Source organism: Mustelus asterias, chromosome 15 (genome assembly GCF_964213995.1).
Source record: "Mustelus asterias chromosome 15, sMusAst1.hap1.1, whole genome shotgun sequence".
Lineage (NCBI taxonomy): Eukaryota > Metazoa > Chordata > Chondrichthyes > Carcharhiniformes > Triakidae > Mustelus > Mustelus asterias.
Window position 1 is genome coordinate 71900529 of NC_135815.1, and position 72089 is coordinate 71972617.

Genomic DNA, 72089 nt, shown 5'->3' on the forward strand with positions numbered 1-72089 from the left:
AATCCTGCAACTATTGCATGATGATATGACTGCAACTGTCTTCCATGGGAGATTTGAAATAGATGCCTTCAAAATCATGGTGTCAAGTAAGGGAATCAAAATATTGATAGCTCCAATACTATTTATAATCTACCTGACAGAGGCTATTCACCTCATCAAAGATTAATTGCCCTTCGCTGTGTCATGATCTCACAGACCAAGGTGGCTAGCCCCAATTTAGTTATTATACATTCCACATTCAAATTCATTGGAATGGAGTCAATCTATCTGCAAAATCCATCAAAGACAATGGCTTCAGGAGGGAGGAGGGGGTGCACAAACCCCAAAACAACCCACCTTCCCAACCCTTCAAGCACCACATGCCACACGTGCTAGTCTGTAGATCGTACATTGAACTTATCAACCATCTCAGAACCCAACTGAAGTGGAAGAAAGTAATCTTCAATCCTGAGGGAATATCTAAGAAGAGGACTGAAACAGTCTGTGCCCATGTGTAGCAAAGCCTGGCGTGTGGGCTTGGAATGATAAATAATAAGTACCATTTATAAAACACAAATGTCAGGAAATGGCCATCTCCAAAAGTAGGGAATCTTACCATTTTCCCTTGATATCCACTGGCATTCCCATTTCTGAATCCCCCATAATCAACATCCTGGAGGTTATCATTGACCAGAAACATAATAGGACCAGCTTAGAAATACAGTGACAATAAGAGCAGGTCAGATGCTGAGAATTCTGTGGTGAGCAATTCACTGCCTGGCTCCCAAATATTGTGCACCGTCTACAAGGCAGACGTCAGGAGCATGATGAAAGAGTTTTCACTTTCCTGGCTAAGTTCAATGCCAACAACACTCAAGAAACTTGACACTATCCAAGACAAAGCAATCCATTTGGTCAACATGTCATCCACCACTTTAAATAATTATTCCCTCCACCATTGACACACAGAAGCAGCAGTGTGTACCATCTACAACTCATTATGGCTCCTTCAACAGTACTTTCCAAACTGGTGACCTCTACCACCTATAAGGATAAGGGCAACACAGACATGGGAACATCACCACAGAACAAAGAACAATACAGCACAGGAACAGGCCCTTCGGCCCTCCAAGCCCATGCCGCTCCCTGGTCCAAACTAGACCATTCTTTTGTATCCCTCCATTCCCACTCCGTTCATGTGGCTATCTAGATAAGTCTTAAACGTTCCCAGTGTGTCCGCCTCCACCACCTTGCCTGGCAGCGCATTCCAGGCCCCCACCAACCTCTGTGTAAAATATGTCCTTCTGATATCTGTGTTAAACCTCCCCCCCCTTCACCTTGAACCTATGACCCCTCGTGAACGTTACCACCAACCTGGGGAAAAGCTTCCCACCGTTCACCCTATCTATGCCTTTCATAATTTTATACACCTCTATTAAGTCTCCCCTCATCCTCCGTCTTTCCAGGGGGACCAACCCCAGTTTACTTAATCTCTCCTCATAACTAAGCCCCTCCATACCAGGCAACATCCTGGTAAACCTCCTCTGTACTCTCTCCAAAGCCTCCACGTCCTTCTGGTAGTGTGGCGACCAGAACTGGACGCAGTATTCCAAATGCGGCCGAACCAACGTTCTATACATCTGCAACGCCAGACCCCAACTTTTATACTCTATGCCCCGTCCTATAAAGGCAAAGTTCTCTACAAATCACACTCTATCCGGACTTGGAACTATATTGCAAGTCCTTCACAGTCGTTGGGTCAAAAACCTGGAAATCCCTTCCTAGCAGCATTTTGTAAGTGAAGTAATTTTTGCACTACCAGCAAAAGACCTACCCTCATACCAAATCTATAAACCATCCAAATAAACGGGAATGTCCCTATACCAACTTCCTCCGCCAACTAGTGCCCCCACACCTGCCCCCACACCAATCCAATAAATACTACCCGAATCCACACCACGACATCCAGCTCACCACAACATAAAACACCCACAAAGAATAAAAAGTCACTCCATCCCACCAACTCCGGGAGCCCTCTCACCCCATCCACCCTAACAGGCACACATGGGAGACGAAAGCACCAAGACAGGGGAGGACAACAAATCACCCTTCAACTAACAACCTACCCACCAACATCCCTATCAGGAAACCCCCAGGACCTTTTCTTTCCCACTGGCTGACCTCTTGCCCCCCATCCCCCCAGTAGCCCACCTACTACCCCCTCAGTAGTCCACCCACTAACAAAACCTTCACACCCCCCCAACCCCAAAAAAACAGAATCTGATTCAGCAACAGACACAAAACCTCCCCAACCAGTAAACCTCCAAAAACAACTCTCCAACACACACACCACTTGGACATCCATCACAGCCCCCAGGAACACGTAAGGCCCCAACCTAGCAGCTCCCTCCTCCCAACACACACCACCTCAACAACCAGCTCCCCCTTGTGGACAGAGAAAGAATGGCTACAACAATGATTTAACAACAATAATGGCAATAGTGGCTTTAAAATGGCTATTCTGGCTGAGAACGAAGCATGCTTGGAATTTTGGTCAACTTATAGATTAAAACCAGATGCAGGTTATAAAGAGGCTCTGATCTGGAAGCTGTGATCTGAAGCTTCCTGGGTTGGTCAGATCAGGGAAGTTGTTTACATTAACTGAGACATCGTGGCTCTGATTTTTATGGCTGCTATGTATGGGACATTTAAAATAAACTAAGCGTCATGGCTTCGTTCAAAAGTAATTTCACTGAATGTTCGAGTCATGTGATCGATTTCTGGTTACACAGTTGGCTGGATGACAGAGAATCTTCTGGAAGCAAGTGGAGAATTATGGATAAAAGACACATGAGTTCTTTGTTAGGTAGCGATAACTTGGAAGAAACCAACCATCGCAACAAAGCTTGTATCCTGAAGAATGCTTCAGAGAGAAGAAGATTGATTCTACATTGAGGATATTTCTCGGCCAAGGTTTTCCTAACTCAGTAGTACCTATTTGCAGTTAAATAGTTAAAATTTATGTTCAGCTAGAGTTAAAGTGCAGTTTAAGAGTTAAAGTTCAGTTGAAAGTTGATGTTCAATTAGAGTTAAAGTTCAGTAAAGAGTTAATGAGTTGCAACTGTTTATGTTCGAGTTGGTACTAGAAGTGTTAAATACAGAAATAATTGAATTACTGTCCTTGTTTGTCTCTTTAAACTGGAATGCTTGGAAAGGGTTTAAATTAAAGATGTATAATACCCCCCAATCACCTTAAATACGACAGAAGCAGACCATCACCATGTTTTCCTTTGTTCTTTCTTCTCCCCCCCCCCCCCCCCACATACTCTTCCTCTCTTCCTCTTCTGGGGTACCCCCCACGCACCACCCCACACAAGAAAAACTAACACGAATTATAATATATAATTTTCAAGAAGAAAAAGGCCCAGGAGGCAAGAAGGCAACAAGCCACAAGATAAGGGCAAGGCATCATAGAAGCAACAAGGGTTGGACGTGAGCCGATGGAAAAGTGGCAGAGCATGAAGAAAAGGGGACATGTCCTCTCTCTGTCCAACCCCAAAAATCTATCCTGACTTGGAACTATATTGTAAGTTCTTTACAGTCGTTGGGTCAAAAACCTGGAACTCTCTTCCTAGGAGCATTTCGGGTGTACATAGGTCAAATATGGATTACAGGGGTTCAAGAAGGTGGATCACCATTACTCTCAAACTCAATTTGGGATGGGCAATAAATGCTGGCCTTGTCAGCGATACATCCCAGGAAAGAAAGAAGAGTATGGAAGATGCCAAGGAATTTCAAGGAGAGAGAGTCTGAATCAGACAGATTTAAGCAAAGAGAAATGAAGAGAAGGATCTATAGAGAGAAAACAGCACGACCAAAGTGATAATGAAGCCCTGAAAGATGGAGAGGGTGAAGGCCAAATTGGATGAAAATCTATACATAAATAGAAGCAATGGGACTCATTTTTCTGGGCACTATGAGTGCCATTTTGGATGCAACTTGGTGCTTGGAGTGCACATTTAGAAAATGATAATAAAATCAAGCAGAGTTACGACGTGTTTATGAAAGAGAAATCAGGCTAGAATTTTATTCCCGAGGCCAGTAGTTTGTGTTGGGAAATTTTCCGGCTTAGCGTACCCGCCTCAGGAAAAAGTGCTCCAATGGTGCAATTTTCCCCTGGATGGTGGATGCAGGATGGAGCTGCCCCCCCCCCCCCCCCTCCCCCCCATCCTCCATCAATCCCCAGGCGCAGAATGGAGGCGGCCACAAGAACTGGTTAAAAGATTCCCTGGGACTTCGACTCATTTGTTTTATTAGTGGTGTTGTACAGATGACCCACAAGACTATCTTGGATACTTGCACTAAAGGTTGAAAATTGGAGTATTCAAGTCCCAACTGAGCTTGCAGCTGCTCCAATGGAGTCTGACTCATATTTACAACAGGAGTTCAGCAGAACGGCTGACTAATTTTGGGGCCATTATTAAATAAATAGAAAATTTGGTTATGTAAAGCTATGGCCAGGTTTTCCGGCTCCCCCACACGTTCTTTCCAGCAGCAGAGGCAGCTCGTCATTGGCCATCAGTGAGATCTTCCAATCTCGCCAAGGTCTATGGTGTTTTGCATGGCTCGCTCATCCTGCCGCTAGGGACTCCAGCACAGGGGGTCACCTTTGGCAGGACCGGAAGACCCTACCAGCAGGAAGGACCAGAAACGCCTGCCCAGTTTGGCAGAGGTGGTATCACCATCAGCTATTTTGATGTGGAGTGATAGGACACAAGTTCAATTCCATGCTTTTCTGCACACCAATCCTTGATTTTGATTCCGGTAAGAAGGAAGTGCTAAGTGGAGAGGAGGCATATCCTTATAGAAAATGAGAGAAACTCTGGAGTGAGTCAGGCCAAGTTGACCTGGCATCAGGATTAAGAGCAGTCATATTAGGTTCTTGGGTAGAGGTAACTCCTTGTTTTCTTAGCTAATAACGTTGCATGGTGTGGCGAAAGGAAGGAAGAATTGTAGTAAAATAATGTAAAGGGCAGAGAGAGAAAAATCCAGTTAACTAGAATGTCTATCACATAAAACACTTCCTCTTTAAATTAGGTTATGCTCATCTGTTCTAGAGTATTCTGCGATGCACTTCAAATCATCAAAGGGGACAAGAAAGGAAGTCGCCTGCACCAAACTTAAATCTAAGTGTGTTTCACAGAACAAATTCTACTAGCCATATAAGGGGTAAGACCTCATAACTTTCAGAAAGGTTTGTTGTTGACTTTTGGGTGATGAGTTTCTGGTAATCACAGACTTATCTCTAGTTACGACAGAGTACTGTGAATCAGATAATTGTGATTTAAAAAGATTTACTCCCTTTGTTATATTTTTTGTCAAACTTGGTCCAGTTTAAAATCTCTTTTCAGACTGTGAACCAATGAGTTCTGCAAATTCCTGCTTCTCGGAAAAGATAAAGGTAACGAAATGATGAAGCATGTATTTAATATGATACATCTGGATGACTACTTGGGACGGCACTTTTGTGCCTTCAGGAACTATCATGTCTACATCCTATTTCCCTCTGCTAAAATTGCTGACTTTTCAAAAACAAAATATTCCTAAGATGCAGGCAATGCTGACAAAGCCACACTTATTGCCCATCTCTAGTTATTCAGAGAAGAGGATGAGCATTAAGAGCCAATGAGACTAGGGTCATGTGTAGGCCAGACTCAGGCAACAGTTTCCCTTTTCTGAAGGACATTAGTGATGAGTAGATTTTAATGATAATCTTCATGGGCATTTTATATGGTACTCTTCCAAAAATTTGCAGTAATTGAACTTAACCTCATGACTTAACATCATTGGAATTTGAATGTATGACTTAGAGTCATTATGGCTTAGAAGGAGGTTATTCAACCCATAGAATTCATGCTGGCTTTCTGCAGGGGAATGCAGTCAATCTTATTCTCCCAGTGTAGCTACATAACATTTGTGTTGCTAGTCTTGAAATTAAAATGGGGACTGAAAATGAAGACACAGATCATGTTCACTGCCCTACTGGGAGTGTGTGGACAGAAAAATTGGAGCTCTTATCTTGCCTATATTCTGCACTTTTGACATCTCTCATATTGCATCCATTCCACTGTTGATTGTGTTTTTTTTTGGTTTGAGCACCAGTGAACTACTTTGTGACTGGATTTCTGAGTGGTCTACACTTCCTTCATGCTCTTCACATTCCTTTACTGGTGATCATGGTGGGTCTTTTAAACTGTCCAAAGTTTGTCTTGGACAAAGGAGTCTTGGCCGCTTATCTGATCATTTGAATAATGGAGAAGCATCACTGTTTGTATGGTGATATTAGCAAGGAGCTGCATCTTCTATGGAGGGGCAATCAGAATCAGTTGCCACTCTGCTCCTAATTCTTTAACATGAAATCCAGCCACTCTTTTCTTACCCAATATTCCAACTCAAGCCAAGCAAGAACAGTGCAGGGCAGTAGATTTCCTGGAACTTGTGTTGAGTGCAGCTGAGTCAGCGATAAGGGAGACACACCCCTTTTTATGGCAATCACTGCCATAAAGCAGTTTAACGGTCCAGCCACATTGCAAAACCCAGGAGAAGGAAAGTCTCCAAGGCAAGTAGGTAGAATTGGGGGAGGAGTTGGAGAGGGTGGTCACTGCTGAGGGGTTTAGTTACTGGGGGGTGGGGGGGTGTCAGTGGGAGAGTTGTCAGTGAAAGAGATCGGGTGGTTTGAGAAGTGGTCAGTGGGGGAGGATAGTTAGTGGGAGAGTGGTCAGTGGTGAGGTCAGATTGTCACGGGAGTTGTCAGCGAGAGGGGTGTGACAAGAATAGTTGGGGGGATGCATGGACATTCAAGGGGGTTGGTCAGGCAGGGGTAGTCGGGGGAGTGTAGATTAGGCAATCAGTAGATAGGAGATAGTCAGGGTCCTGTGAGGGTTGAGATAACCAGAGGGATTGCTTGGGATGTCAAGGGGTAATTGTGGGGTCCCATGCAGTTGTTACATGGGTACTTCAAGGTTTTGGGGGGTGGACGGGAATCTTTGGGATATCGCCCAGTTGCGACTTCCTGGAGCCCAGATGTGATGGGCAAAGTCTTTGGTTGGCCTGGGTTGGGATTTCCCATAGGTCTTCAAAATAGATGCCCAGGCACACTTTATCCTTGTCTGATTGGATGGCATTGCCATGTTGTTGGAGCTGGATCCCCATGGGAGATTTGGAATGGGGCACCCTTGTTATTGATGGAGCTGCTGGCTGAGTCTGGTGAAGGGATTGGATTACAGTCATCAATGTTTTGAGTTATTCTGCATGAAAGTAGCTCTATTCTACAGGTGATTAACTTCATTGAAAATCCTGTTTCAAAGAAGGCAGAAAGGTTGAAAACTACCAAATTCTGAAAACTGAAGCTTAGCTCTGCCTTTGACTATTATCATCTCTTTAATCTTAATTTTTTTTTCACCCAGATCACAAAATTTATTGGATGATCCATGTCCAGATACATGCGACAACATTTTTATGATCCTGCCCAGCGTTGGGTTCACCTTAATGGCTCATTTTTAGATCAAGTTAATGGAAATTTTAAAGTTGCAGATGTTGATCTGTAAAGTTTCTCTAATTTTAATGGGCATTTTCTATCATGGATTACACACATTATCTGAGCAGACAGGTTCTTGCAGACACATGTCTCAAGCTTGTTAATGTGATGTTCTGTCGAGTGTTTGAAATTCATGCTTCTCTGATGTTTCAAATCGCTGTTGAGACATTTTCATGTCTTTTTTATAATTCTGAATGTAGCATGTTATAATCATTGTCATTTGCCACTTGAGGGTCTGGTTCTGAAAATGTTACCTGCTATGGGTTGAAACACTTTTGGACTTTAGCTACCCATGGACAGTTTGCATTTGGCAGGATTGAAGGTTCTGGATGTTGGTACCTCAGTAAACTCTGTTGATTATGCAGTTGGTTTTTCATCTGTGGTCGTGGAGGTCACGCATCCCACTTTGGAACAATATCAGGAATTGATAGCTGCTTGATGCATCCATGCCCTTGGCCACTCCATAGTGTAGGAAGCTCAGATAGCCCCAGGTGCTGGTCTTTGGAAGAAAGCTTCAGTCACAGATTTGAGAGATTGATCGAGGTACAGCTGAGGACGAGTTTTGCTTCTCCTCTAATTTGCCCATTTGGTTTCCAATTTGAGGAGATGGTCAGGCTTCAGGTCCATCACCTATAACCCTGCAGTACTTTGTGCCTTCTCTTAATACCAGATTGGTTCTTTCCTTCAATGCTGAATCTGCCATTTGAGTGCTACTTGTTCATAGTACTTCCTGCCATGTCTGTATAGGAGACAGCTCTTGCTGAAGGTTAGTGCCTTATTTTATTCCTAGCTATTTGCTTCAAAGCGAAATCTACTGACTGGACTTAGCAATTCAGCGCTTCTTGCTTGAAGTGTGATGTGGGGCCTCTCTTTAAAGCAGGAAGCAATCCTTTCATGTAAATGCTCCCTTTCCCCAGCCTGGCAGATCAGCTGCTTGTTCCAATGCTGAATCAGTTGGCAAGATTTCAAAGGTCGAGCACTTCTTCTTTAAAGCTTCAGTGGGGGTCTTGGACTAGAAACAAGAGCTAACAGAGCTGTGGGAAGCAGCTGGGTGCCTGCACGTCTGCCACTGACACAAGCCCTGTACTTATCAACAATTATGATCACTTACAAGAAAAGTAGGTCCTTTTACCCAAAAGTAAGATACTGCAGATACTGGAAATCTAAAATTAAAAATATGCTTGAAGTACCCATCAAGTAAGGAAAAAGAAATAGAGGTAACGATTTAGGTTAGTGAGCTTACATCAAAACTGAGAAGGCGAGAAAACAAGAACTCTTCCCTCTTTCAAGATGGAGCAGGATAGCAGGGTAAGTTAAGTACTCCATGAGGTACTAAGATTATTGGATGCGGAACTAAGGCCTTTCTCTTGTACTGTAGGAGACAATGGACAGTAAGAAGTCTCACAACACCAGGTTAAAGTCCAACAGGTTTATTTGATAGCAAATTTGGTAGCAAAAAGGAGACAAAGGAGACAGTGCTCTGACTTTATTGTCTTTTAAGTTTAGAAGTGAGGGGATCTGATTTTATTATGCACTCTTTCCTTTTCACTCACCCCATCCCAGATGATCCAGCAGCATTCAGGAAATGTAAAGGAGAAGTTAGCTCTTTCCATTCAATGGTGCAACATACTATTGAGCATAGGGTTTGAATTGTATATCTATATCTGTCAAACTCACTTAGATACGCAGCTGTCCAAACATCAAATATTTGATATATACATGGAAACTATGCTGAAAGGTGTAAATGTCTTCTCTAATTACAATATAAGATGTTAATCACCTCCTCTAATTGTTTTAGGTGTTCAGTCTTCTAATTCATGTAGCTCAGAGGATAATTCCTGCATGCATTTGCAAACAACAGAGCACGTGTCCAGGTCCCAGAGAAATGCTACTAAACTACAGGTAACTGAAAACATCAAATGACTAAAGCTGTATTTTCCATGAATAGGGTTATACACATTGAAACATAAGAATGGAATTATATTGTCCATTGAAAATAAGTGTTCAATATTGCCTAATTTGCTGCTGTGAACAAAGTGTTATTCATTTTGGGCTGGAGGAAAACTGCCAGTTTTGCTTTATTTTGCTTTTTTCAGTAGGTTTTTCTGGATCTGAACAACTGCCAGTCACCAGGTATACCCCTGTGTATATACACAGGTAAAGAGGTATACATACCCCTGTGTATATATACAGGTATATCCCTGTGTATATACACAAGTATACAGGTATACCCCTGTGTATATACACAGGTATAAAGTATACCTCTGTGGATATAGACAGGTATACAGGTATACCCTTGTGTATTCTGGCTTTCTGCAATTTTGATAAGATAAGTGGAAAAATGGTCAGTCACAAGAATGCACTTGTGTTGATTTCTCATGCCAAACGCATCTAGTCACCAATTATAAATTCCCCTGGTAATCACTGTTAATGCCGACAGTTGTCATTGCCTAAAAGGGGAGTGCAGAGGAAAGAGTAAAATGGTTTTGACCCAGCAGTAGTGAAGGAAAGGCAATATAGTTACCAATTGGGGTGGTGTGTGACTGGAGGGGAACTTGCAGGTGGTGGCGTTCCCATGCATGGACTGCAATTGTCCTTTTAGGTGGTAGAGATCACTGATTTGGAAGGTGGTCTTGAAGGAGGCTTGGTGAGTTACTCTTGTTCATCTTGTAAATGGTATACACTTCTGCCACTGTGTGCCAGTGGAGGGAGTGAATGTTTCCAGTGATAGATGGAATGCTGATTAGGCAGGGTACTTTATCCTGGATGGAGTTGAGCTTTTTGAGTGTTGGAAGCTATACTCATCCAAGCTGGTGGAGAGTGTTGTGTCACATTCCTGATTGATACTTTATAAATGGTGGAGTCACAAAGTGAATAACTCACCACAGGTATGTTTATGGTTATTGGTAAGCTCCCACGATATTGGTGGGAGAATTGAGTGAAGACAATGGCATTAAGTTTCAAGGAGAAGTGGCTAGACTCCCTTTTGTTGGAGATGATTATTACCTGGTACTTGTGCAGTGCAAATGTTACTTGCCATTTATCAGCCAAGCCTGAACGTTGTCTAGATTTTGCTGCATGCAGTCACGGACTACTTTATTATCTAAGGAGTTGCAAAGCGAATTAGAAACTGTGCACTCATAGAATCATAGAATGGTCATTCTTGTCCATTAGTGCATGGCAGGGGTCTGAGAAACAGGAAACATGGCTCACAGCGTTGTTGTCTAACAGAAGTTGCAGTGCTGGATCTTGGTTTACTGCTGCTGACTTCATCATCAGCACAGGAGCGGTCGGCACCCTCCCTGGCTAGCTGGATGGCTGTGTCCTCAGAGTCCATGAGGACTTTGAGTTCTGGCATCCCACCGCCCATCTGGGATCTCTCCTTCTTGTTGTGAGCCAACTTGTCCTGCAGGAAAACCGATTAAGAAACTGTAAGCAAGACGGGTGTCAGGGCAGATAATAAGGATGCCTGGCATGTCTGGATGGTGAGTGGGACCAGTGAGGCGATGAGGGCACAACCCGCAGGGGAGATGAAGATGTGTTTGGGAAACCGAGTTACGGTTTCCCTTGCACTGGCATTACGTGAGGTCCCTGTGGATGTGTGATGTGTGTGAGTTGTGAGTGATGAGAAAAGTGGCTTACCTTGGCTGTCCTTTTCTGCAGTATGTTGGCATTGACCACTGCTGCCACTGCCTGCCATGCTGGGTTTGTCAACTAGCTGCTCAGTTTCCATCCTGAGCATGGGTAGATGATATCACAGTGGGTCTCTACAGCATCGAGGAGTCTCTCCAGAGAGGCACCTGAGAATTTCCGGGCAGATTGCCTGGCAGGCATCACTTTGCAGCAACCAGCAAAGTGTGGCTGCTGTGCGCTGGGGCAGCTTTAAACGTGGCACCCTGATGATTACAGTACAGAAGTGATAACATGCGAGGCGAGTCGGAGGCTGCCCCACCAGCGCTCTGGCACTATATGGCGGTAAAAGCTGCCATTGCCTTCAGCGGACTCAACATCACTTTTCCACTTGCTATCTGCCTATGTTAATTTCTGAGAAATTGTCACCGACAGTCACAAGGTAAGAGATCTCTCTTCCAAAGCTGAATAGTTTTAATGATTTGCTTATTTTGCCCATGAATAAAAAGGTGTGCTTTCAAAGAGTATTATCAAAGTTAGGTTATCTTTTAGTTTTATACATAAATAAGTTAGAACAAACAATTTAAGCCATTATTGCGGTAGAAGTAAATTTCCTTTTAGATGGTTGTGAGCTCCTTTATATGGTTTAACACATGGAATATAATAGTGACCTGAAAGTGGAATTTGTGGCAGATATGACAGAGCCAAGCACAGGCGATGCACATTGTTCCCACTACCAGTGTACTACATTGAAAAGTAATTCTTCTCGGCCTTTTGGCTAAGATCAAGTGTAGTGTGGTCGGCAGCCCATGGTTGGCCGCGCTTGGTTGAGGTCATTAGGTTACACTGAAGCTTCATATGTTTCATATGAAGCAATTTTTTAAAGCGGCATCTCGGCCTTTTGGCTAAGATGCAAATGAGCTCAAGTCTTGGAGGAGGAACCTCCCCCTTCTCCAATCAGCTTGGCTCATGTAGATCAGGCCAAGGACAGGGTGGTTTGGTCGCTCGCCCTGTCTTGTCAGCCTGGATCTGAAATGTCTCAACTTGTTGAGACTCTGAATTGGATTTGATTTGATTGAATTGGAAAAGTATTTTTTTTTTAATTCTTCTCGGCCTTTTGGCTAAGATCAAGTGTAGTTATGCGGATGCTGCACTTGGTTGAGGTCATTGGGTTACATTGAAGCTTCATATGAAGCAGTTTTTAAAAGCGGTATTTAAAATCAGGCCCAGGACAGGGTAAATGGTCGCTTGCTCTGTCTTGCCAGCCTGGATCGGAAATGTCTCAACTTGTTGAGACTCTGAATTGGACATGATTTGATAGAATTGGAAAAGTATTTTTTTTTAAAATTCTTATATTGTTCTAAACACTGTAGTATAAACTGAATGGAAGGCACAACTTGCTAATTCAGCATTTAAATCATTCTGTGTTAGATTGACATAGAACATAGAACAGTACAGCACAGAACAGGCCCTTCGGCCCACGATGTTGTGCCGAGCTTTATCTGAAACCAAGATCAAGCTATCCCACTCCCTATCATCCTGGTGTGCTCCATGTGCCTATCCAATAACCGCTTAAATGTTCCTAAAGTGTCTGACTCCATTATCACTGCAGGCAGTCCATTCCACACCCCAACCACACTCTGCGTAAAGAACCTACCTCTGATATCCTTCCTATATCTCCCACCATGAACCCTATAGTTATGCCCCCTTGTAATAGCTCCATCCACCCGAGGAAATAGTCTTTGAACGTTCACTCTATCCCCTTCATCATTTTATAAACCTCTATTAAGTCTCCCCTCAGCCTCCTCCACTCCAGAGAGAACAGCCCTAGCTCCCTCAACCTTTCCTCATAAGACCTACCCTCCAAACTAGGCAGCATCCTGGTAAATCTCCTCTGCACTCTTTCCAGCGCTTCCACATCCTTCTTATAGTGAGGTGACCAGAACTGCACACAATATTCCAAATGTGGTCTCACCAAGGTCCTGTACAGTTGCAGCATAACCCCACGGCTCTTAAACTCCAACCCCCTGTTAATAAAAGCTAACACACTGTAGGCCTTCTTCACAGCTCTATCCACTTGAGTGGCAACCTTTAGAGATCTGTGGATATGGACCCCTAGATCTCTCTGTTCCTCCACAGTCTTCAGAACCCTACCTTTGACCCTGTAATCCACATTTAAATTAGTCCTACCAAAATGAATCACCTCACATTTATCAGGGTTAAACTCCATCTGCCATTTTTCAGCCCAGCTTTGCATCCTATCTATGTCTCTTTGCAGCCTACAACAGCCCTCCACCTCATCCACTACTCCACCAATCTTGGTGTCATCAGCAAATTTACTGATCCACCCTTCAGCCCCCTCCTCTAAGTCATTAATAAAAATCACAAAGAGCAGGGGACCAAGCACTGATCCCTGTGGCACTCCGCTAGCAACCTGCCTCCAGTCTGAAAATTTTCCATCCACCACCACACTCTGTCTTCGATCAGACACAGTAAGAAGTCTCACAACACCAGGTTAAAGTCCAACAGGTTTATTTGGTAGCAAATACCATAAGCTTTCGGAGCACTGCTCCTTCGTCAGATGGAGTGGAAATGTGCTCTCAAACAGTGCAAACAGACACAAAATCAAGTTGCAGAATACTGATTAGAATGCGAATCCCTACAGCCAGCCAGGTCTTAAAGGTACAAAGAACAAAGAACAGTACAGCACAGGAAACAGGCCCTTCGGCCCTCCAAGCCTGTGCCGCTCCTTGGTCCAACTAGACCAATCGTTTGTATCCCTCCATTCCCAGGCTGCTCATGTGACTATCCAGGTAAGTCTTAAACGATGTCAGCGTGCCTGCCTCCACCACCCTACTTGGCAGCGCATTCCAGGCCCCCACCACCCTCTGTGTAAAAAACGTCCCTCTGATGTCTGAGTTATACTTCGCCCCTCTCAGCTTGAGCCCGTGACCCCTCGTGATCGTCACCTCCGACCTGGGAAAAAGCTTCCCACTGTTCACCCTATCTATACCCTTCATAATCTTGTATACCTCTATTAGATCTCCCCTCATTCTCCGTCTTTCCAAGGAGAACAACCCCAGTCTACCCAATCTCTCCTCATAGCTAAGGTACAGACAATGTGGGTGGAGGGAGCATTAAACACAGGTTCCAATTCGATCAGATAGCCTGTTACCTATCCAATCGGCCAACTTTCCCTCTATCCCACACCTCCTTACTTTCATCATAAGCCGACCATGGGGGACCTTATCAAACGCCTTACTAAAATCTACGTATATGACATCAACTGCCCTACCTTCATCAACACACTTAGTTACCTCCTCAAAAAATTCTATCAAATTTGTGAGGCACGACTTGCCCTTCATGAATCCGTGCTGACTATCCCGGATTAATCCGCATCTTTCTAAATGGTCGTAAATCCCATCCCTAAGGACCTTTTCCAACAATTTACCAACCACCGAAGTAAGACTAACCGGTCTATAATTACCAGAGTCATTTCTATTCCCTTTCTTAAACAGGGGAACAACATTCGCCACTCTCCAGTCCTCTGGCACCATCCTCGTGGACAGTGAGGACCCAAAGATCAAAGCCAAAGGCTCTGCAATCTCATCCCTTGCCTCCCAAAGAATCCTAGGATACATTTCATCAGGCCCAGGGGACTTATCGACCTTCAGTTTATTCAAAATTGCCAAGACATCCTCCCTCCGAACATCTATTTCCTCCAGCCTATTAGCCTGTAACACCTTCTCTTCCTCAAAAACATGGCCCCTCTCCTTGGTGAACACTGGAGAAAAGTATTCATTCATCACCTCGCCTATCTCTACTGACTCCATACACAAGTTCCCACTACTGTCCTTGACCGGCCCTAACCTCACCCTGGTCATTCTTTTATTCCATGTAGGAACATAAGACTCAGGATCAAGAGTAGGCCAACCAACCCCTCAAGATCATGGCTGATCTGATTGTGGATTCAATTCCTGTCTGTCCCCATAACCCTTGATTCCCATGGCTATCAAAAATCTAACTCGGCCTTGAATAATTTCAATGATCCAGCCTCCACTATATTCTGGTGAGAATTCCTCCGAGAGGATAGAAATCTCCTTCTCTCTGTCTTGAAAGGGCAACCTCGTATTCTTAAACTGTGTCCTTTAGTTCTAGCCTCCAACAGGAGGTATCCATCTTATCAAATACCCTCAGGATCTGATATGTTTCAATAAAATCATATATTCGGTCTCATCATCCAAGTCATTAATACATATTATGAATAGTTCAGGCCCCAGCAATGATCCCGGTGGACACTATTCTTACAAGTTACAGCTTCACAACCTGAAAAAGATTCATGTGTCCCTATTCTCTGCTTCCTGTTAATTAATCAATCCTCTATCCATGCTAAAATGTTACCCCCCTACACCATGAGTTCTCACTTTGTGAAGCAGTCTTTGATGTGACACCTTATTAAATGCCTTTTGGAAATTTAAGTATACCACATCTACTGATTCCCCTTTATCCACATAGCTTGTTACTTCCTCAAGTAATTCCAATAAATTAGTTAAACACAGTTTTCCTTTTACAAAAACATGTTGACAGTGCCTGATAATATAGTGATTTTCTAAGTGTCTTGCTGTAACCTTCTTAATAATGGACTCTAGCAATTTTTCTATGACAGATGTTAGGCTAACTGCCTTTGGTACCCTACTTAGTGCCTACCTACTATCTTGAGTAAAGATGATGGCCGTGATTCTCCCATCCACCAGGAGAATCTCATGGCAGGCAATGCGCGGGATTCGCACATGTGTTCCTGCCACAAAAGTGTCTCCCAGCACCGGATTTCCGGCGGTGTCTGCTCCATGCCGGAAATCGACGCGGAAGTAATTTCAATCTTATTTTGCATGTAATTTAAAGGCAATTAGCGGGCCCAGAGACTTCAGTCTCACCCCCGCCAGAGTGGTTCACTCCAGTGGGGATTATAGTAGCTCCCCACTTTTGGGGAACGAACTGACCGACCCTGCTGGAGTGAAGGGAGGGCAATCGGGGCCCCCCTCAAGGATTGGGTGCCGAGGGGGATTTCCCCTGGGCATTGGCACCCTAGCAGTGCTAGCTGGTGCCTCCTGGCATTGCCCAAGGGGCAAAGTGTCAATGCCCAGGGGTACCTTGGCACTGCCCACTGGGCATGGGCAGTGCCAAGGGGTGGGGCATATGAGGGGTGGGGCCGTGAGGGCGATCTGTGAGGTGGGGGGTCCTGCTGCCACACTGCAGACGGGATTGGTGGGGGAGGGAGGGAGGTCAGCAATCAGGGTGGGCTGGGGGGGGGCGGGTTAAGCCGAAGTGGGGGGGTGGTCAGCCTGCTGGGGGGATCAGAATTGCAGGGGGGTGTCGGAACTGCAGGGGGGTAACTGTCGGGGTGGCTTTGGCTGGAGATCGGGGTGGGCTGGAAGGCGGGGGAGGTCGGAACTGGGCCTGGGAATGGTCAGGGGGCCAGCGATAGGGCCATGGGGAAATGGAGGGCTGGCAATGCGGGGGTTGTGGGGCTGGCCAGCTTGATCGCTGACCAGCAATCGGGAGGCTGTCAGTGTGGGGCCACTGCCCATGTGCTGATCTCGGCACTGACAGATCGGTGTATGCCCAGTGGCCCACTCAGCCCGCTGATTTCAGCCTCTTCAGCGGGGACAGGCCCCGCCCTAGTTTTTAATGATATTCAACCTGGTGGTCTCTGCAGTGCTCAGAGTGTGGAAGATCCTAATTCCAGCCAATATATTTGTTATTTTCCAATTCACTCAGAGCCTTCCAGAATCTAAGGTATTTTGGAAAATTCTAACCAATGCCTCTATTACCTCTGCACTTATTTTAAGACCCAAGGATACAGGCCCTCAGATCCTAGAGATTTGGAAGTCTTTAGGTCTAATTGTTTCCCCAGTACCCTTTCCCTAGGGATGCCAATCCTCTTTTCCCTCTTGAATTTTAAGTACCTCTGAGAACAAAGAACAGAACAGCACAGAAACAGGCCCTTCGGCCCACCAGGTTTGTACCAACACAGATGCCTCTCAAATCTAATATTTTCTTGCCTCTACATGGTCCATATCCCTCTATTTCCTGCCTATTCATGTATCTATCCAGATGCCTCTTGAACGTTGTTATAGAATCTGCTTCCACCACCTCCTCCGGCAGCGTATTCCAGGTATTCACCACCCTCTGTGTGGAAAAACTTACCCCTTACATCTCTTTTAAACTTGCCCCTTCTCATTTTCAACCTATGCCCCCGAGTAATTGACCCTTTGACCCTGGGAAAAAGACTCTGACTGTCCACTCTATCCAAGCCAGTCATAATCTTGTAAACCTCTATCAGGTCCCCCATCATGCTCCGACGCTCCAATGAAAACAAACCAAGTTTGTTCAACCTTTCTTCATCGTCCATACCCGCCAAACCAGGCAACATTCTGGTAAATCTCTTCTGCGCCCTTTCCAATGCATCAACATCCTTCCAGTAGCACATAATACTCCAAATGCAGCCTAACCAAAGTCTTATACAGCTGCAACATGATTTTCCAATTCCTTTACTCAAATGCCCAACCGATGAAGGCCAGCATGGCATATGCCTTCTTGAACACCTTGTCCACCTGCGTTGCCACCTTCAGGGAACTGTGGATCTGCACACCTAGATCCTTCTACATGCTAATATTTCTAAGGGCTCTACCATTCACTGTATACTTTCCTTCCAAATCACATCACCTCACATTTGTCTGGGTTAAATTCCATCTGCCACCTTTTGGCCCAGGTCTCCAGCCAATTTATATCCTGCTGTATCCTCTGACAATTCTCCTCACTATCCACTACACCCCAATTTTTGTATTATCTGCAAATTTACTAATCAGATCACCTACATTTTCCTCCAAATCATTTATATATATATTACAAACAACAGAGGCCCCAGCACTGATCCTTGTGGAACACTGTTTGTCACAGACCGCCAGTTAGAAAAGTACCCTTCCACTGCTACTCTCTGCTTTCTATGCCCAAGCCAGTTTTGTATCCATCTAACCAGCTCATCTCGGATCTCATATGACTCTGTATCAGCCTGCCATGAGGAACCTTATCGAAAGCTTTACTAGAAGTTTTCTAAGTCTTCCACAGTGATGACAGACACAAAATAGCTGTTCGATGCTTCCCCCTTCCTTGTTTTCCAATAATAATTCCCTAGATTCATTCTCTAGAGGATAGACACAGGAAGGAGATACTGGCGATGACTGTTGGTGAGGGAAGAGAGAGAGCATAATGCCGGCAATTATTTTTTGGGGGGTGTGGGATGCCATTGATGACTGTTGAGGGGGGTGGGAGACAACCGGGGGAGGTGATGCTGCCAGTGACCATTGGTTGAGGGGGAGGGTGGGGATGCTGGCATTGATCATGGTGGGGGGATGCCATCATTGATCGCGGGGGGGGGGGGGGGGGGGGTGCATGCTGCCGTTGATCGCGGTGTGGGGGATGCCAGAGTTGACCTTGCGATGGGAGGGCAGCATTGATTGTGCCAGGGGGGATGCCAGCGTTGATTGTGGAGGTGGGGAAGCACCTGAGACCTCTGTGGTCAGGTGGGGGGAAGGTTATTTCTTAGTCTGATTGGGGTGCCCTTTAAAAAGGGTGCCCCGATTGCAGTGCAGCCGGCTGTGCCAGTGTGTTTAGTCCCCGCCCCCTCAAAATAACTGACAAAGTGCCATAAGATTTGGAGAGAAAATCTGCCCGTTCCTCTGGAGAGAAACACGCCGGTTTTCAGTAAGATCCTGCCTTGTGGGTGAGATTTTCCAGTCCCACCATTTTCCCACCCAAAGCCAACAGACTTCCACCAGACTTTCCCACCATTTTCCCACCCAAAGCTGCTTCCCAGATTTTCCAGTTTCACCCATGCCAATTCCTGCCACCAGCAAGACCAGAAAATCCTGGCCTATATTTCTAGATAATGTTTTCTCACACTCTAATTTCTTATTTTTCTTTGCTGGTTCTTAAATTTGATCCAATCTTCTGATTTACAGCTAACCTTTGAAATGTCTCTTTCAGTTTGATGCTACCCTTAACTTCTTTATTTAGCCACACTAGATGCATCTTTCAAAGGGCCCTTCTTTCCCACTGGATAAATCTTTACTGAGAAGGGGCGGCACGGTAGCACAGTGGTTAGCACTGCTGCTTCACAGCTCCAGGGTCCCGGGTTCGATTCCCGGCTCGGGTCACTGTCTGTGTGGAGTTTGCACATTCTCCTCGTGTTTGCGTGGGTTTACTCCGGGTGCTCCGGTTTCCTCCCACAGTCCAAAGATGTGCGGGTTAGGTTGATTGGCCAGGTTAAAATTGCCCCTGAGATGCGTAAATTAGAGGGATTAGCGGGTAAATATGTGGGGGGTAGGGCCTGGGTGGGATTGTGGTCGGTGCAGACTCGATGGGCCGAATGGCCTCCTTCTGCACTGTAGGGTTTCTATGATTTCTATGAGAGTTATTAAATATTTCCTTAAACATCTGTCATTCCCTCTCTACTGTCCTCCCTTTTAACCTAGCTTTCTAGTCATTTCAGCCAACTCTGCTTTCATATCCTGATAATATCTTTATTTAGGGTTAAAACACTAGTCTTATATCCACACTTCTCACCTTCAAACTGAATTTGAAATTCTACATTAAAGTTTAATTTTTATTTATTAGTGTCACTGCAATTTATTAACACTGCAATGAAGGTACTGTGAAAATTCCCAAGTCCCACACTCCGGTGCCTGTTCGGGTACACTGAGGGAGAATTTAGCATGGCCAATGCACCTAACCAGCACGTCTTTCAGACTGTGGGAGGAAACCGGAGCACCCGGAGGAAACCCACGCAGACACAGGGAGAATGTACAGACTCCACACACAGTGACCCAACTGAGTCCCTGGCGCTATGAGGCAGCAATGCCACCGTGCAGCCCTGATAATCACCTCTATACTTGTGCTTATAAATTATGCTGATAACCAGGTATATTTTATTATCATTTGTGGTATTGTTTGTCTGCTTTAAGAGGAAGTTGCCTATGATTGATTACTTCATACATTGTTAATACAGATACAAGAAGCAAAAACTTTAAACAGGGACATAGCCTCCAGATCACTAGAGAGACCTCCTTCGGGTCGCAGGAGTCGCAGTGCAACCCCAAGTGGGAGGAAGACTCCACTGGATGGCAAACAAATAGGATTTGACCTTGAACAAAAGGTTTGTATTTTTTATTGTCATTAATGTTGGTTTTTTCAACAAACTAAACCTTTAATTATGAATCAGCCTAACATACACCATGTGGAGGAGGTGTTGTTTCTTTGTAAAAATATGTGTGAATGAAGTTGGGCCAGAATCAAACTTCCCCCAGGAGATTTCATTTTGCCGTTTCTTTTAATTCAGCCATTTTTGAAGCTGGAAAATATAACTCCACTCTGACGCCTGAAGCACATTTCACTTCATAAAGTTAAAACAGTGCATTGAAGGGAGGCTGTAGTCAGCCCTTTTTGCTTGTACAGATAGAGTCATAGAGGTTTACAGCATGGAAACAGGCCCTTCGGCCCAACTTGTCCATGCCGCCCTTTTTTTTTAAAACCCCTAAGCTAATTCCAATTGCCCGCATTTGGCCCATGTCCCTCTGTACCCATCATACCCATGTAACTATCTAAATGCTTTTTAAAAGACAAAATTGTACCGCCTCTACTACTACCTCTGGCAGCTTGTTCCAGACACTCACCACCCTCTGTGTGAAAAACTTGCCCCTCTGGACACTTTTGTATCTCTCCCCTCTCACCTTAAACCTATGGCGTATGGTGTGCTGGCCTTTATCAATCGAGGGATTGAGTTTAGGAGTCCGGGGATAATGATGCAGCTATATAAGACCCTCGTCAGACCCCACTTGGAGTACTGTGCTCAGTTCTGGTCGCCTCATTACAGGAAGGATTGAAATGGTGCAGAGGAGATTTACAAGGATGTTGCCTGGATTGAGTGGCATGCCTTATGAGGATAGGCCGAGGGAGCTCGGTCTTTTCTCCTTGGAGAGACGTAGGATGAGAGGAGACCGAATAGAGGTATATAAGATGTTGAGAGGCATAGATCGGGTGGACTCTCAGAGGCTTTTTCCCAGGGTGGAAATGGCTGCTATGAGAGGACACAGGTTTAAGGTGCTGGGGGGTAGGTACAGGGGAAATGTTAGGGGGAAGTTTTTCACACAGAGGGTGGTGGGCGAGTGGAATCGGCTGCCGTCAGTGGTGGTGGAGGCAAACTCAATAGGGTCTTTTAAGAGACTCCTGGATGAGTACATGGGACTTAATAGGATGGAGGGTTATAGGTAGGCCTAAAAGGTAGGGATATGTTCGGCACAACTTGTGGGGCCGAAGGGCCTGTTTTGTGCTGTAGTTTTTCTATGTTTTTATGCCCTCTAGTTTTAGACTCCCCTACCTTTGGGAAAAGATATTGACTATCTGGCTGATCTGTGCCCCTCATTATTTTATAGACCTCTATAAGATCACCCCTCAGCCTCCTACACTCCAGAGAAAAATGTCCCAGTCTATCCAGCCTCTCCTTATAACTCAATCCATCAAGTCCCGGTAGCATCCTAGGAAATCTTTTCTGCACTCTTTCTAGTTTAATAATATCCTTTCTATAATAGGGTGACCAGAATTGCACACAGTATTCCAAGTGTGGCCTTACCAATGTCTTGTACAACTTCAACAAGACATTCCAACTCCTGTATTCAATGTTCTGACCGATGAAACCAAGCATGCCGAATGCCTTCTTCACCACTCTGTCCACCTGTGACTCCACTTTCAAGGAGCTATGAACATGTACCCCTGGATCTCTTTGTTCTGTAACTCTCCCCAACGCCCTACCATTAACTGAGTAAGTCCTGCTCTGGTTCAATCTACCAAAATGCATCACCTCGCATTTGTCTAAATTAAACTCCATCTGCCATTCGTCAGCCCACTGGCCCAATTGATCAAGATCCCATTGCAATTGGAGATAACTTTCTTCACTGTCCACTATGCCACCAATCTTAGTGTCATCTGCAAACTTACTAATCATGCTTCCTATATTCTCATCCAAATCATTAATATAAATGACAAATAACGCTGGGCTTTGTTTCCTCCGGGTGCTCCGGTTTCCTCCCACAGTCCAAAGATGTGCGAGTCCCCTTTTTGCCCTCCTGATTTCTCTCTTAACTCTACCCCTACACCCCCTATACTCCTCAAGGGATTCGCTTGATCCCAGCTGCCTATGCATGTCATGTGCCTCTTTTTTCTTCTTGACCAGGACCTCAATATCCCGAGTCGTCCTTATATCTTTTTTGAATCTTAAGTGTGATATGTAAGTGCAATAACAGTGGTCAGCACTGCTGCTTCACAGCTCCAGGGCCCTGGGTTCGATTCCCGGCTTGGGTCACTGTCTGTGTGGAGTTTGCACATTCTCCTCGTGTCTGCGTGGGTTTCCTCCGGGTGCTCCGGTTTCCTTCCACAGTCCAAAGATATGCAGGTTAGGTTGATTGGCCATGCTAAAATTGACCCTTAGTGTCCTGAGATGCGTAGGTTAGAGGGATTAGTGGGCAAATATGTAGGGATATGGGGGTAGGGCCTGGGTGGGATTGTGGTTGGTGCAGACTCAATGGGCCAAATGGCCTCTTTCTGCACCGTAGGGTTTCTATGGTTCTATAATCCCTGAGGCACACCGCTGGTCACAGGCCGCCAGTTTGAAAAACAAATCTCTACAACCACCCTCTGGCTTCTGTCAAGAAGTCAATTTTGTATCCATTTAGATACCTCACCCTGAATCCCATGAGATTTAACCTTATGCAACAACCTACCATGCGGTACCTTGTCAAAGGCCTTGCTAAAGTCCATGTAGACAACATCAGTGCACTGCCCTCATCTACCTTCTTGGTTACCCCTTCAAAAAACTCAATCAAATTTGTGAGACATGATTTTCCATTCACAAAGCCATGCTGACTGTCCCTAATCAGTCCTTACGTCTCTAAATGCCTGTAGATCCTGTCTCTCAATTTACCCATCACAGATGTGAGGCTCACTGGCCTGTAGTTCCCAGGCTTTTCCCTGCAGCCCTTTTTAAACAAAGGGACAACATTTGCCACGCTCCAATCTTCAGGCATTCAAATATCTCAGCTAGGGGACCCGCAATTTCCTCCCTAGCCTCCCACAATGTCCTGGGATACACTTCATCAGGTCCCGGGGATTTATCTATCTTGATGCGCTTTAAGACTTCCAGCACCTCCTTCTTTGTGATATGTACACTCCTTAAGACATCATTATTTGTTTCCTCAAGTTCCCTAACATCCATGCTTTTCGCAACAGTAAATACTGATGAGAAATATTCATTTAGGATCTCACCCATCTCTTGTGGATCCACACATATATGACCTTGTTGATCCTTAAGAGGCCCTACTCTCTCCCTTGTTACTCTTTTGCCCTTTATGTATTTAGAACCATAGAAACCCTTCTTGTCTGTGCCGAACCATTTTTTGCCTAGTCCCACTGGCCTGCACCTGGACCATATCCCTCCACACCCCTCTCATCCATGAACCCGTCCAAGTTTTCCTTAAATGTTAAAAGTGACCCCGCATTTACCACTTTATCCGGCAGCTCATTCCACACTCCCACCACTCTCTGCGTGAAGAAGCCCCCCCTAATATTCCCGTTAAACTTTTCTCCTTTCACCCTTAACCCATGCCCTCTGGTTTTTTTCTCCCCTAACCTCAGTGGAAAAAGCCTGCTTGCATTCACTCTATCTATACCCATCAAAATCTTATACACCTCTATCAAATCTCCCCTTATTCTTCTACGCTCCAGGGAATAAAGTCCCAACCTATTCAATCTCTCTCTGTAACTCAGCTTCTCAAGTCCGGCAACATCCTTGTGAACCTTCTCTGCACTCTTTCCAACCTTATTTACATCCTTCCTGTAACTAGGTGACCAAAACTGTACACAATACTCTAAATTCGGCCTCACCAATGCCTTATATAACCTTACCATAACACTCCAACTTTTATACTCGATACTCCGATTTATAAAGGTCAATGTACCAAAGGCACTCTTTACGACCCTATCCACCTGTGACGTCACTTTTAGGGAATTCTATACCTGTATTCCCAGATCCCTCTGTTCAACTGCATTCTTCAGAGTCCTACCATTTACCCTGTACGTTCTACTTTGGTTTGTCCTTCCAAGTGCAATATCTCACACTTGTCTGCGTTAAATTCCATTTGCCATTTTTCAGCCCATTTTTCTAGTTTGTCCAAATCCCTCTGCAAGCTTTGAAAACCTTCCTCACTGTCCACTACACCTCCAATCTTTGTATTATCAGCAAATTTGCTGATCCAATTTACCACATTATCATCCAGATCATTGATATAGATGACAAACAACAATGGACCCAACACCGATCCCTGCGGCACACCACTAGTCACAGGCCTCCACTCAGAGAAGCAATCCTCCACAACCACTCTCTGGCTTCTTCCATTGAGCCAGTGTCTAATCTAATTTACTACCTCCCCATGTATACCTAGCGACTGAACCTTCCTAACTAACCTCCCATGAGGGACCTTGTCAAAGGCCTTGCTGAAATCCAGGTAGACAACATCCACCGCCTTCCCTTCATCCACTTTCCTGGTAACCTCCTCGAAAAACTCTAATAGATGGGTCAAATAGATTTGTAGAAGCTCTTTGGATTCTCCTTTGCTTTATCTGCCAAAACAATCTCATGTCCCCTTTTTGCCCTCCTAATTTCTCTCTTAACTCTACCCCTACACCCCCAATACTCTTCAAGGGATTCGCTTGATCCCAGCTGCCTATGCATGTCATGTGCCTCTTTCTTCTTCTTGACCAGGGCCTCAATATCCCGAGTCATCCTTATATCTTTTTTGAATCTTAAGTGTGATATGTAAGTGCAATAAACATCATTATATTCAAAATGGCTCATTGAATTATCTTTAAAAATGCCACCATTGACTTTACCTAGCATTTAATCAATTATTTTCGAATTAATTTGTAGGAACCCCAGCTTCTCGCTGGTAAATTTGAATTTTTAAAACATTATTTCATTATTTACATTGTAAAAACAAAGCCCTCCAGAATACTGCAGATGATTTATGGGGTACAGCGAAAGGAATGACAAGGAATAGCCACTCAGTAATGTCTTTTGCTAATGACTTTCCACCCAATTTGATTTAACAAGCAGGATCTTCATTTATTGCTGTAATATCGCTGCAACTTTCTTTGTGGGATCCTCAACAATTGTTTGTTCTTTGCGTAGAACTCTGATTGCTGTGCTTTCTCTTCAGCTAGCTGTAAGGAAATGTTAATGATTTTTCAGGTTTCACGGCCAAGCTCTGCTTTATCAAGAAGACCATCTACTTATTTTAAGGGTAAAGTTACACATGATGATGTCAGGGAGGAAGTCCAATACCCAGATGGCAAGGTAAATGGGCAATAAAAAGATTTTAATTGCAGTCTTTGCAAAGAAACATTTCGGTCTTCAGTACTTTGCATTTTTTAAAGACAATTCACTCTTCTTATGAATAACTCAAACTCTTATCTATTTAAAACTATGTAGATTAGTTTAGAATAATTTACTGTGGAAATACAGTGAAGCCCTGTTTTAATGCGATGGTTGGGGTCCATAAAATGTTTATCGTGAATGTTATCGGGGTCGCGCTAAATCAGGGTCGCGCTAAATCACTAAACCGGAAATAGCAAAAAAAAGGGTCCATCGCGCGATCGCGTCATATCCGATTTCGCCCTAAATCGGGGCGTGTAAAGTCGGGGTTCCACTGTGGTCAGTGTAATGGTTGGATTTGAAGAAAAAGTACTGCATAGCCTTCGGGAAAGGGGAGGGGCAAATATCAGTACTTAGGAATAGGAGTTGGCCATTCAGCATCTTAAGCCTGTTTCAACATTCAATTAGATCAATTTGTACTGTGACTCCATTTACTCACCTTGGCCTTGTATCTATTCCCTTGGCTCGCAAAAAACTGAGGAGAATCTTCCACTCTGGGCACAAAATACGACAGGTGGAGCAAATTGTCTGCTTTTCATCTCATTATATATGCGTGAGCACGAAGGATCTCGTATCTTGTGGAGGAGTAGGCTGGGATTCATCCACCTCGACATGACCTTATTGGATCATCTTTCCAGGCACCCTATCTAAACCTCACCCGCACACGCCATTCACTCACTGCAGCCCAGCACTGATCTTTGTGAGTGGTGGCCCTGAAAGGGGAGAGGCCGACTGTCCCCATGTTCAGTGATAATGCATTGAGGCATTTCTGGAGGCTGTGGAGACATGCCGGGACATCCTCTCCCCCATGATGGTCCACCACCCTCACCATGCCACCTTGAAAGCAGATCACCCAGGCAGTCAGTGCCAATGCTGCTTAAAAGAGGACCGCCATCCAGTGCAAGAATAGGATGAATAATCTCAACCACTCTGTAAGTCAATCTTCTCCTCACTCTCAACTCACATCCTCACAAAGCCACCAAGCATTTGCAGGGTTATATCCATAGGGATCTCGCACAATTCCATTGCAAGGGAAATCACCACTGATTCTCTCACACACACACATTGACATCTTCACCTCTTCTCATATCTTGTGCAGCTTGCATCATCAGGTGATCCCTGGGGACAGTTTTTTTTCCACAAAAAAGTCCAAGTTTTTAGTTTCAGTTTAGTTGCTCCTCGAAGCTGGTAGAAGAAGGCAGTGTGTTTCTGTCTCTCCTTTTCTCCAGAGGCTTTTTAGAAAGTTCCAGGACTGGAAGCCTCGAGGGTTTAATCCAACATTTAAAGGATTGTGCCCAATTCACAGCAGGTGTTAAAAAGCTGAAACCCAGCATCACATGAACATATTGGCTTTTTGTGCCAAGTCTAGAAAGGGGTGTATGTTTGTGGGATGTTGTTTGACTTGGAACATCATAGATAGCTAGTTGATAAGGTTTATACTGTATCATGTTTGATTCATGTAATTGATAAAAATTATGCTAAATCTTTTTGTTACATTTTAACTGTGTTCTTAAATAAATTTTGTTTGATAAAAGCTTCCTCGTGAGTCACTTGAATCATACCTGGAGTGAATCATCTTATGTTCACCTGTGCCAAAATCAAATGTAAAAACTTAGGGTCTAGGCTAACTTCATAAAACGCCTTGGAGTTTCTGGCCTGGGTCGTAACAGGATGCCAGAGCCCAGGACCCTCACACTGTATGAAGAGCATGTGGCAGAGCGAGATAGCGAGGATTAGGACAGTGTCTGCACCAAGGGTGAGACCGGTGTCTCCCAAGACAGTGAGGACCCATCAACAGCTCATCGGTCACTTGACAATACATTGAATGCTTGCAACGCTGTAACGATGCAGCCAATCACTAATGTTTCTCTCTTTGGCACCAGCAGGAAAGGAACACACCCATCGGCACCTAGTCCTTCAGCACCAACCCCCACACCACCTCAGAGGGGGATCCTGAGGACCAACAAGATATAGAGACATCACAGCATTCACCCACCCCTTCCACCAATGCAGCCGCACCTAACAGAGATCTTGAGCTTCAAAGACAGACATGGGAACGTCAGTCAGGATTTTCAGATGCCATCACCAGATTGCAATGGATGTTGAAGGATTTCATCTGTATTTATTCTGATTTCATAGCACCAAAATGCCAGTGTACCGGGGACAAAATTGGTAGGATGGTGACCGCCATTGGAGACCTTTGTCCAGGACATTGCGTCTGATATGCGTTCAGACCTGCACTATATTGCCTGAGCCATCCCACCCAGCTGAGAAGGTCCAGCTGATCCCATTCCCCTCTGCCTGTGACCCCACAGGTGCGGAGGGTACACCTGCCCCACATCAGAAGACCCAGAACAGGCCAGGGCTGTCCTAGTCTCTGCCCTCCAGAAGATGTCCTCCAAAGCCATTACAGACAACAGGGTGTAGCAGTCAGCAGCCTGCCTCCACCTCTGCTGTAGATATAGGAGATGTACCAGGAAATAGTGGTAGGGTATGGGAAATTAAGAAATACCAAGGTCATAAAGGTAGAACAGGTCTCCACGATCTGAATATAATCTGTGCAGTATCAACATGAGTGAAGTCTCTGCCTCTAAGAACTTGGTGGTTGGACCAAGGCATCTCTGAGACGTGCTTCAGAAATTCATATAATGCTGCCTCATGAGTTTAGAACCTGGAGGCTGCTTTAGTCCCCAATGCTTCTGTATTGTATTCTGCACAACGTGGACCTTACTGGATCAAATGGTGACACGTGTGGAGTCGGTGCATCTTTCATTGGCCTCCATGTATTTTCTGTCAGCTTTCAGTGTGTTTTATATACAAACCCAAACTCCGAACTGTTCTGCCTTCCTGTCTGCCTGCAATGTTACATCCTGTCCATGTGACATTTGCACATCATCCCAGTAGTTCTTCGCTGATACATGTTGAGCCTTGTGATTCTTGATAGATGATTAAAGCTGTGCAAACTCACAGTTGTGTGCAGAGGCACCAGGGCCAAGATTCTCCCATCCCGGTGCGCTAAACAATTAGCGCAGTGGGCCGGGAGATTTAAGCGGGACTCAATCCGCGAGCTTTGCGCTGGGCATCCCGCCCCGATAGCGTCTCCTAGCGCCGGATTACCGGCGGTGTCAGCTCTGTGCCGGAAATAGGCATGAAGTTGCATGATTTATTCAAATCCTATTTTAAATGTAATTTAAATACAATGAGTGGGCCTGGCGACTTCAGTGTTTCACTCCAGCGGGATTCACTATAGTTCCCCCCTTTCAGGGAGCTGGCAGCCCAACCCTACTAGAATGAAGGGGCTCAATCAGCGCCCCCCAGAGGGCCGGGGGCAGGGGGGGGTGTCCCCTGGGCATTGGCACCTTGGCAGTGCCAGCCTGGCCTCCTGGCATTGGACATGGGGCAGTGCCAGCCTGGCCTCCTGGCATTGGACATGGGGTAGTGCCAAGGGGGCGGGGCCTTTAGGAGGCAGGGCCTGGTGATGCAATCGGTTGGGGTGGGGGGTCCTGCTGCCACTCTGCAGGCACGATTGGTGGGGGAGGGAGGCCAGCGATCGGGGCTGACCATCAGGGTGTGGGGGGTTCGGGTTCGGGGGGGGGGGCATGGTTGTGAGATTGACACTGTGGGGGGTAACTGCCGGGGGGGGAGGGTGGATCGGTGGGCAGGGAGTGCTGGAGATTGGGGGGGCCTGGGGCGGGTGGGGGTCGAGACTGGCCCAGAAATGTTTTCAGGGGCCAGCGATCGGGCCATTGGGGAGGGGCTGAGGGCCGGTGTTGTGGGTGTCGCGGGGCTGGCCAGCGACTGGGAGCCTGGTAGATAGGGGCCACTGTACATGCGCCGATCTCAACGCTGACAGACCAGCACATGCGCAGTGGCCCGCTCAGCACTATACCGCCCGCCTCTCCAGAGGGAATAGTCCCTGCCCCCTGATTATTTACGCAAGTGCACTCTGCATTGCACAGAGTGTGGGAGATTCTTCTCTGAATTCCCAGTGAAAAAAAACAGCGTGATTTACTCCAGTTTTCACGTGAATTCAACACTTAGAATCTTTTGAGGAGAATCGCCCTCACAGATGCCTGATTTGGACATGGGAAGATGCAATGTTGGGTCAGATGGTCTGGCTAGCATCTCATCACATTAACCTTCTGCCAGCTCTGGTAATTACCATTGCATCGATGTGCCTGGGTGTGGTGAACCATCGTTGGTTACCACTGTGGGGTTGTTCTAATGTTGTTGTTGGGCTAGGGTGTTCACACTGTGGGGTTGTTCTAATGTTGTTGTTGGGCTAGGGTGTTCACACTGTGGGGTTGTTCTAATGTTGTTGTTGGGCTAGGGTGTTCACACTGTGGGGTTGTTCTAATGTTGTTGTTGGGCTAGGGTGTTCACACTGTGGGATTAATACACCTGTGATTGTTGCTGTTGTGGCACATCCCAGTCGGGCCCCGCCTCCTGGGAGAGGTCTAAGACCCTCTGCTCGGGCGGGACACCTTCAGTCTGGAGTGGTGTACTTGTGTTCTAATAGTTCCATTGTTAGACAATAAAAGCCTTCAGTTACCGAAGCCTTGTGTCTTGTGCTCGATTGACGTGCATCAATTTTATTGTCTAACACTAAGCTCTCGACGGAAAGGAGAGTATGGAACAAATCCTAAAGCCAGAGCGTCTGACGCTGGATCCACGTGCGGTCGGCGCCTCTAACACCTTCGACCACTGGCTGAAGTGTTTCGAGGACTACCTGGCAGCCTCTGCTGCGGTCATCACAGATGACGACACACTCCAGGTCCTCCATGCGAGGGTAAGCGACACTGTCTACCTCGCGATCCGTGTGGCCACCACTTACCCGAGGGCCCTCGAGCTTTTAAAAAAGCGCTACACGAGACCTCCCAACGAGATCCACGCTCGTTACCTCCTCGCTACACGACGTCGGCAGTCGGGCGAAACCATGGAGGATTACGCCAATGAGCTCTTGCAGCTTGCCAGGGGCTGCGACTGCAAAGCTGTGTCGGCTGAGCAGTATATGTACGACCTCGCCCGAGATGCGTTTGTGGCAGGGGTAGGGTCTTCGTACATCCGTCTCAAGCTGTTGGAGAAGGGGAATCTCAACCTGACCCAAGCTATGGAGATGGCTGAAATGCTTGAGGCGGCTTCGAAGAGCTTGGTCCTGTATCCGGAGGACCACGTGGAGACAACGTGGCAGGAGCAGTCACAAATCCCTCCTCGCCCCACGGGCTCGAAGTGCAGTATTATGGCGTGCTCTCATATAGACCCGACGATGGCGGCAGCCCCAGGCGGCCCGCGGTGCTACTTCTGCGGAGGAGCCAAGCATCCACGGCAAAAGTGTCCTGCTAAAGCGGTGGTCTGTAATCAATGCGGTAAAAAGGGGCACTACGCGAAAGTCTGCAGATCGAAGCCCAAGAACGGCAGTGCAGCCTGTGACCCTCCAAAACGGGGATCATCACCATCGACGTCGAAGTACCCACGAGGTCCGTCCACGTGCGAGTCCAGGACGACGCCATTGTGGTCGGGCGGAGTCGGAGGGAGATGACCACCAGGAGTCGCTACACTTGGCGCCCTCAACCATGTGCGATGCATGGGGGCGGCCATCTTGGTCGACGACGACCTGGAGCGACCAGCAGGGGTCCTCAGCATCGACCTCAGCTGCCTGCAGTGACGTCCAAGGGCCAACGGTGGCGTCGATCACCCTGAACCAGGCTAAGCACCACAGGCTTGACTGTTCAATGATGAACATTAAGGTAAATGGTCGTACAGTTTATTGTCTGTTTGACAGCGGGAGCACTGAGAGCTTTATTCACCCTGACACTGTAAAGAGGTGTGGACTCCAGGTTCTACCTGCCAAACAGACAATTTCTATGGCATCACGGTCCCGATCTGTACCGATCCAAGGACGTTGTGTGGTAACTCTGAAAGTGCAGGGCACAATTTACGAGCGATACAGGCTCCTTGTGTTGCCGCATCTTTGCGCACCAATTCTCCTCGGACTAAACTTTATGGCCCACATGAAGAGTGTGATCCTACAGTACGGTGGACCACTCCCTTCGCTGACAGTAGGGGACCAGCTGCAGCCTCCAAATTGTCCAAAGCGCCCCGCATGCAATCTTTCCACATTAAAGATCACCACACCCTCTTTATTTAAGAATCTGGTACCAGGCTGCAAGCCCATCGCTACTAAAAGTAGGCGTTACAGCGCTGAAGATCGGATCTTCATCAGATCTGAGGTTCAGCGGCTCCTCAAAGAAGGGATCATACAGCCCAGCGTTAGTCCGTGGAGAGCACAGGTCGTGGTGGTTAAGAGCGGGAACAAACCCCGGATGGTCATTGATTACAGTCAGACCATTAATCGATATACGCAGCTGGATGCGTATCCTCTCCCGCGCATATCTGATATGGTCAATCAGATTGCGCAGTACCGGGTGTTCTCCACCATAGACCTTAAGTCCGCCTACCACCAACTCCCCATCCGCCCAGAGGACCGACATTACACGGCTTTTGAGGCGCATGGTCGTCTGTATCAGTTTCTTAGGGTTCCATTTGGTGTCACCAATGGGGTCTCGGTCTTCCAGCGGCTATGGACCGAATGGTGGACCAGAACGGGCTGCGGGCTACCTTCCCGTACCTGGATAATGTCACCATCTGCGGCCGTGATCAGCAGGACCATGACACAAATCTCCAGAACGTTTTGCGCACTGCATCTCGCCTGAATCTGACCTACAACAGGGAGAAGTGTGTATTCCGTACGCACCGGTTAGCCATCCTGGGATATGTAGTGGAAAACGGGGTCATTGGCCCTGATCCCGACCGTATGCGCCCCCTTGCTGAACTTCCCTTGCCCACTAGCGCAAAAGCACTGAGGAGATGCCTCGGCTTCTTCTCCTATTATGCGCAGTGGGTCCCCAACTACGCGGACAAAGCCCGTCCGCTTATTAAGTCCACGACTTTTCCACTCACGCCAGAGGCCCAATTGGCCTTCAAGGCTTTGAAACGCGACATTGCGAAAGCCACGATGCACGCGGTGGACGAATCCATCCCTTTTCAGGTGGAAAGTAATGCATCTGATTTCGCCCTGGCCGCCACACTAAACCAGGCAGGCAGGCCCATCGCGTTTTTTTCCCGCACCCTTCAAGGCCCCGAAATTCGGCATTCAGCGGTGGAAAAGGAGGCCCAGGCCATTGTGGAGGCCGTCAGACACTGGCGCCATTATCTGGCGGGGAAGCGGTTCACCCTGATCACGGACCAGCGGTCCGTGGTGTTTATGTTCAATAACACGCAGAGGGGCAAGATCAAGAATGACAAGATCTTGCGGTGGAGAATTGAGCTCTCCACCTATAATTACGATATTATGTATCGTCCAGGGAAACTCAATGAGCCCTCGGATGCCCTCTCGCGCGGAACATGCGCTACTATGCAGGAGGACCGCTTGAACGCCCTCCATAATGACCTGTGCCATCCTGGGGTCACTCGGCTCTACCACTTCATCAAAGCCCGCAACCTGCCCTACTCGGTGGAGGACGTCAGGCCAGTGACAAGGAGCTGTCGGATTTGCGCGGAATGCAAACCGCACTTTTACCGACCTGACCGGGCACATTTGGTCAAGGCCACTCGCCCCTTCGAGAGGCTGAGTGTGGATTTTAAGGGCCCCCTTCCCTCAACAGACCGGAACGTGTACTTTCTTAACATCATAGACGAGTACTCCCGGTTCCCGTTTGTTGTCCCCTGTGCGGACACGTCGACTGCCACGGTGATCAAGGCATTCCGTGATCTTTTTACCCTGTTCGGGTACCCCAGCTATATACATAGCGACAGGGGCTCGTCGTTCATGAGTAATGACTTGAGGCAATTCCTGCTCTCATACGGGATTGCCTCTAGTAGGACCACGAGTTACAACCCTAGGGGCAATGGACAGGTGGAAAGAGAGAATGCTACAGTCTGGAAGGCTGTCCTATTGGCGCTGAAGTCCAAAGGCCTTCCAGTCTCCCATTGGCAGGAGGTCCTCCCAAATGCGCTTCACTCCGTTCGCTCCCTCCTGTGTACGGCAACCAATGCTACTCCCCACGAGAGGATGTTCTCATTCCCTCGGAAGTCGTCCTCGGGGATATCTTTACCAGCCTGGTTGACGTACCCAGGACCCGTCCTCCTGCGGCGACATGTATGGGCCCGCAAGTCCGACCCCTTGGTCGAACCGGTCCACCTCCTCCACGCCAACCCTCAGTATGCCTATGTGGCATATCCTGATGGGCGAGAGGACACAGTCTCGATCCGAGACCTGGCGCCCGCAGGGGACGTAGCAACTCCTGTCGCTCCCATACCCCCAGTCACGAATCCCCTATCTCTTATTTCTCCCCCGGACGTGGCGCGGTCAGCACCGGGACCAGTGCATAACAGTTATACTCCACTGTACAGCTTGTCTGAGACTCGGAGATCGGCGCCATCGCAGAATGTACCGGGATCCCCTGCACTACCGCTTCATCAGGGTCAACCGGCCCGTGAGTCCGCGAGAGGACAGCCGGACGCTGTTTTGGAGAGAACGCCACCGCAAGCACCTGCTCCGGTGTCACCGCCGGTATTGAGGAGGTCACAACGACGGTGCGGTCCTCCAGACCGTCTGGACTTGTAGATTGTTGACTTTTTTTTATATAGTCTGTTTTCGCACCCCGCCGGCCTTTGTTCTCAAAGGAGGGGTGAATGTGGTGAACCATCGTTGGTTACCACTGTGGGGTTGTTCTAATGTTGTTGTTGGGCTAGGGTGTTTACACTGTGGGATTAATACACCTGTGGTTGTTGCTGTTGTGGCACATCCCAGTCGGGCCCCGCCTCCTGGGAGAGGTCTAAGACCCTCTGCTCGGGCGGGACACCTTCAGTCTGGAGTGGTGTACTTGTGTTCTAATAGTTCCATTGTTAGACAATAAAAGCCTTCAGTTACCGAAGCCTTGTGTCTTGTGCTCGATTGACGTGCATCACTGGGTTCCACATGCATTTGTCAAATTGTTGAAATGAAAATGAAGAGGCCTCAAATGGGGTTAGAGTGAGGCTCCAAAACATCTGATATGCGTGTTCTTTATTATCAACAACTGAGGTCTTTAAGGGATGGCAGCATTCTCCTTCAGATTCACAAACAGCAGAACCTGCTGGCAAGAATCTGATTTCCATACATTTAAATAAATTTAAATCCAATTAAAGATCTCCTCGCCAGATTCTGCCCCTCACAAGATTTTCATACCTAGCTGATGCAACATCATGCCAGCACAGTTTACAACAGGTTCACCCAGGCTTGAACCTGTTGGGATCTTCCCAGGAGCTTAAAGGTCACTATTGCCCCGGGGGAGCGGCAGATGACCAGGCAGCGCCCTAGCACTGTCCCATGGCACTGCCAACCTGGCCCTGCTCCCTGGCACAGGTTGGCATTGCCAAACTGGGTACGGCCAACCTTGGCCAGGGCAGTGCCAGGGCTGGGTTCTAGGGGGAGCCTCACGTGCAGGGACTCATGTATTTGTGGTGTGGTGGGGGAGAGCAGACACAGAGCGATGGGCGATGGTGGTGATGATCAGGGCAGGGTGGAAGGGGGCAATGCCGGCAATGATGCTGGGTTGGGCGGGAAGTGTGCAATTCCGGTGATGATCAGGAAAAGGTGGCGGGGGGGTGGGGGGGGGAGGGGGGGGGCGCGATGCCAGCAATGATTGGCGGGGGGGAAGGGGGGCAATACTGACAATGAAGGCAGGGAATGGGAGGAGGGGGGCAATGCCGGGGATGATTGGGGGGTTTGGGGTGATGACTGGAGTCGGGGAGGGGGCTAGGATGGAGATGCCAAGGATGATCAGGTGGACGGGAAGAGATCAATTTTTGTTTCGGTGACTCAATGGAGCTGATTTGCTCCCGGCTCACTCGCCAGAGTGAACAAAGAACAAACAAAGAATCGATACAGTGATGGCGCAATTCCTGCTCACTCTTTTTTGGCAGTGAAAGCGACAAAAACTGGCCAGTGGAGCTGGAGAACTCCATACCAGTGTTCTTACCAGAACTGATATTCTGCCAAATTCTCATCAGGTTCTGCCCATAATGTTTGAATAATGAACGGGAGCTAGGTTTTCAGTTCTTACTTTTCTTAGCTGCAGATAAGATGCTTGTTGATTTCTATTCTGAATAAGTTTGTGGGGATCGTTTAACCTATAACAGCTGGTTATTGTGCAAAATTTTAAAAATTCAAATGATGCTGTTTGTACGATTGTTTAGTTTGGGACATTTTAATCAATTTCCGGTTACAAAAATACAACCACAAAAAGGAACTTAGGATTTTCACACTTAGAGAATAAATATGTCAAAGCTGAACAGAATTCAAAGATGTGCCCATTATGTTGAGGTGACCATCTATCTTACTTCCCCCCCCCAGTTGGAACAGTTCCTGATGAATGGAAGTCGAATCATCACTTTTCGGAATGGGACAAGAAAGGAGGTCAGTGCAGATGGCCAATCTGTCACTATCACATTCTTCAATGGAGATGTGAAAACATTCATGCCAGATCAGAAAGTGGTATGTGCAAATGTTGTCTACCATGGTTGTTGCAAGCCTCAGGGAACAGCACAAGTTAATTCAAGTATTAAAAGAAACAATGTATCACTACTTTTAAGATATTCTTAGGTGATGGTTTCCAACCTATAATCTACTCATGTTCAGCTCCCTGAAAATCACATTTCCAAAACTCTCAAAACCTCGTGTAAGGACCAATCCATTGGCTTCTTCCTGATGTTTCTCGGCAAATAGAAGTCTATGTTTTTACAATTTTAAAAAAGTAGAGATTTCATAACCTGATCTTTATATTGCATCTCATTCCTGTCTATTTTGGAGGAATCACAGTGATCCCAGAATCTTGTAACACATTCATTGGAATGAAGTTCTTTGGGGTTAATTTTGACTTTGTGTGACAATGCAAAATTGGTGATACTTAATCAGAAGCCAAATTTCCCGAATTTTATTTCTGTCGACTTCAACTTGCTTTTCACTGCTGCCCTCGCATATGAGGATGAAGACTAACCGTGCAAATCTATCACAAATGTGTAGCAGTTACAATCCCTGGAGGGGCCTCAGTGCCAGGTGGGAACAGGGAATTTTTGAGGAAAGAATAGCCCGCTTTCTTTGGGGCAATATTATTTTTGTGAATTCTGTGATTGAAAAAGTGGTCACAATTTTTCCCTGGCCTTGGTCATAGGTATTTTTCTTCAGAATATATCTCAACCAGTCACTAATGGAAAATGTAATTTTTGTTAATTCTGATTAGATTCTTCAGTGGTGACTTGAGATGAGGGGAATTTAAGAGTCCTTGTCATAGAGTCTTATTTGATGTGAGCACTCATTAGAAATCAGGCAGCAGGTCATTCCACACAGTTTTCAGGGCTCCCAATTGCATGTTCATGAATGACATGTAGGAGGAGCAGCATTTTGCAGAATGTATCCTGTAGTATAATTCCTCAATAATGCAATTTAGTATATGTGAAAAATAACTCTACTCATTCCAAACAAATAACACTGCCCATGTGTTGTCTTTTGCCATTTTTCAAATATTTGCCTAAGGTATTTGGTCAAAGAGGGATAATTTTGCAAAATGTGTCTTCCCCGTGGATCTTTTGCCCATTGGGAGGGTTTTTCTGGTATTCAGTAATGAATATAAAATTTTGGAAGTGTATGAGCACATTCTACAGTTCAGGGGGGAGGGGGTGGGCAGAGCTCTTTATCAAGAATGTAACTTCATAATATTATCCCTGTAGAAAGAAACCAGTGGAAGAAGGAAGTTCAATGGAAATGTTCTACTTGGACTTCCAGAAATCTTTTAATGAAGTTGCACACGGGTGGTTATTGTTGGTGGGGGCAGCAGAGTGCAGAGCAACAGAAAGGTCAAGATTTCAGGATGCACTATCCATGTAACTGGGTGTACAACAGAGAGTCAGAAGAGCAGCGCCTCTGGGAGCTGAACATGCCAACTTCATGTCCATTGGCTACTCTTCTCCAAACTCCGACCCCCAGTTTCAAAACAGTGTTGTACATCCCCTCATTTATTCCCATTAATTCATGCCTTCCCAGTCATCAGACAGCAACTGGAATGGCCAATACTCACAACCAAGAATAGGCAACACAGGAAAGGGGTGGCAGAGGAATAGAATAGGTGCAATTCTCCCGTTTGCGCTCTAAGGGCCCGATTTTACCAAAAAAACGAAATCGCGGTAAAGTTGGGCGTCGGGCCTTTAACGCAGTGCCCACCCGACTCCTAGCAGAGCGCAGCTTTACCAACACCCGATTCGGGCGCGGGATCGGGCGGCATGCCGATTTAAATGCATTTGCATGCATTTAAATCGACTTAATGAAGCACGCACCCAACTCTACCACCAAATTCCACTTTACCACCGTGCAGCCCAATCCGCGTCCGCGTTTTTAACGACCTGGTAAATAAAAGACGGAAGCCGGCGCTTCCTCAGTGAGGGTTGGCGAGGAGGTAGGCGCGTTGCGTTCGGAGGCTCCCTGGTACTTACGTGTGTCTTGAGTCACGGCCATTCCTCTGTCCCGGGTCCGTGGCGTCTCTGCAAGTGTGTGGGGGGGAGTGGGGGCTGTTGCTGTGCATGAACTCCGACGTCCGTGTGGCAGCACAGACCTCGGGTCCTGCAGTGCAGCTGAATCCTAGCACTGCAGCTCACTTCAGGCTGAAGGCTGAAGATGTGCACACGGTGCAGATAGCACTGCTGCAGCCTCCCAATGTTACCAGGGGCTGTGACTGTGTGCTGCATGTGGCTGGGGGGACTGGGGGGCATGGGGGGGGGGGGGGCTGTGACTGTGTGCAGCATGTGGCTGGGGGGACTGGGGGGCATGGGGGGGGGGGGCAGCTGTGACTGTGTGCAGCATGTGGCTGGGGGGTATGGGGGGGCTGTGACTGTGTGCAGCATGTGGCTGGGGGGTATGGGGGGGCTGTGACTGTGTGCAGCATGTGGCTGGGGGGCATGGGGGGTATGGGGGGGCTGTGACTGTGTGCAGCATGTGGCTGGGGGGCATGGGGGGGCTGTGACTGTGTGCAGCATGTGGCTGGGGGGTATGGGGGGGCTGTGACTGTGTGCAGCATGTGGCTGGGGGGTATGGGGGCTATGGGGGGGCTGTGACTGTGTGCAGCATGTGGCTGGGGGGCATGGGGGGGCTGTGACTGTGTGCAGCATGTGGCTGGGGGGTATGGGGGGCATGGGGGGGCTATGACTGTGTGCTGCATGTGGCTGGGGGGTATGGGGGCTATGGGGGGGCTGTGACTGTGTGCAGCATGTGGCTGGGGGGTATGGGGGGCATGGGGGGGCTGTGACTGTGTGCAGCATGTGGCTGGGGGGTATGGGGGGGCTGTGACTGTGTGCAGCATGTGGCTGGGGGGTATGGGGGGGCTGTGACTGTGTGCAGCATGTGGCTGGGGGGCATGGGGGGGGGGGCTGTGACTGTGTGCAGCATGTGGCTGGGGGGCATGGGGGGGCTGTGACTGTGTGCAGCATGTGGCTGGGGGGTATGGGGGGCATGGGGGGGCTATGACTGTGTGCAGCATGTGGCTGGGGGGTATGGGGGGGCTGTGACTGTGTGCTGCATGTGGCTGGGGGGTATGGGGGGCATGGGGGGGCTATGACTGTGTGCAGCATGTGGCTGGGGGGTATGGGGGGGCTGTGACTGTGTGCAGCATGTGGCTGGGGGGTATGGGGGCTATGGGGGGGCTGTGACTGTGTGCAGCATGTGGCTGGGGGGTATGGGGGGCATGGGGGGGCTGTGACTGTGTGCAGCATGTGGCTGGGGGGTATGGGGGGCATGGGGGGGCTGTGACTGTGTGCAGCATGTGGCTGGGGGGTATGGGGGGGCTGTGACTGTGTGCAGCATGTGGCTGGGGGGTATGGGGGGGCTGTGACTGTGTGCAGCATGTGGCTGGGGGGTATGGGGGGGCTGTGACTGTGTGCAGCATGTGGCTGGGGGGTATGGGGGGGCTGTGACTGTGTGCAGCATGTGGCTGGGGGGGCTGTGACTGTGTGCAGCATGTGGCTGGGGGGCATGGGGGGGGGGGGCTGTGACTGTGCGCAGCATGTGGCTGGGGGGTATGGGGGGGCTGTGACTGTGTGCAGCATGTGGCTGGGGGGTATGGGGGGGCTGTGACTGTGCGCAGCATGTGGCTGGGGGGTATGGGGGGGCTGTGACTGTGCGCAGCATGTGGCTGGGGGGGCATGGGGGGGGGGGGGGGGGCGGCTGTGACTGGATTGTTGATGCTCAAATGTTCAGAGTGCTGTGGTGAACTTGGCAGAATTGTCCCCGTGGTGGAACTTGGTTGGGAATAAGATTCAAGGAGATTACTACATCTCGGAAACCAACCTTAGTGAAAAGAAGTTTGTATTGGCAACTCTTCTCTCACATTCCATGGCAGATGTGCCCCTACTTATGAATGTGACTTGCATGGGCAACGTTGGGTGCAGCTAATCTGCCTCTGGAGCAGCCTTGGATCCTTTGTCATTTTGTTTTCATCTGAACATTGCGCAGAATTAGAGGAATCCCCTTTGGAAGATAATGTCAAAGTTATAATTACAGGGACTAAAAACCTGATAGTCAAAAATCTGGGATAATATTTCAAAATGTATATCCCCCCATCCATGTTCTGGAATGTTATCCCAGTAGGCATGAGGGTGACCCAATCCATCCCCCAGACTGAGGCCTCAACCGACGCATGGAGGAGGCATGTTGGTATGAGGGGGCAAGGTGTTAGAATTGAAGGGACACAGTGGGGGATGAGTAGGCACAGAGGAAGCTTGATATATGGGTGGAGTGTGAGAGTTCAGGGCCTAACACCTTCTAAAAGTCGCCTGGCCAGACTATACTACCCTGCTTTCCCAGAATGAAAATTGGGTGTATTGGGGCCCATTAAACCGAGGCAGGTTTGCCAAGTTGGAAAATTTCCTGACTTGAACTACCTGCTTCAGAAGTGAAAATCCAAGATCTACTTCTCTCATATATCACTGAACAGAATAAAGTCTTTTTGGATTCTCTGATAGCTTTAGGCCATATGTTAAGATTTTTATTCCAACCACAGAGTACAAAATCAAGGAGGTGAATTTAAAACTTCACATATCGCTGTTAGGTCTCAGCTGGAGTATTGTTTCCAATTGTGTGCACCACACTTTGGAAAGAATGTCACGGACGTGGTGCAGAGACAATTTCACATCCTCCACTACAGTTACCTGATGAGAATGGAGAAGCAAGGGTTGTTTTCCTTAGAGCAAAGAAGTTAAAGGGGAGATTTAGTAGAGGTGTTCAAAATTAAAAGAGCTGACAAATTAACCATCCTTTACCCCTGACCGCATGACTCACCATGACTCACTATGCTGATCTCAATTCTATGTCAGCTCCAGAATATGTGCTGTGCCAGTATCTAAGCTGGTAACCATGGCCATCAGATCAAGTGATAAGGTTTCTTCAACAGTGCTGTGCTGTGACTCTCTCCCTCCCTGAGAGGTTCTTGTTGTACTGATGCCATATCCTTGGATCCAGTTTCGAGGATTTGACACCTCTGTCCAACTGCTCCCACTCCTTCTGAGAGTGGTACCTGTGGGCCTCCTGGCCCCCATGGAACTATGGTCTCGATCATCACCGTAGTGGGTCGGATCTCAAACAATGACGAGACAGAATACAGGAATGAGATAGAGAATCTGGTGAACTGGTGCAGTGACAATAATCTCTCCCTCAATGTCAACAAAACGAAGAAGATTGTCATTGACTTCAGGAAGCGTAAAGGAGAACATGCCCCTGTCTACATCAACAGGGATGAAGTAGAAAAGGTCGAGAGCTTCAAGTTTTTAGGTGTTCAGATCGCCAACAACCTGTCCTGGAGCCCCCATGCCGACACTATAGTTAAGAAAGCTCACCAATGCCTCTACTTTCTCAGAAGACTAAGGAAATTTGGCATGTCAGCTACAACTCTCACCAACTTTTATAGATGTACCATAGAAAGCATTTTTTCTGGTTGTATCACAGCTTGGTATGGCTCCTGCTCTGCCCAATACCGCAAGGAACTACGAAAGGTCGTGAATATAGCCCAATCCATCACGCAAACCAGCCTCCCATCCATTGACTCTGTCTACACTTCCCGCTGCCTCAGCAAAGCAGCCAGCATAATTAAAGATCCCACGCACCCTGGATATTCTCTCTTCCACCTTCATCTGTCGGGAAAAAGATACAAAAGTCTGAGGTCGCATATCTACCGACTCAAGAACAGCTTCTTCCCTGCTGCTGTCAGACTTTTGAATGGATCTGCCTCGCATTAAGTTGATTTTTCTCTACATATGACTATAACACTACATTCTGCACTCTCTCGTTTCCTTCTCTATGAACGGTGTGCTTTGTTTGTATAGCGTGCAAGAAACAATACTTTTCACTGTATGTTAATACATGATGTGGAGATGCCGGCGTTGGACTGGGGTAAACACAGTAAGAAGTCTCACAACACCAGGTTAAAGTCCAACAGGTTTATTTGGTAGCATAAGTTAATACATGTGACAATAATAAATCAAATCAAATCAAACCTACCCACTGCTCCATTATTAATGTATCCAGCACTACATCCATCACGCCGGAACCCTCTCTCTGCCCTGGTATTCACTTTTACATCATTTAAATTGCAGCATATGTGCAGCTTCCCTTTAAGAGATAGGCTGCCTTTGAGAACAGCCCAGTATTGTTGCCCAGTATTAGCTGCCTGGTATTGTTTCTGAACAAGCTACTAGGCTGCCCTGCTGAATGCAAAGGCAACCAGCAATGTTAAGATGGCAGTGGCACGAAAGCTGCTACAATCGCACAGATGAGGCAGGTATCAAATTTGCAATTTCTAGTCTGGAGTGTCAGCCTCTCACATGCAGGGAGATCAGTGAGGTAAGGTGCTAGTCCTCACTACCCATTGTTTGTACCTCAGCAAAAGTAAGGACTTTCGCATGAGGGAGGAAGAAATAAAAATGCTTAAAGAAATGATTGTCTAAAATAAGTAACATCTTCTGGACTCTTGCAGATTTACTACTATGCTGATGCAAAGACAACTCATACTACATATCCAAATGGAATGGAGATGTTACAGTTTCCCAATAACCAGATAGGTGGGTGCTTGTCTTAAGTTACAGTAAATGATGCTGCACAGTTTGCATTCCATTTGTTTTTGTAAGTCATTTCTTAGCCCTTTCTCTCCTTAGGCCTGGAAAGATTCTCAAAAGCCATCTAATCTTTCCCTAAGATTTAAAAAAAAATTACTGCCCTATTCAAAGCCTCACTTTAATTGTCTGCAACCCTTTAAAAATTCATCTGCACACAAGCATCTGCTCCTAAACTAGCAAGCTCTTTCGATATGTCCAAATATATTAATGAAGCAATGTGTAACTATGATCATAAGCTGCCTACAGAAAACTGGGTACAACATTTTGTGCAGATTTGCACTTTTCTCTAAACATTTAGGAGTAACCTGCATATATATTGGAAAATTCAGACTTGTATGTCAGAATACTGTTCAACTGTGCGACATCGAGAATGAACTTCCGTTTATATAATACTCCTCATGTCTGCAAGATATTCTAAACCACTGCACAAACAATAAATGTGTTTCTAAACATCATCACTGTTCTATAAGATGTGTGGTATTCAATTACACAGATAATAAAAAGGTAAATGTTTTGATGACTGTATTTGATGATTGAATTTTGATTAAGAGAATTTCAATAATCTTCTTTGAACAATGCCATCGGAATATTTACACCTACCTGAAAAGACGGCCACAATTTTTACGTCTAACCCGAAAGGCAAAGTAGAACTCCCTCAGTACTGCGTTGAAGTGTTAACCTAGATTATATATTCATCTCCTGAAGTAAAGTTTGAATTCATGAAATACTGACTCGAAGACGAGACAACTACCTCCTAACGCAAGTTGACATTCTGACATCAACCTGTCTTTGCACATCCTGTCTTTGATATCCACATAAATGCACTTCCTGTGCGAGGCAATCAAGAACCTTTGAAAACAGGGGCAGTGTCTAGTTGTGGGGATTGATGTTAAATGTAATGAAACTGAAAATTGACAAGTCAGATTGCACTTATTGGTCCACTCCAACATTGTTAGTTCTTGCATTTTTTTGTGTTTTCAAATGAGAGTTCTCTTATCATAGAATCATAGAAACCCTACAGTACAGAAAGAGGCCATTCGGCCCATCGAGTCTGCACCGACCACAATCCCACCCAGGCCCTACCCCCATATCCCTACATATTTTACCCACTAATCCCTCTATGCATCTCAGGACACTAAGGGGCAATTTTTTTAGCATGGCCAATCAACCTAACCCGCACATCTTTTGGACTGTGGGAGGAAACCGGAGCACCCGGAGGAAACCCACGCAGACACGAGGAGAATGTGCAAACTCCACACAGACAGTGACCCAAGCCGGGAATCGAACCCAGGTCCCTGGAGCTGTGAAGCAGCAGTGCTAACCACTGTGCTACCGTGCCGTGATCTTGATGAAATGTTATTATCTCTTGTCTTTCAGAAAAGCATTACCCTGATGGTAAAAAGGAAATACTATTTCCAGACCAGACAGTAAAACATCTTTTTCCTGATGGTCGTGAACAGAGCATATTCCCAGATGGAACAATAGTGAATCTGCATAAGTAAGTGTATTTTTTGTGTTAAATTGTGTATCTCTCTCCTATTTTCCTGCTGAATTGTATCTTATCCCCCTGTGTACCAAATGCATTTCTCTCCTATTCTCTCTGAGTTGTTGCATGTTCATATCTACCTTCGACTCTTGCCTGAGATCCTTTTTGCTCCTGTCCTGCTTCCTATCTGGTTCAAATTACAATTGATAGTTTTTCCTTGTGAACTCATTGTTGATGATTTGTTATGTACATTCTGGCCTGAAAATATTCATATGTTCTTACCAAAATATCATTGTTGCTTTCACGACATATTGATGGTTAAATTATTTCTAAATGTAATATTAATGAGTTGGGAAGATTACTTCCTCAGTAATCCACATGGAAGCAAACAACTCAGTGAACTAACTTCATTCAACATCCTTATCCTTGCTTTTAAATCCTCCATGCCTTGCCACGTGGGTGGCATGGTGGCACAGTGGTTAGCATTGCTGCCTCACAGTGCCAGGGGCCTGGGTTTGATTCCCGGCTTGGGTCACTATACGGAGTCTGCATGTTCTCCCCGTGTCTGCGTGGGTTTCCTCCAAGTGCTCTGGTTTCCTCTCGCAGTCTGAAAGACCTGCTAGTTAAGTGCATTGGTCATGCTAAATCCTCCCTCAGTGTACCCGAACAGGCACCAGAGTGTGGTGACTAGGGGATTTTCACAGTAACTTCATTGCAGTGTTAATGTATGCCTACTTTGGCACTAATAAGTGAACTTTAAAACTTTAAACACACTACCTTAGCTGTCTGCTCCAGCCATAAATCTTCACATGGGTTCTCCATTCCTCAGATTACTGTCAGATTTTTCTTTTTTCTCCTCTCCATTGTTATTAAGTACAGGCTGATCAAGGTATCGGTTATTGTTGTTCTTATAAGAGATTGGCTAAAAACTTCTGGTTCATCAGTACCTGATGGTGCCCTGATAAAGCAACTATGTCAATATTACACACACAATCTTTATATTTTTCTTTCCCAAAAAGTTACTGTTTTGGTGTTCAAGTACCACAATCAATATATTCAGTTTCTGAACATTTGATTCTTAGAAATGGAAATAAAATTATTGAATTCAACAATGGGCAGAGGGAGATCCACACATCCCAGTATAAACGCAGGGAGTACCCTGATGGAACCATAAAGACTGTGTATTCTAACGGGCGACAGGAAACCAAGTACTCCACAGGACGTGTCCGAATAAAAGACAAAGAAGGAAATATCATTCTTGATAAAAAGTGACTGAAGAGGCATCTGTTTTGTACTGTGTTAAATGTTCGTGTAAGACCTTGAGGGGTGGGAGTGGTGGGAAAGATCCAGCTGAGTTGCAATTGTTGTGTTAGAGAAAATCAATTTAATTCTGATTTCAATTTTTTTTTCAAGATTTGCATTCACTACAAAATATCCCTTACCCAAGATCTGAACCGTAACTTGCCTGTGTGCATAATAAGAAATTTGTTGACTTGGATAAATAATACATCTTTCTGTATACAGGGAATGGACTTCAGTTAGAAAAAAGTAAGATTGAAAATAAGTAAGCAATATCTTTCAGTGACTTTGCTCCCGATCTAGGATTATCACCCTCTTGGGTTGGCTCTTTGCCCCCTTGGGTCCCCTATTAAAGGCAACTGTTACGAAGAAAAATCATAGGGACATTAAATTTATATTTTTCATTTTTGTTTTTGGATCATAAAAATACTAGAGAAGCACAATAGAACTGTTTATTAACTGGGTGAGCCAGTTGGAGATGGGATGTTATGTGATAAATACACCAGGCATACATCCAAACAGATTCACCATATCTATCCTGATGTTGTTATTGTTTTATTCTACGGTTATTACTGTTAATTGCTCAACCTCGTTCACCATGCATAATAAAATGATATTTTTCAACTTTTCATCACATAAAACGCACTATGCAATCACAAAGACAAATGAGAAACTTTGAGAATACAGGGCCTCACAGTATATTGAAAACTATCAGGGAAAATAATTAATATCAAAAATATTAGTTTTTAGAGTATTTTTGACTACCTTTTGCATAGAATGACTTAAATTATATAGAATGTACAGCGCAGAAACAAGTCATTCAGCCCAACTGGGTGTTCAGTTCCATTTGCAGCTCCACAGATAATGAAGTAGCTCATGCCTACCTATAGCAAGATCCGGATAATATTTAGGCTTTGTCTGATAAATGGCAAATAATATTTGTATCACATAATTACTAGGCATTGACAATCCCCAACAAGAAAAGGCCTAACTATCTCTGCTCGATATTCAGTGACATTACCCTCACTGAATCCCCGACTGTCAACATTCTGGTGATCACATTGATCAGAAGCTCAACTGAACCAGCCATATAAATATTGTGGTTACAAGAGCAGGTCAGAGGCTGGGAAATCTGCAGCAAGTAACACACTTTCAGACTCCCCAAATCCCTGCAAGGCACAAGTCAGGAGTGTAATGAGTCTTGTCCAATTGCCTGGATGAGTGTAACTCAAACAGCACTCATTTCCATCAGGTCAAAACAGCCTACTTGATTGGCGCCCCATCCACCATTTTAAATATTCATTTCCTCCACCATTGTTGACGTGCAGCAACTTTCCAAGGCTTCTTCAACAACACCTCTCAAGTGACACACCACCCTTTCTTCAGCGTCACTGGGTCAAAATGTTGAGGAATTCCTTTCCTAAAAGATACACCTTCACCACAAGGACTGCAGACATTTATGAAGGCAGCTCACCATCACCTGCCCAATGGCAATTAGGGATGGACAATAAATATTGGTCTTGCAGGTGACATCCACATCCCATGAATGAATGAACAGAAAGTCCGCACATTGTCTCCAGTCCCTTTCCCTCTACCCCTAGACAACCTTCTGTTCTTTACTTCCTCCTCAGTTGTTACATATGAGAACAAGTTTCACATTGGGTTGGTAAGTTCCTTGAAAATCCCCTGTTGGATTAATTAACATTTACAATGGTGTCCACAGAATTCATGGACTATTCCATTCGTCTGATTGTGACACTAGCTTTACTGAGATGATTTGTTCAGATCTGCACTGTTTGTGAAATAAACCTAAATGATACACTGTAATTAATGCCATGTTCTGTTTTGTTTACCCCCTGCCCAATTTTAGAATTTATTTTCTGATATGGATCATTCAAAAACAAGAACTCAAAATGATTGTTACCTTTGTGCTGTTTACGCATGAGCCTGTGCAGCACCACAGAAATGGTTCTTGTTGATAATTAAACTATGGCACATGGGCTAACAGTCCACAGCTGTGATGTTATGTAAAGTATGTAAGGTTTGTAACTAGTAACTTATTCTGATGACGAGTTTTACAGCTTCAGCAATTAAAGATTAAAATATTTTAATCATAATTTAAAGAATACCCGTGGTGAAATCTGAGCTTTAATTACATTGTTCTTTAATTAAATTTTTTGAAAAAAAAATGTGTATATAAGATTGCAACTACTGGATAACAAGGACAAAAGAAGTATGGAATTAACCCAATATTTGTTCCTGTTACCTCCAGATTTAAATATTCCAGTGCTCTCTTGACCAGCAACATACCCCTGCATTAACTCCAGCTCATCCAAAGCTGCTTATATCCTAACTCACATCAACTCCTGTACAATCATCACCCCTATACTTGCTGGCCTACATTGGTTCTTGGATCAGCAACACTTCGGGTCAATATCAAGGCAAGTGGCTCAAGTTAGGAAATTTCCCGACTCAGCAGATCCACCTTGATTTAAAGGTCCTCATTAGACCCAATTTTCACACTGGCGATGAGGGAGCAGTATAAAATCAGGCCCGCCGGTCCCAGAAGCAGATTATAGGTCACCACAGGGGGCATGGTTAGGCTGGTTAGAAGGTCCATCTCTGGGATTTTATACCAGTTGTTTTAGAGGTTATTAGGCCCTCTAGCCCACTCCCATGCCCTCCATGCCAACTCATGCCCTCCACCAGCCCCCAAGCCTCCTTATACTCCATGCCAATTCATGTCCCCATGCCACCTCCATAGCCACTAAAAAATACTCACCATGGGCAGACCTCAGAAACCATGTGGAGATGAGAAAAATTATACTTCTAACAATCTAATAGTGTTTTCACTCATACATAGTTTATAAAGAGAAATGGAATTAATGAAGCCCATTCAAAGATTTAAAATCCTAATAGCCCCTCACCCCACTGATAAGTGTTCCTGAAACTCAGTCAAGTATCCATAATTACCTCAGCTGTAATAATAGCCATTTAGAAATGTCAACAAAGAACTGTATTGAAACTGAAGGAACAGGTGGTTTTATTTACTTCCCTACATCAGATGGCCTTTCAATTAAACTAGTTCCGCAGACGGTGTTTTTTAAACTCTAATTGATGGTTTCAGCTTGTTTGTTTTCATATTAAAGAGCTGGGATTTAAATAACTTCAGATCATGATACTTATGATATGGAGATGCCGGCGTTGGACTGGGGTAAACACAGTAAGAAGTCTCACAACACCAGGTTAAAGTCCAACAGGTTTATTTGGTAGCAAAAGCCACTAGCTTTCAGAGCGCTACTCTTTCATAAGAACATAAGAAATAGGAGCAGGAGTAGGCCATCTAGCCCCTCGAGCCTGCCCCGCCATTCAATAAGATCATGGCTGATCTGACGTGGATCAGTACCACTTACCCGCCTGATCCCCATAACCCTTAATTCCCTTACCGATCAGGAATCCATCCATCCGCGCTTTAAACATATTCAGCGAGGTAGCCTCCACCACCTCAGTGGACAGAGAATTCCAGAGATTCACCACCCTCTGGGAGAAGAAGTTCCTCCTCAACTCTGTCTTAAACCGACCCCCCTTTATTTTGAGGCTGTGTCCTCTAGTTTTAACTTCCTTACTAAGTGGAAAGAATCTCTCCGCCTCCACCCTATCCAGCCCCCGCATTATCTTATAAGTCTCCATAAGATCCCCCCTCATCCTTCTAAACTCCAACGAGTACAAACCCAATCTCCTCAGCCTCTCCTCATAATCCAAACCCCTCATCTCCGGTATCAACCTGGTGAACCTTCTCTGCACACCCTCCAAGGTAAGTGGGAGTTCTGTACACAAACAGGGCATATAAAGACACAAACTCAATTTACAAAATAATGGTTGGAATGCAAGTCTTTACAGGTAATCAAGTCTTAAAGGTACAGACAACATGAGTGGAGAGAGGGTTAAACACAGGTTAAAGAGATGTGTATTGTCTCCAGCCAGGACAGTTAGTGAGATTTTGCAAGCCCAGGCAAGTCGTGGGGGTTACAGATAGTAACCAAGTCATGGGGGTTACAGATAGTAACCCCCACGACTTGCCTGAGCTTGCAAAATCTCACTAACTGTCCTGGCTGGAGACAATACACATCTCTTTAACCTGTGTTTAACCCTCTTTCCACTCACATTGTCTGTGCCTTTAAGACTTGATTACCTGTAAAGACTCGCATTCCAATCATTATTTTGTAAATTGAGCTTGTGTCTGTATATGCCCTGTTTGTGAACAAAACTCCCACTTAGCTGACGAAGGAGCAGCGCTCCGAAAGCTAGTGGCTTTTGCTACCAAATAAACCTGTTGGACTTTAACCTGGTGTTGTGAGACTTCTTACTATCATGACACTTAAACAGACCTTATCTACCCTTCAAGAACATTTACATCTACTCCATAAATTTGTGATGCCCACATCCAGGTTAAGGCCCTTGAAACAGCAAAAGTGGGACTGTTTGAACTCGACACCATCGACACCAATTTCAAATGGCCCTGCTGAGTTCAGGTTTCCTCCCAGTGTGATTCACACCTCACTCTTTTGCCCTGACAGCAAAAATGGGATCTATTGGAAATGGGGGCAGGACACCATCCTTTTTTAAAGGTCTTCAGCATCAGCCCGACTCCATATAAATTAGGCACTTTGATATTGAAATTCTCATCCTTGTGTTCAAGTGCCTCCTTGGTCTCATCATTCTCTATCTTTCTACCGTCCTCCACTGCTCTAGTCTTCTGCATCCCTCCCTTCTGACTTTCTACAGATTCTATCTTCAGCTATCTAAGCCCTAAGCTCTGGAATTCACTCCCTAAACCTCGCTGTCTCCTCTTCTTTTTTTCCCTTAAGATGCTCCATAAAATGTATCAGTTGGAAGAACCTTTGGATCACTTTTGTCCTGAAATAATCTTCTGTAGCTGGTGTCAACTTTTGTGATGCATCTTGGGATATTTTACAATGTTCAAGGTCACACATGGGGAAGGATTTTCCAGCCTCTCCCGCCACAGGATCTTCTGGACCTGCTGAAGGTGACCCCCTGTGGTGGGTTTCCCTGTGGAAGGATGGACAAGCCACACAAAACGTCGTAGACATGGGCAGAACTGGAACTCCCGGCAGCGAATGGGGAGCCACCTCCACTGCCAGAATACATGCCGCGGGGAGGGGGAGGGGCTGGGGGCAGAACCTCCGGCCTATAATTGCAGTTGATGTTCTTATCTGCTAGCAAACCTGAGTGATTTGGAAAAATTGTACTTAAGGGAAAAATAACTATCAGATTAGTTTCAGTGATTCTTATGAAGTGACGTTCTGTCCTTGTAAAGATAAATATCAGTCGGATGTTCAGCTAGCATTCACCATGAGTGAAAATGGTGACACCGGCAGAAATTCCCACTCATCCCCAGGGGTGGGAATCTCAGCAGCGAGATATCATTCTAGGATCGTCCCTGCACCCTGCCGGTGATGCAACAGTGTTCCTGCCCAAAAACTTCTTTAAATAAATTTAAATATATTTGCAGTGTTTCTTCACCATATGTTACCCCCAGGTAGGGACTCAAAGAAGAACAAAGAACAAAGAAAATTACAGCACAGGAACAGGCCCTCAGCCCTCCAAGTCTGCACCAACCATGCTGCCTGACTAAATTAAAACCCCCTACCCTTCCGGTGACCATATCCCTCTATTTCCATCCAATTCATATATTTGTCAATACGCCCCTTAAAAGTTACTATCGTATCCGCTTCCACTACCTCCCCCGACAGCAAGTTCCTGGCACCCATTGCCCTCTTTGCTAAAAACTTGCCTCGTACATCTCCTTTAAACTTGCCCCCTAGTAATTGACTCCCCCCGCTGACGTCTCATCAGCGAGGTTTACAACAGTTCTGCAAGATGTTAGGTTGTTGGGGAACCCACCGGGGATGCAAAGATTATAGTCCCCGAGGGGAGAGGAATATGCCAAGCATTGCCCCTGGGGGTGCCCCGTGGATGGTGCCGATGCTTGTGTGGGGGGTGGGATCCAATGAGGAGATGTGTTGCTATGATGCTGTGGGGAGGGTTGCACTGTTGCTTGTGCGGGGGATTTGCCCTAATGCTTTTGGGTGGGGGAGAGAGTTGCCTTAATGCTTGTGGAAGGATTGTCTTTGTCTGTGGTTGGGAGGGGGGGGTGGGGGGGCAAGGTGAGAAATTTGTTCCTATCACAGTTCAGGGCTCCCTTTAAAGATGGTGCTCTGATCTCTGTGGAGCCGGTCTTGCTGGCTGTATCAGGCCTTGCCCCACCAGAGTGGCAACAGAAAACATGCCTCAGGTTCTCGGCACACAGAGGCCCTAATTTTACTGGCGCGGCCGCTCAACGGGGAATGCCGCTCTGTGAGCCTCATCCGCCCCGATTTCGGGGTGGCTGTGCCGGTAAAATCAGGGCCAGAGTGTCAGGGAACCTGTAGAGAAGACTCGGATGTGCAACTGGAGAACTACACGATGGCTTTCTCGTGACTCTGACAATTTATTGGAAGGGGATTTCTAACCAGCTAATAAATTTATAAGCAAATTACAGTATTTCAGAGAACAAGGGTTAGTAAAGAGTTTAATGAATACCGGGCAAGCTAACACAGACAACTTACACATATGTGGATGCACTAAATGAGTCAAAACAAATAGTTATGATTTAAAAGAATCACATATACTGATTTTAAATGTATTTCAAAGTGAATGTGCACTTTGGTCAAGCAAGGATACCGAAAGGCATGGTGGTCAGAGTCAATAGTTTAAAAGCCAAATGGTCTGGGAACAGGTCAGTCAGCAAGTCTAATCGGGTAACATTCCTTAGAGGGAACGCATTATGCAACATTGAGAATGGTTCAATTCATTGCCCAGACACAAAATGGATATGGGACTTGGATGCAAGAACACATGACTATTCAACTTGACAATGAGCCGGTGGGAATATCCAATGTGGTAGCATCGCCGTTACTAAGCGACAGGAAGTTAGCTAGTGCCAAGGGGGGTATACATCTGGAATCAGTTGGATGAATAAGATATCACTATGATATTAAGTATCTTATGATTGGCCAGGATATTTGACAGAGATTTGGATTGAGGTATAACTGTTAAATCGAATTGATTTTAAGTAATGAAAAGTAGAATTATTGATTACAAGAAAGTATAATTGACCTGTATTTGGCTCTGTAGTTCAGTTCTTTGGCTGTATGTTTGTATTGTATTATCTTATGCTTCATGCTAAATAAATTTGTTACGTCTTTTTATACAAAGATTTTGTCTTGTGAGTTTTGAATTGTCTTAGCTTAAGACACAAATTGACCACCTCTTGAAATTTTCCCATCAGTTTCTTTTTTGGCAACGAGGATGGGATACAGTCATCGGTCTCCAGTGATGTGGTGCGCCCCCTAGAGGGTGAATATAGTCCAGATACCACCCGTTTTATTTAGAAGGAGAAATGTGTCAGGTTATCGGATCCATGAATTCACCTATCCAAACAGTCATTTGGGGTCGCAAAGGCAATGTCTGGGTTTGAGGAATCGCGCTTAATGTGGGGGGTAGGAAGACGTACTACCAGTACATTTAGCAGAGCCGTGAAGTGCCGCGTGAATAGGATAAGGCGTAATTTGTGGGGGTGCCTAATCCAGAGGATCAAGGACGGAATCTTGATACCGTCTGGGGGAGCGGAGCCGTGAAGTGACACACGCTCATAATGTAATGCTACCTTGTGGAGGGATAGGAGCAGGTAGTGAAGACATTAAGGTTATCCCATGAGGTAGGGGTGTAAAGTAATTTAAAAAGAAGTTAGAGGGTAAGTTATACTTTCAGCAGTGGTGTATTCACCACTCCCGGCGAATCAAGTAAGGAAGATGCAGACAGGGAGAATCAATTGGAAATGACGAATCGGGGGATAGATATTCCTTTAGTGATAGTAAGACAAAACAGCCCATTCCAGTGGCACCAATATCAGAATTTTAATTGGGCTCTAGTGTGAGCCTTAGGTAGAGAAACCGCAAGTTGGGTTAAAGTAACTTTAGTAAAATGGGGAAAACGTGACTGCGAAAGAATACGCCGAGTGGAAGTTCAGACCCTACGTAGTTAACGGAGGGATCAAAGATCCTCATAGAGATGATGATATGTTTCTGGGAATGCTCAGAGAAGGGTTTATTCCAGCTCTGATTCAAATTGTAAACATGGGATTCCGATAGGAAATACTTTTCGAGATATTGGGCTATGAAAACAGAATCACTTCAGCAGAAAAGGTCAGAAGTAACCCCAGTACAAGTGGAAAAGTCCACATCCAAGGTCAAGACATGTTTTCAGTGTGGACAGAAAGGGCACATTGCCAAAGATTGCTGCAGCGAGCCAGGAAACAGTTTGAAAACACAGTATACTAATTGCAGTAAAGTGGATCATGATATAAACTTTTGTTGGGCAAGAGGAGGAGGTAAAGAGGGACAAGGTCCCATCAAGGTAAATTCAGCCAGTGTAGCTCCTAGAGTTCAGTCCCAAAACCCTGCAGGAGCACAGCCAGCAGCACTGACAGTGTACCATGTGACAGCAGAGGAATTACAGAAGCTGATGAGCACGAAATGACAATTAGCCGTGCTAGAGACTGGAGATAAAGATCCCCGAATGTATGTAGAAGCAGTGTTAGGAAGGCAGAGTTGTATCATGGCACAGATAATAGAACCTATAGAGAATGTGGGGACCATGTGGACAACATCTTGATTGCCTCAGACAGCTCAGTAACACACTGTTTAGCTGTACACAGAGTGGTTCAAGCAATTCAGGATGTAGGTCTTAAGTTAAACCCTAGTAAAACTCAGTTGGGACAGGAACAGGTGACGTACTTAGGGCACATCATATCCGAAGGCAAGAAAGAGATCCCAGGAGATCGGAAGAAAGCAATGTAAGGCATGCAAAAACCACTTGCTGTGAAAGGAGTGAGACAAGTGTTGGAACTGTTTAACTACTGCAGGAATTTTGTGGAGGATTATGCAGTGCAGGATTTAATCAAAGAAGGCAGAGCTAGCAGAGAAATGGCAGAATGGGGAGAAAAAGAGGGTAGTCATGATGTGGAGATGCCGGCGTTGGACTGGGGTAAACACAGTAAGAAGTTTAACAACACCAGGTTAAAGTCCAACCTGTTGGACTTTAACCTGGTGTTGTTAAACTTCTTACTGAGAAAAAGAGGACCAGGCTTTTACAGATTTGAAATTGGCCATGATTAAAGCCCCAGCTTTAGGGTTGCCTGCTCTCACTAAATCATTTCACATTTTCTCTCAGGAAAATGATGGAACGCAAGCCGCAGTGGTAACACAAAGGCATGGAGACAGATTAAGACCGGAGGGTATTACTCAGCCCAAATAGACTCAGTTGCTAGAGGCATTCAACAATGTGTGAAGGCCCTAACATGTGCATACTGGGCAATAAGTGTGGCAGAACCCTTCACTTTAATGGGGAGAATAATCCTTCACAGCCCACACACAATTTTGCAGCTTTTAGAAGCAGGGAGATTGAAAGGGGTTTCTGATAATAGGCGTTCGAAGTGGGAGACAAATCTCTCACCAGGAGACAAGTATGTAGAATCCAGCAGGAGGAGTGACCGTGTTAGGAACTGAACATGAATGTGTTGCAGATGTCAATGAAGAAATGAGTGAATGCTTATCGGAAGAACCACTCAAGTGAGGGGGTGATCAACCTATAGGTGGATGGAGCCATAAAATACATCAATGGTGAACCCCACACCGCATGGGCAGTGGTAAATGATGAAGGAACAGTAATTGCAGGAGAGCAGATTCTAGGAAGTAAATTAGCACAGGTAGCAGAGTTGATAGTTTTAACTGAAGCTTTAGAATGGAGTACAGGAAAATGTAATAATATTTACACAAACAGTAGATATGCTTTTGGGGTAATTCATGATTACATGACAGCCTGGGAAAGGCGAGGTTTTATTACCTTGAGTGGGGGACACATACAGCATGAGAACTTGATTAAAGATCGAATCCAAACAACCCACATTCCTTTAGAAGCAGCAGTGATCAGACTACAGGCATACAAGAAAATCACAGGTAAGGCCCAAGAAGGAAACAGCAAAGCAGTTAAGGCAGCTAAAGCTTTGTTAGAACAGAATTTGGGAGAAACACAAACAGCAGGTGTAGCAGCAGTACAAGATAAAGACAATCCAGACATTGATGTGAGGCAAGAACAAGAGCAAGTCTCAGAGGAGGAGAAACAGAGTTGGGAAAGATAAAGAGGGCAAAAAGGACAGGATGGTGCATGGAAAAGAGAAGGGAAGATAGTAGCACCAGAATTTGTACAACAGACTTTGTTAAAGTTATATCATGGGGTAGCGCACACACACACAAGCAGGGACAAAATGACCAATTTTATTGGAAATTGTTGGTATTGGAAGGAAATGGAAGAAATGGTAGTCAAATACTGTTAAAGTGTATACAGTGTGCCCAAGTAGAACCAGGACGCCATTGTAAAGTAAAGATGGGGAACCAGCCTAGGCCCAAAGGACCATGGGAAAATTTGCAAATGGATTTCACAGGACCATTACCTAAAGTGAGAGGGAAGAGCTATTGTTTAGTTATCATTGATCAGTTTACCAGATGGGTTAAAGCATTCCCATGCAAAGATGCCACAGCCAAAACTGTAGCTTTGATATTGGCAAATGAGATAATACCTAGGTGGGGAATGCCTCTTCAGTTAGACTCCGACCAGGGAACTCATTTCACAGGGAGAGTTCTTAGAGAAGCTTGCAGACTGTTAGAGATTAGACAAAGATTCCACATACCATACCATCCACAGAGCTCAGGAATGGTAGCAAAAATGAACAGAACACTGAAGAATTGCTTAGCCAAAGCCATTTTTGGATTAAGCAAATAATTGGGTACAGGCCTTGCCTGCAATATTATTGCAACAGAAAGCCACTCCTTCCCGAGGAACAGGGTTAATCCCTTTTGAGCTGATGGTTGGTAGAACAATGAATCTCCCGGTAATAGTAGGAGGCGGAGAACTTGAGATTGGTTGGGAGGCAGCGTTCCATTGTACAAGAAACCTCATGGATTATTTGCATTCTCTTAAGGGACAGGTGATCGCTCAGAGATTGGATGTAATTGGTAAAGGAAAACACTCCTAAATTACCTGCACCTGGAGACAAGGTAATGGTACAGATCATGACAGACAAGAAAGAGTTAGGAACTCGATGGGAGGGGCCTTTTGATGTTGTTGTAACAGGACAGACATGTGCCTTGGTTGATGAGAAATAAAGTCCAAGATGGAGACATTGAACACAGCTAAAACCATTCCCTGGTGGGCACACCAGCAGTAACAAAGCAATCCCAGAGAATGGATAATCTTGCAGAACATAGAATCAATTAGGTTTCAGTAGCCTAATGAAAGGATTAATTGGTCTTCCTGACACAATTATTAGACTTAGCCAAATTATGGCACCGTAACCAAATTAATGTTAGGATAAGTAAGGGTAAATAATTCACTTACTATGTTACTAATTTTATGGCCTGAGGGCCACCCTGTTTTTACTTACAGACTATTGAGCACTTGCAGTTGATCTGGAGGAAGAAAGAACATTGAGTATCAACAATCAAGCCCCCAAGTGATTGTCAAGCCAGAAGACTCGAAGTTGAAGGCAACAGTGTTGTATCGCAGTTTTGTAAATCCTCTTTAATATTGACAAACAGCCGGGAGTCACAAAGAGAGAGTATTGACATTATTGACTGAGAATGATCAAAGTGGTTGTACACTTCCATGTTCTTTTGCTGTTCAATTTCCTATGTTTAATACAGACAGTCCATCGAAAACTGCATACTAATACTTATCTGTATATGGCGTACACATATGCTAAAGCTACTGATATATCTAAATGTTGGGTATGCTCATGCTTTCCTATACCAGTTGAGGGAGGGATACCTTTATATCCAATACCTTTATCATGGGCAGATTTGATTCTATGGGATCAACTTACTCAGTCCTTTAGGGATCATAGGGCGAGATCAACAGGGTTTCCTAGGGAATATGACAGAGTAGACTTTTATAGAAATAGGTACAAGTGGGCCAGGTCACATGAACAGGTACACACCCATCTTCAACACATCCAGTCCAGCCTCTAGCCTTATTTTAAATGGAGCAGAATCGGAGCCACAAGGAATATTGTGTGTTGAGAATAGAAGAGGCTTGGAAGGAACTTGGGCACCAGCAAGTGTCAACACTCAGTAAATGTAACCAATCAAATTTATCTGAATCCACCCATTAACGATCGACCTTGCAATATTCCATATTGCTTCAAAGGCGAACACACGTATCCAACTCTCAATGGAACTTATTGGATTTGTGGAGATAAGGCATATCCGTGGTTGCATATTGGATGGAAGGGGTCATGTTACCTTGGATTTGTAGTGCCATATATTTATCATACTTACCAACTACCAACTGGGAGACAGCGACGTGCCCTTGTGGAGTTAGACGATTACCTTGGTATAATGATGCCTCCGTCTTCATATATGAGAGTATCAATTGAGATTGAAGCTATTGTCTCAATTTTGGGACAAGCTGCCAATGATACTGCTACAGCCCTTATGGATATCAGTGTTGAGGTGGTTGCAATGTGTACTGTTATGCTACAGAATCAGATGGCATAAGACTTCATCTTGGCAGCTAGGGGTGGAACATGTGCTTTGATTGGACGAAAATGTTGCAGATACATACCAGACTCTTCGGAGAACGTAACTAATTTGGTTACACACATTCAGAAGGAGGTCAAGAAACTTAAAACAACCAACATCTTTTTTCCTGAGGAATTGGGCAACTGGCTGGATGAGGACATCAGGGACCAGAACAGCGCAGAGGGTATTGATTTTCTTCTTTTTCATCCTGATAATTGTTGTGATCGTGCAGATGTTCAAGTGCCAATGACGAAGGCAGCAGCAATGGCATCGATCTGGGAGAACAAGGAGATGACTACATTGCCAAATGCTCCTCCAGCATATGAGAATTTATCAGACATCCATTTATGGACATGCATGGGATGACATTACTTTTCCTTATGGTTTTTAACATCAGTGACGATTAAGACTCAGATGCAATTACACACAATCAATGTAGAGGTAGTGACAACAATCAGGATGAGTGGGGAGGAAATTTAGACACCAATCAATTTTTAGAGTTTAAGTTAGTATTTTATGGCCTAGTCTTGGGCTAGCCAAGGGCCATGAGTGGGGATTGTGGAAGGGGATTTCTAACCAGCTAATACATTTATAAGCAGAATATAGTCTTTCAGAGAACAAGGGTCAGTAAAGAGTTTAATGATTACCGGGCAAGCTAACACAGACAGCTTACATATACATGGATGCAGTAAATGAGTCAAAACAAATAGTTATGATTTAAAAGAAGCATATATACTGATCTTAAATGGATTTCAAAGTGAATGTGCACTTTGGTCAAGCAGGGATAGAACATAGAACATAGAAAAGCTACAGCACAAACAGGCCCTTCGGCCCACAAGTTGCGCCAAACATGTCCCTACCTACTAGGCTTACTTATAACCCTCTATCTTACTAACTTCCATGAAGTTATCCAAAAGTCTCTTAAAAGACCCTATCAAATCCGCCTCCACCACCACTACCAGCAGCCAATTCCACGCACCCACCACTCTCTGAGTGAAACACTTACCCCCAACATCTCCTCTGTACCTACTCCCCAGCACCCTAAACCTGTGACCTCTTGTGGCAACCATTACAGCCCTGGGTAAAAGCCTCTGAGAACCCACTCGCTCAATACCCCTCAACATCTTATACACCTCTATCAGGTCACCTCTCATCCTTCACCTCTCCAAGGAGAAAAGACCTAGCTCTCTCAACCTATACTCATAAGGCATGCCATCTGATCCAGGCAACATCCTTGAAAATCTCCTCTGCACCCTTTCTATGGCTTCCACATCCTTTCTGTAATGAGGCGACCAGAACTGGGCACAGTACTCCAGGTGGGGTCTGACCAGGGTCCTATACAGCTGCAGCATTATCTCCCGATTTCTAAACTCAATTCCTCTATTGATGAAGGCCAGTATTCCATATGCCTTCTTAACCACAGCCTCTACCTGCGACGCTGCTTTGAGCGTTCTATGAACCCGGACCCCAAGATCCTTCTGATCTTCCACACTGCCACCCTTAATATTATATTCTTTCATCCTATTCGACCTGCCAAAATGAACCACCACACATATATCTGGGTTGAAGTCCATCTGCCACTTCTCTGCCCAGTCTTGCATCTTATCTATGTCTCGTTGCAACTGCTGACATCCCTCTACACTATCCACAACACCACCAACCTTTGTGTCATCAGCAAACTTGCCAATCCATCCTTCCACTTCCTCATCCAGGTCATTTATAAAAATCACAAAGAGCAACGGTCCCAGAACAGATCCCCGGGGCACTCCACTGGTGACCAACCTCCATGCTGAAAAAGACCCATCTACAACCACTCTTTGCCTTCTGTGGGCAAGCCAGTTCTGAATCCACAAGGCAATGTCCCCTTGTATCCCATGCCCCTTCACTTTCTCAATAAGCCTTGCATGGGGCACCTTATCAAACGCCTTGCTGAAATCCATATAAACTACATCTACCGCTCTTCTCCCGTCTATGTGTCTAGTTACATCTTCAAAAAATTCAATTAGGCTCATAAGGCATGATCTGCCTTGGACAAAGCCATGCTGGCTATTTCTGATCATACTATTCCTCTCCAGATGTTCATAAATCCTGCCTCTCAGGATCTTCTCCATCAACTTACCAACCACTGAGGTTAGACTCACTGGTCTATAATTTCTCAGGCTATCTCTTCTCCCTTTCTTGAATAACGGAACCACACCCACAATCCTCCAATCCTCCGGAACCTCTCCCGTCTCCATTGATGACGCAAAGATCATCGCCAGAGGCTCAGCAATCTCTTCCCTCGCCTCCCACAATAACCTGGGGTACATCCCATCCAGTCCCGGCGATTTATCTAACTTGATGCTTTTCAAAAGCTCCAACACATCCTCTCCCCTAATGTCCATATACTCAATCTTCTCAGTCCGCTGAAGTCTGTACTGCAACTACCAAGATCCTTTTCCACTGTGAATACTGAAGCAAAGTATTCATTGAGTACCTCTGTTATTTCTACCGGTTCTATACAGACTTTCCCACCGTCACATTTGATAGGTCCTACTCCTTCACATCTTATCTTCTTGCTCTTAACATACTTGTAGAATGCCTTGGGGTTTTCCTTTATCCTGTCTGCCAAGGCTTTCTCATGACCCGTTCTTGCTCTTCTAATTTCCCTCTTAAGTTCCTTCCTACTAGTCGTATACTCTTCTAAATTTCTAACATTACCTAGCTCCCTGAACCTTTTGTAAGCTTTTCTTTTCTTGACTAAATTCGTTACAGCTTTCGTGCACCATGGTTCCTGTAACCTACCATAACTCCCCTGTCTCATTGGAACGTTGCTGTGCAGAGCTCCAGACAAATTTTCCTTGAAAAATTTTTGAATTTTTTTTTATTCATGGAAGTTAGTAAGATAAATAAAAGTTAGTAAGAAGAAAAAAAATTGAAAAATGCAGGGATACCGAAAGGCATGGTGGTCAGAGTCAATAGTTCAAAAGCCAAACAGTCTGGGAACAGGTCAGTCAGCAAGTCTTATCAGGTAACATTCCTTAGAGGGAACGCATTATGCAACATTGAGAATGGTTCTATTCATTGCCCAGACACAAAATGGATATGGGACTTGGACACAAGAACACATGACTATCCAACTTGGCAATGAGCCGGTGGGAATATCTAATGTGGTAGCATCGCCGTTACTAAGTGACAGAAAGTTAGCTAGTGCCAAGGGGAGTATACATCCGGAATCAGTTGGACAAATAAGATATCGCCATGCTATTAAGTATCTTATGATTGGCCAGGGTATTTGACAGAGATTTGGATTGATGTATAACTGTTAAATGGAATTGATTTTAAGCTAATGAAAGGTGGAATTATTGATTATGAAAAAGTATAATTGATCTGTATTTGGCTCTGTAATTCAGTTCTTCCAGAGAGGTTCTGCAGCTCTGTCTGAAGAGCTGTTTAACCCTTCGTGAAGACTCCGGTCGGCTGTATGTTTGTATTGTATTGTCTTATGTTTCTTGTTAAATAAATCTGTTACCTCTTTTTATACAGAGATTTTGCCTTGCAAATTGTCTTAATTAAGACACAAATTGGCCACCTCTTGAAATTTCCCCCAACACCACCCCATTAACTTGTATTAGAAAAATACATAGAAACAAGAGTAGGTCCCAGTAGCCTGTTCTACCATTCAATAAGATAGTGGCTGATCTATGACCTAACTCCATATACCTGCCTTTCTCCCATACTCCTTCATACATTAGGGTATTAAAAATCTATCAATCTCAGATTTAAAATTAACAATTGATCGAGCATCATTTACCATTTGCAGTAGAGGGTCTCAAACATTCCCCACCCTTTATGTGTACAGGTGAAACCTACTTGCCCTCCTGAAAAGTCTGGCTCTAATGTTTTGAATATGTACCACCCCCCACATCCCCCCTTGCCCAATAGTTCCAATTAACCCACACATTTATTGAATGAGGGAATAAACTCTCTGGGAGGGGGTTTTATGAAGATAGCAGGTGTCAAACCTGTTAGCTGTCAAGACACCCATGTTTTCTCCTTTGGGAGGACCTGCCAGTATTAAGTGCCTCTCAGGCAATGAAGTGGCCATCTCTGGAATCAAGGACCCTGAATGTGGAGGTCTCCCCCCCCATCCTCGGGTGCTGCCAGCCATTCAGACTGGTAGCTCATTTGCTCACTGGGGAGAGCTGATGACTGCCACCAGAACAATAGCTGCCAGAGACCTAGGGTCAATGAACTAGCCATCCACAGGTACTTCATGACAGGAGGGTTTTCACAAGGTGGGGGTCGTTAGGGCGAGGGGACAGTGGTAGGAAGGTCAGCAGCAAGGGAAGTGGGGGTGGCTCCCAATGGACACCACCTTCCTGATGCCAAGTGATCACGCAAGGAACTACAAAAGTTCATGAATGTAGCCCAATCCATCACGCAAACCAGCCTCCCATCCATTGACTCTGTCTATACTTCCCACTGCTTCGGCAAAACAGCCAGCATAATTAAGGACCCCACACACCCCGGACATTCTCTCTTCCACCTTCTTCCGTCAGGAAAAAGATACAAAAGTCTGAGGTCACGTACCAACCGACTCAAGAACAGCTTCTTCCCTGCTGCTGTCAGACTTTTGAATGGACTTAGCTTGCATTAAGTTGATCTTTCTCTACACCCTAGCTATTATGTAACACTACATTCTGCACTCTCTCATTTCCTTCTCTATGAATAGTATGCTTTGTCGGTATAGCACGCAAGAAACAATACTGTTCACTGTATATTAATACATGTGACAATAATAAATCAAATCAAATCAAATCATTGATTATCTTAAGTATTATCCTCCGGATGGTCATAAGCAGTTCACACTGGTTTGCTCACTACATGGTTACAGACCCACCCACGGCTGGGTTAGTTCCAGCAGCGATGAGATGAGGCCCTTAAGTGATGATTGTTTGGACATGGATTTAGGGGTAGGGTTAAGGTTAGGGGCATAGGTTGTCATGGAGAGAATGAGGGGCAATGGAGGTGAGTGGAGGGATATGAGGTGGTGAGTTGTCATGGATGGGGCATTGGAAGGCTGAGGGTGGGGACTGGAGGAATGTGTCTTTTTTTCAAGTTTTGGACACAGCGTTGGAGCCCTGAGGCAGGCCTTCTGCCCAGCCTGCCTCCATACATCAATTCTTCCTGGGTCAACCATCCTGACATCTATTCCAGCCTGACCTTCCCACATCTGGATCAAAAGTCCAGGCTGCCATTTTTAAAAGTCGGGTTTGTGAAGTTAGGGCTTCTCTTGTCTCTACCTACTTGATAAGGGAGTGAATATCTGGGCCTATATTGTTTAGGGATATTGTATAGAAAGCTATTCTGAGCTATAAACAACTGTATGAATTTATTACTGTTGATTTATATTTCAAGCAATTTTTATTTGTAATTCTTGTAATTATGTAATTCTTACATAATCTTTATAAAATGTAAATATGTGATAAAGATTAGAAGTGTTTTAGTAACAAAATCCACAATCTACTTCCATATCTGTATAAAGCAAAGGGTGTTTTTCCCTTCATGAGTTGATAGCAGTTACTTGTTCTCAACTTTTCATTGATTGCAATCATATACAGTTAAGATCAGCTTTCCTATCAAATTGAAATGAATTTTTGGAAAGTATCATAGGCTAAAAGCGATAATGTGATTGTCCATTCCTTTTGGTTTTCTATTAAGCACATTGGCTACTGCTAAATCCATGAACAACTTAATTGTAGCATGTTTGACACGGCCCCAGGGCAGGACACTGTAAGTGAAAGAGGGAATTCAGCTATTTTTGTATAATATGAGCCCTGTTGACCACACAAATATTACATGATAACTCCTAAAGCTTTTTGGTTGTAAGCACTACTGTTGGGCCATGAGAATAATGCGACCTAAATTGTCCATCCATCCAAGACAAAATAGGGCGGGATTTTCTGGCTGTGCTTGCCTCAAGAGTGGAAAAATCCCGCCTGAGGTCAACGGACATTTGCATGGTCCTTGTCCCGTCCACTACGATTCCTGTGGCGGGTGGGATGGTAAAATCCCATCCATAATAGTGATGTTGCAGAGCAGTTTCCTTGAGCTACAAAAAACCTTACAAAATTATGTCGCACAGGCAAGTGGGCAATTAATTGGCAGAGGAGTCATAAATAAATGAATGCAATGTAGGTTACATAATACAAACATATAGTTTTATATTTTTTTTAATCACAAGTGTGTTTGTATGCCTTGGCCCCTAAAAACGTACAGCACAAGAATACTTGCAGAACTGGCCCCTTATTCCGGAGGTCGATATGACCTGAGTAGCCAGGAGGAAGGAGATGGTTTGTGTAGCACCCTCAACCTTGCAGCCCCCATCTCCCGTCATAGGTGCTGGAGTTTCTGGCATGCACAGGCGGGTAAGCTGATCCCCGACGTATGCCCAACATAGTTGTTGCACCAGTTTGACTTCCTTTTCACTTCCAACTGATGAAGGCCCCCTCTCCTCATCCCCAGCTCACTTCCACTCCAAGTCTAAGGAAGCATACTGTTTGGTAAATACAATAAGAAGTCTCACAACACCAGCTTAAAGTCCAACAGGTTTATTTCGAATCACGAGCTTTCGGAGCGCTGCTCCTTCATCAGGTGAGTGGAGTCATTTGAAACTTGATGTTTGTGTCGATATGCGTGATCTTCTTGGAGATCCTCTCCACATTTGGTAAATAAGCATTAAAGAGATTTGTGTTGCTGTCCTCAACCTTTACTGCAGCTGTTAGCTCAAAATGTTTACATTTGTTGAAGTCAAATAAAGTAATGCCCATAAGGCTGTGTGTTTGCATTTATGTCAAGCAAATTATTATTTATATTGTTAATATTAAAACTTCCAGTCTGGGATAGTTTCATTATTTTTTTTGTGTGATAATACTCCATATAGTGTCGCCAAAATACGAGTTTCTAACAATTGAGTGCACTATTCAGACTGGCAAACTATTGTGTTTCAATTGTTTATGAAGTTTATGAAATAATTATTTGGTTGTATAAATGTGCACAGTTCCCTTCATGATTGGCAGTGTAGCATTCCACATTCAGCCAGATACTTTTCATCATAGTATAACTTTATCATGCTATGCCCTTTATTTTCAGTGAATTCTCAGAATTAACATTCTCCAAAGACATTTTGAATTAATTTAGTTCATAATCGCCAAAAACCTACGTTCTCGTTCACGGCTGGGATTCACTGGTGCCACTGAAAGTGAATGGAGCTTTGACCAGAACTCCAAATTTTCCGTTCTCACTGCAGGGGGTGGGCACGGATAAGATTGGAGAATCTGCCTCATAAATATGAGTAGTTTTCATATGCATTTTAATGACTTTGCTTAGTTTTGAAATAGCAACTTAGGGTGTGATCTTACCGGCCATTGACACCCCACTCCTGCTTGAGCGAGGACAGAGAATTTGATACCCAGCCAAATCTCGGTTCACTGCAATGGGACCAGAAAATCCCATCGGCGTGAATAGAGGTAAGATTATGGCGAAAATCTTTTTGTTATTCATTCATGGGATGTGGGTGTCACTGGCTAATCCCTAATTGCCTTTGAGAAGGTAGTGGTGAGCTTCCTTCTCGAATCACTGCTGTTAGGGAGAGAGTTCCAGGCTTTTGACCGAGCAATAGTGAAGGACCAGCGATATAGTTCCAAGTTAGGATAGTGAGTGACTTGGAGGACAAGTTGTAGGTGGTGCTGTTCCCATGCATTGCATCTGCTGCCTTTGTACCTCTAGGTGGTGGAAATAACAGGTTTGGAAGGCACTTTCAAAGGAGCCTTGGTGAGTTGCAGCAATGCACCTTGTAGACGGTACACGCTGCTGCCACTGTCCGACAGTGCTGGAGGGAGTAACATTTAAGTTTTAAAGTTTATTTATTTGTGTCACAAATAGGCTTACATTAACACTGCAGTGAAGTTACTGTGAAAAGCCCCTAGTTGCCGCATTCTGGCGCCTGTTCGGGTACACTGAGGGAGAATTTAGCATGTCCAAAGCACCAACCAGCATGTCTTTCGGACTGTGGGAGGAAACCGGAGCACCTGGAGGAAACCCGCGCAGATACGGGGAGAAAGTGCAGACTCCGCATAGACAGTGACCCAAGTCGGGAGTCGAACCTGGGTCCCTGGTGCTGTGAGGCAGCAATGCTAACCACTGTGGCACCCAGGGGGTAAATGGGATGCCACTTAAGTGGGCTTTGTCCTGAATGGTGTCCAGCATTTTGAGTGTTGGTGGAGCTGCACTCACCCAGGCAAGGGGAGAGTATTCCATCACATTTCTGACTTGTCCTGTGTAGATGGTAGACAAGCTTTGGGGAGTCAGGAGGTGAGTTGCTCTCCATAGAATTCCCAGCCTCTGACCTGCTGTTGTAGTTACAGAATTTATATGGATGGTCCAGTTCAGTTTCTGGTCAATGGTAACCCCAGAATATTGATAGTGGGTGTAAGGGGAAGAAATCCTATTAGGTTAGTAAAGATTTTTAAACCATTAGACATTAAGACACAGACAGAACTACCAGCATTGAGTTAAATGACTTTTACAATACACATATAAGATAACAAGAACGCAGTTTACACACACACAAAATGCAGTAAGAGATTTAAACAAGTGAATATGATTTAAAAACACATATGCTGATATTTTGAATGTATTAATGTATTTTTAAGAATCACTGTTCACTTTAGCCAAAGGCAGATTGCTGCAAACATCATGGTAAAGGGCATTAGGACAAAGCCATATTCTAAGGCAATACTGAAATCTTGGAAATATGCAAGTTATCATCATCAGAGTTTTTAATGATAAGAACATTCAGAACACTTAATCAAATTTTGTGAATAGGGTTTATTCACTCCCCAGATAAGATGGATGTATGCCCAGATGTGGAATCATGTGTTAATCTGGTCTGGCAGTGACCCGTAGGAAAACTTATGGGAACGTTCACTTTGAACTTTGTGCCTGGCATCTGAGGTTACTCGGCAACGGAAGTAGCTCGGTTAGCCAAAAGAGGAGGAAGTGCCTGAATTTTAAGGACTAATGAGCTGCCATTATGCCAGAGGATAAGATGTGATTGACTGAAGTATATGACAGGTATTATTGTTGATTTATATATATTGAAAGCTAATGAAAGGTGGGAGAAATTGATAAGAAAATCTATAATTAATCTGTTTTGAATTCTATATGTTAGAATTCATTGGAGAGATCTAGCTGCCCCATCTCGGGAGTTGCCCTGACCCTTTGATGACTTCTCCTAGCGGTCACTGGTCAAAATAAACGTCACGTCTTTAAACTGAGACACTGGCTTCATGAGTCTTGCATTGTCTGAAATTTCTGATGGTACCTGGCCACCTCAAAAACCCCACCAACAGTGGGGGATTCAGTGATGGGAACGCTATTGAATGTTAAGGAGAGACGATTAGATTCTCTCGTTGGAGATGTTCATTGCCTGACACTTGTGTGGCGTAAATGTTACTGACATAGACAGATTACACACAAATGTCTGACAAAAATCTGACAAAAAGAATTCTGAAATAACACAATAAGGAAATGATTAATGTTTTTCTCTCAACTGTTAAAACAGCCACAATACTGTTAGTGAAACAAGTGAGGCAATGCCACTGTTAAAATAGCAGAATTTCAAATTTCAGGTGAGCATATTAATATTTAAATGCTACCTTCCTATGGGACAACATGGTAGCTCAGGGGTGGCATGGTGGCACTGCTGCCTCACAGAGCCAGGGACCCGGGTTTGATTCCCAACTTGGGTCACTGTCTGTGTGGAGTATGCACGTTCTCCCGTGTCTGCGTGGGTTTCCTCCAGGTGCTCCAGTTTCCTCCCACAGTCTGAAAGACATGCTGGTCAGGTGCATTGGCCATGTTAAATTCTCTCAAACAGGCGCTGGTATGGCGACAAAGGGATTTTCACAGTAAGTTAATTGCAGTGTTAATGTAAGCCTACATGTGACACTGATAAATAAACTTCAAACTTTTATATTTTAATGTGAGTGCCAAAATCTTGCAACAATTAAAAATGGTTTCAGATTTAGGTTAGTAATTTATTTCAGTTTAGCTTTATTTCTTCAGTACATACTTTGAAAATTGGGCTCTATTTGTATTGGCTTGGTTAGTAAGTGTGCCAACCCCATTTGAGTATATACACCCTCATATCTCCCAAGCCCCCTCATATCATATCACTCTCAGCCCCTCCAGTCCCTTCAATTCTCGCTTGTCCTTTTTATGTCTCTGCAAGCATCCTCCATACCCACTCTCAAAGAATTATGTACAGAACCAATGAGCTTTTGCCAAGTCTAGCAAGTCTTTAAAATGCCCCTGAAACCTGATACAATAAGCAGAAACTTTGAAAAGATCCTTTGACAAAATGGCTCAGATTTACAACCTTGATAAGTTTCAATCAAACATTTATTGTATCATTGTGACAAGCATTTATCCACTTCTGATTTCTTAACAATAAATAACACATAAGCAGCTGTCACAAGAAATAAGTAATATAACCAAAGTTACACAATTCATTGAACAGGTTAAAGGTTGGATTATTAAAGAGTTATTCCAGCCTACGATTTCAAGCACTATACTACAATAATAATTTAAAAATGCCCAAGTGTACTGTATCACATTATTGTAAATAAGTAGATTAAGGTTGTTTCACATACTTGTCACATGATTATTGTATAGCACGTGATAGCCACCCTATTTATCACTTTTTCTTTGTGCCATCATGTTTACAACTCTAATGTAATACTGTGCGAAAACAAAATTTGTTTCTATCACTTGTAATGACTGGTTTAATAGCACCTAAGTTTATTCTGATTTCCAGACTCAAATAAATTAGACCAGTACCTGTAAACTTCTTTTAAATGAAAAAGGCATGAATAAATTACCCCAAGACACTGTACTTTCTTTTGTGAAGAATTTAGTATCTTCAATTATAAAATTAAAGCAACTGTGGTCAAGACAAAAGTTTAACCATTTACTTTTGAAAGCAGTATTCACTAAGCAATGGGGGATTGCGTGGCCCCCACAGGAAAGAACCGAAACTACCTTTTCTATCAAAAGAGCCAGGCACGTGGGACTCACTTTTTCTTTTTGCACTCTTTGCTTCCTGTAATATCTTCTGCATCTTCTGCAGTTCCTGCATTATTGTCCTTATATTTAAAGGGTCTCGAGAAGCCTTCAGTGTCACTTCGTTAAATGGAAATGTTAGTATAAAGTCACCTATGCGGTTCATGGGTTTCTTGTCAATATCTGAAATGCTGTATGGAGGACTGGATGCTAGTTCATACCTTTGCAAGTTAACTGAAGTGAACCGTGGGCCCATTTTACGTAAATGTCCATCAGACTGTGCAGTTCTTGTTTCCAAAATTACCTGGTTCATTGGATTCTGTGTACGCACGTAACTTTTGTTCATCTTTTCTCTCAACTGAGAAGTCACGGTTTTCTTTGGCAGTGATTTAATAAGCTTCACATTCTTTGAACATTCCTTACTATCTGAACAACAGCCAGATGCAGCACCTATGGAACTATACACCTTTTTGAGATTTTTCCCAGAATTATCCACAGTGAAATGTGGAAAGTGAGAGAACTGCTGTTTGCTGACCCTAGATTTGCTTTCCTCTTCTGCTTTTTGGGAGTCCATCTCCTGGTCTTCACCTTGGTTGTACATGTTAGATCGGCTACAACTTCTTTGGCAGTATAATAGGGAATTGTTTTGGGTAGTGGGCCCTGTTTCTTTTGAAGGGCTTATAAATCCTTTTCTAGAAGTGTTGAAGTGAAGAGGCAGTACATTTTTAAACGAGTTTGTTACACAAAAGGCAGGATGGCTCCGAGAAAGTGCATTATATTTCCATGGAGTAGGGTAACCACGCTGGCGCAATGTATCTACCTCTTTATAATTCAGTAGATCGATGAGGTCATATAATAGTCCTTTCTTCACTATCACATCAGCATTACAGTCTACAATTAATGCTGGACTATAATTTACTTCTAAAAGCCAAGGCTTTATGTTGTCATCTATTAAGATATCAAAGCCAAAGAGTTCAAGACAATTAGGAGGGGATGGAATAGAGGGAGTAATTGTGAGAAGAGTCATTGTCACAATATTGCTTATTCTCTGCCACATGAGTAATTCATTAATATTCAGACTATGCAGAAAAGCACGGAATTGGCTCATTGTCCATTTGCATCCTGAACCAACCCGCTCTTTATCCGTTGTGTAGGAAGGTCCAAATCGATTGATGCTAGTGTTTGTTAAGTGAGCATATACATTGTCTAAAGATGCAAGACTATACTTTTCTGTCCCAAACCTTACCAGACCTTCTTGATAAATATAAACTATCAATGGACAGAAGCTAGTGACACAAACATAGATTCGTAAATCAAATTTGTAACCAGAAATGAGAAGAGGATTGCTGATATACTTTTGCACTATAACAGAACAACTGTAAGTCAAATCTTTAATATCTTGAAATATAAATATTCCCCTACCACGGGAGAGATCAACAGGCTTGCATATCCAGTATCCAAGCTTTCCACCATTTGCTTTCTTGTCTCTTGTATACTCAGCAACAAATTTGGTGTAATCATTGGGAAGAATGAAAGCCGTAGGACTAAAGTTATACGTTGTAGAGCCATAAATCCCTGACATACGTTTTAAATTACGAGCAAGATTGTCCTTTCGAGTTATGCCTATGATCTTTGGGTAGTGTATCAGCCTTTGCCAAGGCATGATATTTTCATATTCTGCATTAGAAAAACCAGACCGCCAATACAAATTCCAATCATTCTCATCCTGTTCTTCCTCATCATATTCCACCCAGCCACGCTCAAGGAGAACATCACGGACAATTTCAGGAGTGCCTTCATGGAGACGAAAGACCAATGACTTAGTTAGATCTTCTGATCTATAGTCATATGCCATGGTTCCATGCAATTTTTGCTACCCCTTAAGGCAGGAAAAAATAAAAGTTAACAGTATTCCAATACCATGACACTGACAATTGCATTAAGTCAAATAAAATCTCTATTGTTAGGGAAATGAAATTAAAAACATTTAAATTACTAAAGTTAATCTAAAAATACAATAGTCTAGTCCAGCCGATAATTAAGCTCCCTGCCCCACTAATTAGAGTGGAATGAGCATTTGGTGCAGTAAGTACAATTCCACCCCTAAGTCAGAAGTTGCTGAGTTTAAAATCTGTAACATCTTAATAATATCTCGAAGAAATGAATTTGTAACATGCTAGTAAAATGAAAGATGTATTCATGAAAGAAACCAGCACAAGTCAGGCACAAATTATGCAACAAAGTAAATTACCCATGCATATCCAGGCTGGGGGAATAATGCCAAAAGATAAAGGCACCTTCATTTGGTATTAGAGTCGGTTTTAACTGGTTAGAGAAATGCTGAATCATAAGAAGCCATTTTGGGAGAGAACTTCCGTAAAACAGACAAATGACAGATCAATATTTGAAGGTGTCAAACCATAATTGATTGAAGGACATGCCATTGTTAGATTGACAGAACAGTGAATGAATGAAATTTATTTTAATTAAGTGCTGGGCTGAATAATCGGATAACAAAAAGTATAACCATTTTGCTTTTTGGCATGAAATTTGAGATCTTTT

At 44.8% G+C, this 72089-nt stretch overlaps 2 protein-coding genes across 2 annotated transcripts in view; one reads left to right on the forward strand and one right to left on the reverse strand.

The window, feature by feature from the left end:
- The first annotated feature begins 16053 nt into the window (after positions 1-16053).
- Positions 16054-47793, forward strand: LOC144504875 (centrosomal P4.1-associated protein). The gene is made up of 7 exons (XM_078230627.1): positions 16054-16074; positions 20274-20420; positions 25563-25667; positions 36142-36282; positions 42800-42884; positions 44316-44436; positions 45507-47793. The coding sequence occupies exons 1-7, from the start codon at positions 16054-16056 to the stop codon at positions 45694-45696; spliced, it is 810 nt and encodes a 269-aa protein (XP_078086753.1). The 3' UTR covers positions 45697-47793.
- A 21057-nt stretch (positions 47794-68850) lies between these two features.
- ttll2 (tubulin tyrosine ligase-like family, member 2) overlaps positions 68851-72089 on the reverse strand; it is a 9205-nt gene continuing 5966 nt past the window's right edge. Inside the window, exon 2 of the mRNA XM_078230588.1 lies at positions 68851-71406. Coding sequence (XP_078086714.1) covers positions 69436-71382 — 1947 coding nt within the window. The 5' untranslated portion in view covers positions 71383-71406 and the 3' untranslated portion in view covers positions 68851-69435. The remainder of the gene's footprint in view (positions 71407-72089) is intronic.

Excerpts from the sequence above, each read along its gene's own strand:
- LOC144504875 (XM_078230627.1), top strand. The coding sequence starts at position 16,054 with ATGCCGGAAATCGACGCGGAA. Across the intron at positions 20,421-25,562 it reads GATTTGACCTTGAACAAAAG|GTTTCACGGCCAAGCTCTGC; the intron begins GTTTGTATTTTT and ends ATGATTTTTCAG. Across the intron at positions 25,668-36,141 it reads TCCAATACCCAGATGGCAAG|TTGGAACAGTTCCTGATGAA; the intron begins GTAAATGGGCAA and ends TCCCCCCCCCAG.